This window comes from Tachysurus fulvidraco, chromosome 13, assembly GCF_022655615.1.
Source record: "Tachysurus fulvidraco isolate hzauxx_2018 chromosome 13, HZAU_PFXX_2.0, whole genome shotgun sequence".
In the NCBI taxonomy this organism is placed as follows: domain Eukaryota; kingdom Metazoa; phylum Chordata; class Actinopteri; order Siluriformes; family Bagridae; genus Tachysurus; species Tachysurus fulvidraco.
In genome coordinates, this window is record NC_062530.1 from 11242341 (window position 1) to 11314429 (window position 72089).

At 37.2% G+C, this 72089-nt stretch overlaps 4 protein-coding genes across 13 annotated transcripts in view; all 4 read right to left on the reverse strand.

Moving 5' to 3' along the window:
* Positions 1 to 11797: 11797 nt before the first annotated feature.
* On the reverse strand, positions 11798 to 22648 carry si:ch211-151h10.2 (uncharacterized protein LOC567699 homolog). Its single transcript, XM_027132620.2, has 10 exons — positions 22307 to 22648; positions 22035 to 22103; positions 21582 to 21780; positions 21357 to 21418; positions 18585 to 18723; positions 17940 to 18085; positions 17565 to 17745; positions 17358 to 17441; positions 17159 to 17254; positions 11798 to 12292 (listed from the first exon to the last, which is right to left on the reverse strand). The coding sequence occupies exons 1-10, from the start codon at positions 22459 to 22461 to the stop codon at positions 12011 to 12013; spliced, it is 1413 nt and encodes a 470-aa protein (XP_026988421.1). The 5' UTR covers positions 22462 to 22648; the 3' UTR covers positions 11798 to 12010.
* Positions 22649 to 22783: 135 nt separating this feature from the next.
* Positions 22784 to 44772, reverse strand: prdm10 (PR domain containing 10). 6 transcript variants are annotated; one of them, XM_027132612.2, is made up of 25 exons: positions 44528 to 44772; positions 43017 to 43077; positions 42018 to 42163; positions 40329 to 40490; positions 40100 to 40159; positions 39618 to 39722; positions 37864 to 38044; positions 34074 to 34315; positions 33730 to 33930; positions 33507 to 33579; positions 32426 to 32543; positions 32234 to 32351; positions 31877 to 32158; positions 31734 to 31745; positions 31110 to 31454; positions 30840 to 30995; positions 29685 to 29864; positions 29452 to 29562; positions 29029 to 29229; positions 28736 to 28879; positions 28412 to 28582; positions 27415 to 27552; positions 26966 to 27107; positions 26766 to 26866; positions 22784 to 24099 (listed from the first exon to the last, which is right to left on the reverse strand). In XM_027132612.2, exons 3-25 carry the CDS (start codon positions 42090 to 42092, stop codon positions 23908 to 23910), a joined length of 3510 nt encoding a protein of 1169 aa, XP_026988413.1. In that variant the 5' UTR covers positions 42093 to 42163; positions 43017 to 43077; positions 44528 to 44772; the 3' UTR covers positions 22784 to 23907. The 6 variants fall into 6 exon arrangements, with proteins under 6 accessions (XP_026988413.1, XP_026988419.1, XP_026988416.1 ...); XM_027132618.2 differs by lacking the exon at positions 43017 to 43077 and having other exon boundaries at positions 27469 to 27552; XM_027132615.2 differs by lacking the exon at positions 43017 to 43077.
* A 3456-nt stretch (positions 44773 to 48228) lies between these two features.
* On the reverse strand, positions 48229 to 52809 carry LOC113633962 (ATP-sensitive inward rectifier potassium channel 1-like). Of its 2 annotated transcripts, XM_047822070.1 has the most exons (3): positions 52412 to 52809; positions 51537 to 51616; positions 48229 to 50701 (listed from the first exon to the last, which is right to left on the reverse strand). In XM_047822070.1, exon 3 carries the CDS (start codon positions 50676 to 50678, stop codon positions 49569 to 49571), a length of 1110 nt encoding a protein of 369 aa, XP_047678026.1. In that variant the 5' UTR covers positions 50679 to 50701; positions 51537 to 51616; positions 52412 to 52809; the 3' UTR covers positions 48229 to 49568. The 2 variants fall into 2 exon arrangements, with proteins under 2 accessions (XP_047678026.1, XP_047678027.1); XM_047822071.1 differs by lacking the exon at positions 52412 to 52809 and having other exon boundaries at positions 51537 to 51767.
* A 12131-nt stretch (positions 52810 to 64940) lies between these two features.
* Positions 64941 to 72089, reverse strand: part of aplp2 (amyloid beta (A4) precursor-like protein 2) — a 72382-nt gene continuing 65233 nt past the window's right edge. For 2 of the 4 annotated variants that reach the window (XM_047822286.1, XM_047822284.1), the window contains 4 exons: positions 72040 to 72089; positions 68741 to 68818; positions 66396 to 66569; positions 64941 to 66248 (listed from right to left, as the gene is read on the reverse strand). The exon at positions 72040 to 72089 is cut by the window's right edge and continues 36 nt beyond it. In XM_047822286.1, coding sequence (XP_047678242.1) covers positions 66135 to 66248; positions 66396 to 66569; positions 68741 to 68818; positions 72040 to 72089 — 416 coding nt within the window. In that variant the 3' untranslated portion in view covers positions 64941 to 66134. The remainder of the gene's footprint in view (positions 66249 to 66395; positions 66570 to 68740; positions 68819 to 72039) is intronic. The other 2 variants (XM_047822288.1, XM_047822287.1) reach the window with 1 other exon arrangement.

Sequence of the window (72089 nt, forward strand, 5' to 3'; positions counted from 1 at the left end):
CCACCATGGTATGTAAAATAACTTGAAATTTTTCCTGAAATTTACTGAAGATTAATTAGAATCAGACATTGCTTTTGGATCAGCCTAGACAAAAAATTATGGTACCCCTAGAAAAGATTGAAAATACGTTGATCATAGGGACATATTGAACTCAAGTCTGTCCTGTAATCAGCATCACCGGTGTCTTCAAACTTGTAATTAGTCAGTCTGTCTATTTAAAGGGTGAAAAGTGCTGTATGGTATCATGGTGTGCACCACACTTAACATGGAGCTCAAAAATCTATGGAAAGATTTGTCTCAGAAGACTAGAAGGAAAATTATAGACAAGCATGGTAAAGATAAAGGCTATAAGACCATTTCCAAACAGCTTGATGTTCCTGTGACTACAGTTGCACATATTATTCAGATGTTTAAGGTCCAAAAATTAAAATGTCATTTGTTATCATAAAATGACAAATACTAGCCTAAATAAAATAAATGTATCCATTAAAGGATAGTGGATACTGCTAAGTAGTTTCCTATTCCTATTAATCCTGACTAGACAGAAGTACACATACGTACCAGGACCACCGGCATTTAGAAATAAGCTTTTATGATTATATAGTAAATCTTGGAGAATTTTCTGTTACATCAAAAATAAATGATAAATAAATAATATTACTATGATATATATTTTTCGTGATTTTGTTACCTCAACAAATATTATATGCCTTCCTGTCTGTTCCAGTAGGTACAAAAGTTTCTTAAAACTAAAATCTAAATTCTTGTATTGAATTTTGAAGTCATTTTTTATATTGAATCAAATGATGCAATGTCTTTAACAGAACATACTGGAGGCATCTGCAAAGCTCCAGGTATGGACAAGCCTTCCCATTATTGTTTGGAACAATAGTCACTGATTCAATCTGTAAGTCAAGTGTGAAAATTCACTTTGTTTAGATTGCCATTTTGTTATAACCCTTAGGTAGGTTTATGCTCATGATTCACCCATGATACAGTGGATAATGTCACAACAATGATCTTGAAATGCTACTGTAATCATAAAGACTGTCCTGAACTTATTACATGACTCTTGTGTATATACTTTTACAACCGCAAATTATTTCCCACTATCCCACTATTATTTCCCACTACATAATCCCACTCACTATTCAGTGTTGTCTGAGTTCTCAAGGTTACTTGTTTATGCTGTCTATCTTGTTTATGCTTTCCATGCCACGGTCCCCTCTGGCTGAGGGGGAACACCCCTTATATATTTACAGAAATGAAAGGTACTGCAATGTTTTGTTTCAAATGTAAGCATACAAGACAGAGATTAAGATGTGAGATACTTGAGTAATTGTTAACAAGTGATCCATGAATATTATGTTAACAGATAAAACATTTGATTCTTGTTTTACCATTTTTTAAAACTTGTTTATTTAAATCACATTGGTGATTACATGCTCTATACTTTATTAGTTTGAACACAACATTGTTAAGATGTATGCTGTACGAACATAAGACAATAAAAAAGACTCCCTATCCCAAATTTATTCACATAGTTAAAGGCTAACCAAACAGCTTGGCCTCTAGACAAAGACTTTGTCACCCTGTCGCATGCCAGTAAAACCCCCTAACAGAGTCCTCATCTTTTAAGTCTTTCAGGACCCAAAGCCTTACACTCATCTTTCACAGAGAGAAAGAAAACAGGGAGGAGCAGGAGGGTGTATTGTGAAGCTCATTCAGATTCTGTCAGTGCACAAAAGCCCCAGGCTGATGCTGAGAGTAAATTGAGAGTTAATGGACTTTTTTCTCAGGCCTGCATAGCAAGTTGGAGGTGTCAGTGTCTGTTATACAATCATCTAAATAATTTTTGGATATACTAGCAACCCTCATGAATTATATTTTGAACTCAAAAATCTGGAACGTGTACTGTATATCTTTATTTGAGACACCCCCCCCCCTTTTTTTTTTTTTACAAATTAATGACTAAATATATTTGAAAAGTGATCTAAGTTAAATATATATATATATATATATATATATATATATATATATATATATATATATATATATATATATATACACTAATTCTGCTTCATTAGCATTTAAGTCCAGGGGGTGAACATAGGACTTGAATATCCCTTGTTCTGACTTTGTGTTTTCCTGTTTCTTTTCTCTTGCCCATTGGATTGTGAGATTGGTCAGCATATTTATGTGTTTTCCTCTGCCCAGCATTCTGACTGTTCTTCAGATTCTTGCTTTGGTTCTTTCTCTTTGAGTATCTCTGTGTTTGACCTTGGCTTGTACTTTGATACTCACTATTGGATTGTGCACGCTGTATTTATTAAACATCCTTCACATGGATCCTAAACACACCCTGGAGTCCTGCCATTACACAAAAACTGTAGCAGTCCCAGGTACCAACCTTGTAGCAGATAAAAGCAACCTTTCTTTGTACCCTTTGACCATGCTGTTGCCATTTAGTCTGCAAATCCTATCCAAGCAAAAATAAGAAAGAAAATGACTGATGACAAAATCTCCATTTCAGGTCAATCTGAAGATCAGAGGACATCTTCTCCTGAATTTAAAACCATTCACTCCACTAATTTCCTGTTTACACACTATAAAAAAAGCATATGGACTTTTTGGTAATGAAATGGATTGTTTTGCCATGCTAAATTAATTGGCAACAATGATTAGCTAGCTAATAAATCTTTTGCATATGGGCCTTATTTGTTACATTGCCATTGCATTTAACTGTATATAATTCTATATATTCTAATTAATTATTATTTATTTATTGAGTTTATTTTATTTAATTATTATATATTCAATGTTGTATTAATTTTATTGTTAATTAGTGTGATTATACTATTGGTACATTTTTGTAAACAGGAACAAAACAGTCTGTATTAAAGATATGATGTAGTACATGACAACAATTTACACTGTAAAAACACACCCATCTCTGTAATTCATACACAGATCACCTATACTCTTTACTCCATCCTCAGACAGCTTTAATCTAAAACATCAGAAATCTTAGCACATATGAATTAGTACTTCCAAAGTTGTAGTACCATTTACAGTAAAGAGCAGGAAGGAAGAGTTGGAAACAGGATTTATTCATTCATTTTCTACCACTTATCCGAACTTCTCGGGTCACGGGGAGCCTGTGCCTATCTCAGGCGTCACACACTCTCATTCACTCACACACAACGGACAATTTTCCAGAGGTGCCAATCAACCTAGCATGCATGTCTTTGGACCGGGGGAGGAAACCGGCGAGGCACCGGGAGAACATGCAAACTCCACACACACAAGGCGGAGGTGGGAATCGAACCCTGAACCCTGGAGGTGTGAGGCGAACGTGCTAACCACTAAGCCACTGTGTCCCGCCACAGGATTTAGTATAATGTAAAATTAGTTATGTAACACTGCAATGAAACTTTCCAAAGCAAGGACACAGTTAATAATGCAGTCTGTAAGTTATAGAAGGTACAGTGCATCCAGAAAGTATTCACAATGCTTCACTTTTTATACATTTTGTTATTTAACAGAATTGTTCCAAAATGGAGTAAATTCATTATTTTCCTCAAAATTGTGGTGCAGCCAATGCCCAGACTTGAACCAGAAGCAATTGCAGGCATCACAATAGGTTAGTTGAAAGAAATCAGTAAAAAAAATCAGTGATAAAAAGTGAAGCATTGTGAATACTTTCTGGATGCACTGTACCCGATTGAACATCTTTGGAAATATCTGAAAATAGCTGTGCACCGACGCTCCCCATCCAACCTGAAGGGGCTTGAGAAGTCCTGCAAAAAAGAATAGGAGAAACTGCCTAGAAATAGGTGTGCTAAGCATCATTCTCAAAAAGACTTGAGGCTGAAATTGCTGCCAAAGGTGCCCTAACAATGCATTGAGCAAAAGCTGTAAAAAAAAACTTTTTATTTTTAATAAATTTGCAAAGATTTTAAACAAACTTCTTTCACGTTGTCATTCTGCGTGAGTTTTGATTGTAGAATGTTGAGGAAAATAATTAATGTGATCCATTTTGAAATATCTGAAAACAAAATCTGAAAAAGTAAAGCGCTGTGAATACTTTCCGGATGCACTGTATGTATTTCTTATTAGTGATAATCTACATAAACATTATTTTCCATGCAGTAACTGCTTATGATTGATACATTTTGACTGTATAAGTATGAGTAATATTGTAAATATTAAAGTTTAAATAAAGCAGTTTAACACTGTATCTCTCTCTCTCTCTCTCTCTCTCTCTCTCTCTCTCTCTCTCTCTCTCTCTCTCTCTCTCTCTCTCTCCCACTTTCTCTCCCACTTTCTCTCTCCCTTTCTCTCAACTAACCTATTGTCAATACATGCTTTGGCCTTTTCTGTCCAGATTTTGCCAAGATTGTCACAGTGATACCACCACTGTGGGATTTAATTACCTGCCACCAGGGGACTGAACAGATTGGAAAGAAAAAAGAGACCGGGGGCCTGGGGTTGGGGATAATCCCTCTTCAGCTTTTTGAAACTAATTGGACTGCTTTTATGTGCAGAATAAATTTGGGCATGTTATAAGGGTTGGTGAAGCAGCTTCTTCATTCCTTAGCTAAAGTGTATGAAGTCAAGTTTTGAATTTTATTAGAATATCATTAAATTTCTTCATATTCAAGTTTCTTGTCAATGTGTATGTCATTATTAATCAAATGCAAGGGACTTTATAGCTCTATTTCCAGTTAAAATTATGCACAGTTTTTTTTAAATCATTTTATTTATAATATTAAATTTCTATTTTGATTTATTTAGTTTTATCCAGAAAAAAAAACATATTAAAATGTTTTTATATTTTATAGTATATAAAAATTGTGTGGCCAGTAATGTGAATTGAGTTCATAAAAATCTTTTCACTGCCATAATTGACAGTTAGAGAGTTTAAGATTGTTGGCACTACATGGGCATAAGAATGCTAGAATCAGATCTAAACAAAACAAAACAAAAATCCATATTAAAGTAAACAAGCAGTGTCTGATGCCACCTAGGGGGGTTATAAGAAGGGATAGGGTTACTCATCAATGGTGAAGATTCTAAAGAAGGAGCACTAAATCAAAATTAATGATCAGTTGAATCAGAGGATCATGCGTGAAACCCCAGTTCAAAAGAGAGGAATCCTGCACCAGGGAATCTGGAGCAAACTATTCACCCACCACATTAGGGGCACTTAGGAGAAAAATCCCAAATCATTTAGTTGTTAAAATTAACACTGATATAAAAACCTGACCTCATAACCCTGCAGGCTGTCTGACTATAGGCCAAAATCTCCTGTTTTTTTTTTTTTTTTTTTCAATATAACTGTATACTTTATCGAATATCAGTCATGAATTAGGTCTTAACATAGCACTGTGACAGCATTGTAAATGACATACTACTGGTCTCTGATCATAGTTGTATTTCCTTGCTTGTTTTTTTCTACCTTAGTGTAGCTTGATACTATTGATCATGTTCTTCTTCTTTGTGATAGACTTGAAAATATTATTGGAGTTATGAGAATTGCTCTCACCCATAAAAAGACCATGGTGGAGTCTGTAATTTGAATCTCATGTAGATAGTACACATATCTGTATTTGCATGTATTCTTTGTTTACTATTACTATGATCGCCTTCTTTCATCTTCAAAATATTGCTAAGATAACATAGCGTCGCTGTCGGGCGGAAACCTTGTATGTCCATATTTTGTCAGTTTCATATTTTTTCACATATCGATGCTATTTGTCAGTCCCCATGTGGATCTGTTATTTTTACAAATTATTAACCAATCTAAAGTCTTGAAAATAGCTTGAGCACAAATCTCTTAACTCCATTGGACACTTCAACTGTCCACCTCTTCTTCACTCCGTGGGAGAGCTTCGCGGCATATCCTCAAGATTAAGAGTCGCAACGAATCAACACATCTTCTGAGGTAAATGTCTTCAAAACAATGGTCTCAAAGAAAAAAAAAACTTAACCCCCGCTAGTTGTGGTGCTCATCTGAGGATGGGAATTTAGCGCAAGACAATCCACTGCAACACGGACTAAACTCTGTGCATTGCAGATAAGATACAGTGTTTTTTTAATATCCTGAAAAATAATGGTTTTAGAGATACGAGGACTCCGCCCGACTGTTTCTCCAGGACCATGGTCCTACATAAAACAAAGACAGAGCTAAGGACTTAGTAAGTAGTCCTAGCCACATAAAGTGCAACTGTGCAACCTGGTGCAAGCAGTGCAGGACAAAAGACAGTGCAAACAATAAATTACAGGACAATACAAAAAAGACAATACACAAAAGACAATAAACAGAAACAGCACTGACCAGTGTAAATACTGTGTGTTCAACAATATTGCATGCAGTAATACTAGGATGAACACAGTGTCATAGCAACAGGTCCCTGAGATAATGTAAAGAATTGTGCAAACTGCAAACAACTCAAATCTTAGACAGTATGTGGAAACAGCAAAAAGGTGTGCAAAAACAGCATGTAAACAGGTTGATGGATGTAAACAGCATGTAAACAGGTTGATAGATGTATATTGGAAGTGTGTGTATTTGGTGTAGGTCTTTGCAGTCCATACAGGTGAGGGAAGAAACTGTTTTTCATACTTGTGGGAAGAAACTGTTACACAGTCTGGTTGTGAGGGCAAGAATGCTTCGGTACCTTTTTCCAGATGGCAGGAGGGTGAAGAGTGTGTGTGAGAATGTGCGGGGTCATCCACAATGCTCTTGTACCTTTCTCAGCCTCCATAAGAAGTACAGTAGAGACACTGCTGGGCTGTCTTGGTGATGGAGCTGGTGCTGAGTGACCAGGTGAAGTTCTCCGCTAGATGAACCCCAAGAAATTTGGTGCTCTTCACGATCTCTACTGTACAGATGATCTGTCGATGTTCAGTGGAGAATGGTTGCTCTGTGCTCTTCTGAAGTCAACAACCATCTTTTTAGTTTTATCAACATTCAGAGGGAGGTTGTTGGCTCTACATCAGGTAGTTAGCTGTTGCGCCTCCTTTCCTGTATGGTTGACTCTTCGTTCTTGCTGACTATTTTTTAGTCAGCAGGCTATTTTTTGTTAGCTCAAATAGTGAAGGCTACAGAAGGCTACCATTTGTGAATTGTATTTTATTAGAAAGTGAAGAAATGCTTTGGTGAACTAGGATGTTTGAATGCTGTCACTCCTAAGTCTCACATTGTTCTTATTATGTGATTAAACAAGCATACTCTGTGTTTTCTGTGTTTGTCTTTCTCTCTCTCTGTATTGCAAATGCTACTCCTTAGATCCCAGTGATTTTGTCCCATTCTGTTCTTCAGACCTGCCTGATAGATTCCGATGCCCTACTTCTGGTTGTTTTCATCACATGGATGCTAGTTGCTGCTGTGGAGTATGGCCCTGCATGGACAGCCTGGAGTTACATTGGATTGCTGTAGATAGTAACACTTTGAATCCATGGAGATGGCTTTTTAACAGTTGATAACTTCAACAAGCTAGACCTCATGTTATTACTAGAATGCATTCACGGTTATAGAAAGAAAATTATTTTATATTTATACAGTCTGGTGTCACCCAGAAGAGGATCCGTTCCCTTTTGTATCTGTTGTCATGGAAGTTCTGAGGCTTAAGAATAAAGTATCACACTGGTAGACATGGGCAAGAGTAAAAAAGGTTTCACAATTTATTGTTCTCAGCTGTGCAGCAGGACCCAAGATTTTATAGACAGAACTCAAGTAAAGAAGATATGTAAAATCAAAACATCATCAATCATTGGCTCAAAATCACCGCATGCTCATCTCCTGATCAAGCTACTCTGGACCGGCCCAAGGTCTGCTAGATGGCCTACTAGAAGATTTACTGGAAGTTGTTTATTCCTAATTCCTGACCAGTCTCCAGTCCCTACTGCCCTTGTCATAATCTTAAGAAAATGCCAGTCTCTGGTCACTACAGATACAAGGTAAAAGCATAGAAGGACAAGGCCTTATAAACATCTTTAGATTAGAAATTTCCACCACACTGTCTCCTTTCATGTTCTCCCCATGCCTCTGGGGTTTTCTCCGGGTACTCCGGTTTCCTCCCCCGGTCCAAAGACATGCATGGTAGGTTGATTTGCATCTCTGGAAAATTGTCCGTAGTGCGTGAGTGCGTGAGTGCGTGAGTGTATGAGTGTATGAGTGTATGAGTGTATGAGTGTATGTGTGTGTGTGTGTGTCTCAAGATGTCTCAAGATGCCCTCAAGTCTGAGTTATGTTTTGGCACTCCCTGTGCTGTCATATATAGTCTGCCCACCCCATTTTTCTCTCTCTCACCCTCTCTGTCAAGCTGCATATGCTACTGCTGAGATATAAGTGATTCAGACTCCTTTCTGCTCTCTGGACCTGCCTGTGCCATCCCTACATCCCTTTGGAGTTCACATGACTCGACAATCAATTACTGTTTATAAGGATGGCCCCAAATTGACAGCCTAAATATTACCATTTGATTAAGCCAATGGAATCATGGAGTAAACAAATTGAAGGGCTTAACTTAGACGTTTGGAGATGGACAAAGTGAGTAAAGGAACAGGAAGGAATCATCACAGAGATGGAATTTGAATGAAAGAAATTATAAGAGGGCAGGAAAGAAAGTCTGCTGAGAACATTTTGGACAGGAAGGAGGTGTGGCAGGGTCTAGCTTTGACAAAGGTGGTTGTGTGTGCAACCTGGACAAGCCAAACTGTGGAAAATTCCCTCTGTGGTGCCTGTGCCAGTTTCTGGGGCAGGGAGATGAAATCAACCTGCTTTCATGGTGGGGGAGCTACAGAAAAATGCCACAGTGTTCTAACTCAAGCACCACCACATTATTCTAAGTATCCTACCTTAGGGAGAAGTGTCACAACTGGGGAGAAAACCATATTTTGTTAAGAAACATTAACCAGCATAAGTATTTTAACGATATGGAATTTAATTTAATTGAAGGAATTTATATATATATATATATATATATATATATATATATATATATATATATATATATATATATATATATATAGATTGGATGGAGAGCATCTGTGAACAACAATTTTCAAGTCTTGACACATATTCTCAACTGGATTTAGGTCTGGACATTGACTTGGCCATTATATCACAGGAGTAGGCTTTGAGATAAACCAGTCTATTGTAGCTCTGGCTGTATATTTAGGGTCATTGTCCTGCTGGAAGGTGAACCTCTGCCCTAATCTCAAGTTTTGTCAACTCTAACAGGTTTTCATCTAAGATTGCCCTGTATTTGGCTTCACCATCTTCCCATCAACTTTGACCAGCTTTCCTGTTCCTGCTACAAAAAAAAAAGCATCCCAGGAACATGATGCTGCCACCAAAATGTTTCACGATGAACATGGTGTGTCAGGGTGATGTACAGTGTTAGGTTCCACATTTTGCAAATACTTTAGGCAAAAAAGTTACATTTTGTTCTCATCTGACCAAAGCACCTTCTTACGCATGTTAACTGTGTTCCCTACATGGTTTGTCACAAACTGCAAGCTGGACTTTTTTATAGCTTTCTTTCAATAATGGCTTTCTTCTTGTCACTCTTACATAAACGGGAGATTTGTGGAGTGCACGACTAATCGTTGTCCTGTAGACAGATTTTCCCACATGAGCTATGGATCTCTGCTTCTACAGAGTTACCATGGGCCACTTTGCTGCTTCTCTGATTTGTCTGGGCTGTAAATTTAGGTGGGTAGGCATGCCTTGGCCATGGCTACCAGTTGTGCTATATGCTTTCCATTTTCAGATAACGGATTGTACCGTGCTCTGTGAGATGTTGAAGGCTTGGTATATTGTTTTGTATCCTAACCCTGCTTTAAAATTCTCCACAACTTTATCCCTGTCCCATCTGATGTGTTCATTGGTCTTCATGATGCTGTGTGTTCACTAATGTTCTCTAACAAACCTTCACAAAACAGCTGTATTTATACGGAGATTAAATAACACACAGGTGGTCTCAATTTACTAAGTAGTTGGTTTCTGAAGGAAATTGTTTTTACTGGATTTTAGTTAGTGGGAATCAGAGTAAATGGGGCCTGAATACAAATGCTTGACACACTTTTCAAATATTTATTTGTAAAAAAAAAATGTGGACACCATTTATCATTTTGCTTCCAATTCACAATCATGTGCCACGTTGGTCTATCACATAAAATCCCAAATAAAATACATTTTTGTTTGTGGTTGTAACATAACAAAATGAGGAAAAGTTCAGTGGGTATGAATTCTTTTGCAAGGCACTGTATAACTGAATTATACCTATTGAATGGTTTAAAAACATACCTTCCATACATTTAGAATCAAGTATTCCAAACAGACCATGGTACGATATGGTATAAGATCTACATTAAATCTACATATGTTTGCCATTTTATTACTATCTAATTGTTTAGCTTTATATTACATATTATATAATAATATAAGATTTGTTATAACAATATAACACATTTGACTGCAGCAGTCAGGTGCTCTACAGTTCTTTCCGTCCATCAGTGAAAAGGTCCAGTACTCATCTTGTATTATTTAGGTAGTGATACTGATGTTGTATTGTATCATGGTCCAGGCCAGACTTATGTATTTCCCTGTGTTTCTTTCTCCCTCTCACTTTGTTATGCATATGTGTGTCTTTCATGAATGTCTCTATTTATAACAGCTACATGTATCGTAGCATTAAACCAGAAGAATGTAGGATTTTACAGTATTCAGCTGATGTTTGTAACAAGTCAATACACATACCCATTAAATTGTACTAATGACAGTGATAATGTTCTGAGTATATCATTTCCTGCTGCCTTTATCACAGCATGCTCAGTATTACACAAAGTCAATGTCAAGGTTACAATCTAGGTAAACTATGGCCAAAGGTATGTGGACACCTAGCTATCATACCCAAATGTGGGCATTCCTTAAACTGCTGTCACAAAGTTGGAAATGCACAACTGCACAGGATGTTTAAATGCTGTAACATTTTCTTCACTGGAACAAAAAGGCCTGAACATGTTCCAGCATGACAATGGTGATATAAAATTACTATGATAAATTGGAAAAACTATAATGTAACACCTAATATAATGCATAGCATGTAGGGAACCATTTGAAATCACTTTATCTTTTTGTCTTGTAGCAAAAAGCTTTGCGAAAATCTGGCCATCACACTCTTGTTTTTTCAGCATTCTATTCCTGATTATTGATATGTTTTGGAGCATGGCTGTGTGAATTTTTGCTTATTCAGCCAATGGAGCAGTAGGTCAGGTACTGTACTGATCATGTGCTAGAAGGCCTTGGATGTACTCGGCATTCCAGTTCATCTCAAAGGTGTTCGGTGGGTTTGAAGTCAGGGCTCTGTGTAGGCCACTTTTAATTCAACCTTGGAAAAACATGTTTTCATAAACCTTGTTTTGTGCACAGGGACACTGTCTTTCTGGAACAGGTTTGGGCTATGCATCCGAGTTCCTGTAAAGGAAAATTGTAATGGTACAGTATACAAATCCATTCTATACAAATGCTTCCATGTGTAAGCCACTAGAGTTCTTCCACACCAAATTATTCAAATCATGCCTTTATGGAATTCACTTTATGCAGTCATGCCCCTTAGTTTGAATGGAGTTAAATTGAAATTCTACAGCATACAACAGACATTCTAGTCAATCTTGATCTTCCATTTTTGTAGCAATATTTTGATTAATTGTACTTTTATAAACTGTACTTTTATGTAAATGTCCAGACATACCAAGGAGGAAATATAATGTTTACTGTGAGGCAATAAGTTGACAAGTAGTTTATTTTATCTGGTTCTTTTACATACAACAGAAATCTAGTGGCTGCATCAATTCAACTGATGAGCCATAGATCAAGTGGGATTCAAACAAGTCATAAATTAAGCATTTATACATTCATTTACAATCATTTAGAATATACATTTTCATTTTACAGTGATGTCTTTCATTCATTTACAAAGCGTTAAACAAACAATGTTTACCTCCGTCGCCTCACCCCACAAAGCAAGTTCATCACTGAGTATTTAGAGCTGGGTGTGTGTGTGGGTCTTGGTTCAGGGTCTGAGGGGGTATTTTCTGTGACTGGAACAATACCGTACACAGGAAGTGATGAAGGAGGTGATGAAGAGCTCTGCACATGTTCCACATCAGAAGTTTTAATGCTATTCCTCTCTTGTGACACACTTAGGTCTTGCAGATGCCTGACAAAGGTCAAAGTCTGTTGCGAGAGGGATGCAGAATCCTTGAAGACTTTTTCAAACTGCAAACAAGCAAAAATAAATACAGAGCATGAAATGTAATTCAGTTCTGATGGCCTTACTGTCACAGTCTGGCAAACAATGAACAAAACCAAGTTTCTTATATTGTCTTAACATGCTTAATAAATAACACATTTATTTAAATCTACATTAGTTGTTTATTTTGTGTGCAATTATAACAAATTATAATCGGAATGGTTTTCACGTTTTCCATTAATGACATTCCAGTTAACACCAGTAGTTCCTGTGATGAAGTAAAATGATATTAAGGGGCTATATGGAATTTAAAGTGTCATAAATCTGTCATATCTCTCAGTGATATACAGTAATTGCTGTTACAACTCTATTGTTGTTTACCATTTTGCTTGTTCAGTAGATAACTAGATATAACTGTAATATGTATAACTTCTGAGAACACTGAATGCTGTCCTTCATAAAGTAGATATGTTCAGTCTGAGATAGGAAATGTGTTTCACTTGTTTAAACAAGCACTGGATTGTTTGGGTCACAATTTTGAATCACCAATGCAGATCAATGTGAGTTATGCTCCATTCATGGCAAGATTAAATATGGTTGTTTAATTCCAAATGCTATATCAGTTCTTAGACACATTCCTTGCTGTACAAGGGTAAGCCATAGACCTGCAATACAGCCTGCAAAGTCTTTTAAGAAACCAAATAACACCAAGTGATCCGTTATGACCCATAATTACCCATCAATGCTTCAATGTCCAATGCTTCTGATGCTTTACTGTGTGGTGCAGATGATTCTGTCTCATAAATTTGGCTAATGGGTTAAACATACATTACAATGGGGAACAAATCTGTATAGATTCTGAAGCAATATGCATTATTATCAGTTTGTGAGAAAGTTACTGACCATCAGCCTTTGCAAAAAGTCATGGTGAGGCTTTGTGTATAGTTCCACCATTATTGATTTGGGAGCAAGGTTGCAGGTAGGACACAATAGAGGCAGATTTTATACAGAGATAGACTAATGCTGATAGACTATTAGAACTACCACTTAAATAGACACCCAAACAATACAGTTTTAAAACTCAATGTCTATAGTTATGGAAAAATTTTTACAGGGTGTTTTCAAATTGGCAAGGATGCCAGAATCATGTCCTAGTGAGACTATAATATTGTGGTGCCTTGTTGACCGTGGGCCTCAGTTTTGCTCTTTGGAGATTGCCAAGCTCCTCAAGCTGCCGTGCTCATCAGATCTGCACCTTATCATTCCTCAACTAACTAGTTTGTCAGAATGCTTCCAAAAGCACAGGATCAGTGCAAAAGAGACTACTGTAAATACATTCTTTTTAACATAGAGAAAAACACTGAACTAGACAGTCTCAGAACAACCCATATCAGTGCCAAAAATCAGTCAGTCTGTGACTCATTCTGTGACTGTTAATATCATTATCAGGGTTTAAGTTTCAGCAAAAATTTCCAGCCCTATTGAATCGCAAAAACTACACAAAGACCTGAAACTAGTCCAAATTACTAGGGCAACAACAAATAATTTGCATGGAATACTACACTTTGATATACAAACCCCCTGAAACCATTGGAACAGCAAGACCAATGGAAGACATTTGGGTTGGAGATTAAAACATAATTATGAGACCAGAATTTCAGCTTTCATTTCCTGATATTTACATCTAGATGTGTCCAACAACTTAGAACATAACAAACCACACAATTTTGATGTGAGGAAAAAGTATAGGAATATATAGTTTTGTAGTTTTTTTATTTTATTTATAGTATAGTATAAATTAATTGCAAATAACACAATATATTGATGCATATCACTTGCTGCAATAAGTCTATTAGATGGAATACTTCATTAAACAAAGGATCCACCTGTTGCACTGCATGCAAACTGTTGCATTTTGTGATTGTTAGGAACTAATGGGACAGTTCCTTGCCAGACCACCAGAGGGGGTCAGAAAGCTGTCCCTGAGTCCTTTTCAGCCTAGTCTACCGAAAGCCTATCTGAAGTGAAGTGACATACGGCTAAGTATGGTGACCCATACTCAGAATTCGTTATCTGCATTTGACACACACAGCAGTGAACACACACACACGTGAACACACACCCAGAGCAGTGGGCAGCCATTTATGCTGCGGCGCCCGGGGAGCAGTTGGGGGTTCGGTGCCTTGCTCAAGGGCCCCTCAGTTGTGGCCGGCCCGAGACTCAAACCCACAACCTTAGGATTACGAATCAGACTCTCTAACCATTAGGCCACGACTTGCCCTGGCTTTAGATTTTAATTTTAAAAGAACGAAAGAGAAAAGATGTGATTTTTTTAGATGTGATCTTAAATTAGAAAAGCTGTTTTCTTGATATAATTTTTTCTCATGATATACAAATGCCTGACTAGGCAAGTATGCTGTACATGGATAATAAGTGTGTCCATTTTAATTTAAATCACTGAATGCTGCAGGAGATGTGTGGTGCAGTGCCTCTGCTTTTGCTTTTCAATGCAAATCATGGATTTGAACCCTCATCCTCCCACTTTTTCAGTATGTAATTACATCACATTAATAATATGTTAAGTGACCTTCAGTTCACATTTTTCAAACAAGGAGACATTTTGAAGAAGGTAGGTAGCACTATCCAGTGAGATAGTCAGCATAGTTAACTGCAAATGAAACATTTAAACTAACACTTTTTCCCTGTTTGTTTTATTAGTGTACAGTGCATCCTGAAAGTATTTACACTGCTTCAGTTTTTCCACATTTTTTTGTTACAACCTTATTACAAAATGGATTAAATTCATTATTTTCCTCAAAAGTCTACAAACAATACTCTATAATAACAACATGAAAGAAGTTTGTTTGAAATCTTTGCAAATTATTAAAAATAAAAAACAAACACGTATTTACAGCCTTTGCTCAGTACTTTTTTGAAGCACCTTTGGCAGCAATTACAGCAAGTACAGTATGATGCTGCAAGCTTGGCACATCTATTTTTAGGAAGTTTCTCCTGTTCTTCTTTGCAGGACCTTTTAAGGTACAACAGGTTGGATGGGTAGCGTCGATGCACAGCCATTTTCAGATATCTCCAGACATGTTTGATCTGGTTTAAGTCTGGTCTCCGGCTGGGCCACTCAAGGCCACTCCTTTCTTATCTTGGCTGTGTGCTTAAGGTACTTTTCCTGTTGGAAGATGAACCTTTGCCAATGTTTGAGGTCCAGAGGTTTTCATCAAAGATGTCGCTGCGTCTCTCAGTTCCTGCCACTGAAAAACATCCCCACAGCATGATGCTTCCACCACCATGCTTCACTGTAGTGATGGTATTGGCCAAGTGATGAGTGGTGCCTGGTTTCCTCCAGAGCTATTTAGGCCAAAGAGTTCAATCTTTATTTCATCAGACCAGAGAATTTTGTTTCTCATGGTCTGAGAGTCCTTCAGGTGCCTTTTGGCAAACTCCACCATGTGCCTTTTACTGAGGAGTGGCTTCCACCTGGCCATACAGGCCTGATTGGTGAAGTGCTGCAGAGATGGTTGTTCTTCTGGAAGGTTCTCCTCTAGCCACAGAGAAATGCTGGAGCTCCATCAGAATGACCATCAGGTTCATGGTCACCTCCCTGACTAAGGACCTTCTGCCCCGATCATTCAGTTTGGCCAGGCAGCCTACACTAGTTCTGGTAGTTCCAAACTTCTTCCATTTATGGATGGTGCAGGCCACAGTGCTCATTGGGACCTTCAATGCTGCAGAAATATTTCCCCAGAACTGTGGCTTGATACAATCCTGTCTCAGAGGTCTACAAACAATTCCTTGGACTTCATAAATTGATTTGTGCTCTGACATGAACTTCCAAATCATGTCCAATCAATTGAATTTACCACAGGTCGACTAGAATCAAGTTGTAGAACCATCTCAAAGATGATGTCATGGCAAAGGCTGTGAATACTTATGTACAGGTGATTTTTTTTCTTTCACATTGTCATTAGAATTATGAGGAAAATGATGAATTGAATCCATTTTGGAATAAAGCTGTAACATAATGTGGAAAAAGTGAAGCACTGTGAAAACTTTACGGATGAACTATATTGTACTTGTGGACTTGATCTTTAGGAACAAAATTGTCCCTTTTCTAGCAAAGAATGGTATAAACCAGGCAACCCTGTATTTTTTAAATGAAACACACTTTGAGGACAGGATCAATTAGTATATGACATTGACAAACAAAACATTGACAATCGTTCTACAATTACATTTAAGATATATATTATTTTTTATTATCCAAACTACATTTATAGTTAAGTTTTTTTTGTTATATTTAACATTTTATCTTTAACATTTATTATTTGATACGAGTCACTCTCTAAATGTAGGCTTCAAAAATGTTAAAAAGAGTTAAGACCAAATGTTCTGCATGCATACTAATAATGTTAGGAGACTTCTGTTGCAATTTTACCTGTAAGATAGTTGGCATCATATTTTCTGTATTACAGACAGTGAAAGTTAAAGAAGTAATTGTAGAAGCTTGGAGTATATCTGCATCATTGTTTAGTCAACAGTTCATTTTATAAATAATTTTAGTGTACAGACACAAAAATAATAATGCCTGTACATGTACCTTAATTAAACTATTTACAAATACACAGTCAGTGCATCTGGATAAAATTATTATATTTATTTATTTATGATTCAGATTGCAATAAAACATTCTTTTTAATGCATTGTTACATTTAATGTAGAAGGGTGTAGTTTATATTTGTGTATTTCATTTTCATGTATTTTCATGAAGATCATATCCTTAGAGACCCTTAAAGACCTAAAGCCACTATTTATGATTTATAGTCCAAACTAGTATGACATTGCTAAATTATTAGCTTTATATTTAGGTGTCAATGTACCTGCTGGGTGTTGCACTGCAGAAGGTCTTTTGTCCATGTAGACTTCACTGTTAGGCCCATAGTTTGAGCCAGAGAGTGATGCTTAATTTCCAGCTCCTGTTGAATAGGTATTGGAAATTATTCTTTCTCAAAATGAACAGAGGGATAAGAGTTTGTTTGAGTGTAGGTTAGGATATAAGGGTATGGATGTATTTTTCACCTCAAGAAGATGTGTACTTGTGCTCAGGTGCACCTGACACTCATGAATCCTACTCTGGAACAGGCCCAGTTTTGTGTACAAGCCCTAAAACACATTTGTACTAACATAAAGAAATTTGACAACTCCTCTGAGCATTATCAAGTGTGGATTCATTGATGAAAAATTCCTCTATGAATTAATGTACACCAAATTCATTTAGAATCTAACCTCAGTGTCAGTGAGGACAGTGTGAGGATCCTCAGGGTCCTGGCACTTTTCTGGCTGCAGGGTCACTTTTGTGTGCAGATCCTCTAGCTGCTCCCAGTATTCCTGCAACTCCTGCTGAACATTAGCCAGGCATACCCCATACTCATCCTGGGTCTGAAGGAGAACACGTAGATCACTCACCCTGACCAAGGGAGAAGAGGATAAAGGGAGAGTGTAATAAAGGCAGAGAGTATGGAATTGTTCTTTTAGGTATGCTCAGACATTGCTATTTGCAGCAACAAAAGGACATTTCCATAATCGTACACCTATTCCTCAGCATCTACAAATTAATATGAAAAAAATAATGCAAAAGCACTTTGGTGGCATAAGATTTACCTCTCTTGAAGATAAGTACAAATATGTTTCACTCTGTCTTCTACTTTAGATTTCATTGCTTTTTCCTCATTATTGTTGGTCTGCAACAGCTGCACTTCAATAGGAACACTATTGTTTGCTGCAACTGTTATTACTTCAAATACTGCCTAATAAAAAAGAAGCACACACATTAAAAAGTGTTTATAAGACGACACCTGAAAAGAAACATTCCTAACATTGTACAGATTCGATTTTTCAAAGACAGATGTGGCAAGTGAACATGATGACTCAATCCTAGAGGAATGAGTTATTTATTTGGATGCCATGTGTGAGTACCTGCTCATGTTAACCCTTAAATATGCAGGTGCAAAACTGTCAAAACATGTTATCAAGACAGTTGTCACATCTAAAAACCCTCAAAATGCTAGGCTGTATTTTGTTGACTCTCAACTCTCTATTAAAGTTGTTCAATCACTAAATAGTAGCATCTCAAACTTACTAGTGTTAGCTTCTCAATTTATTTTGGGCTATGCAATTGCCACTGCTAGAAATACAGGTCGATATGACAGAAACAGCATTACTCAATTCTATTAACCCACAGAAACAATAACAAAAAAAATATTTTAGATACATGCAGAAAACATAACAGTGAGGTATATCACTGACCTCCAATTTGGAAATGAGTCCTTGTATCTGGGAAACTCTTGGATCTGAAACTGGTTCCTGGAGAATGGAGACCACCAAACCATCCAGTAGAGCTCTCACCATGGATAACAAATGACCGGCATCTTGCTGACTGATGAGACTGTAGACAAATGACATAAATCTATAATATGTCCCAATAGGATGTTTGTGAGATTACAGTTCCACTTCAAGTTTCATGTAAATGTATTTAAAGAATCATGTGTTACAGCTGTTTGATTAAAAAAAGTTTTTTGTTAGACTTGACTTTTGTGTAATGGCCATACGATTTGTATACATCAATATGCTCTTGGTAATTGGGTGTTTACACATTGTTAAGGAGGTTGACACCAAATTTAAGAACACTAGATAAAAATTCTAGGACTAGTTTAAAGTTTATAATTTTACTTCTTTTTAGAAGAAGTATTAGCATGTACATTGCATAATATAGAGTTAAACGCTTCTGGAAGCTTTTTTGTTTGAAAACCCAAATCCAATGAATCAGTGACAAGAACAAATATATGAATACGTGCACTCTTGCACCAACATTAGGCTGATAGACCCATATCACTGTCTGGGAGCATGGAGTACTCCCTGATGACTAAGTTTCAATTCTTAAGTTGTGGGCTGCACAATACATTTCTGTGAAGAAGAAACAAAACTGAACAAAAACAATAAGGTTCCAGTCGTATGTGCTTGAAAACATAATAAGAACATTCTTAACAAAACAATAGTGTTCCAGCATGGACCTTCACTTAATAATAGGTAAGTTGCTCTGGATAAGATTGTTACTGTACAGTAAATATACAACATACACACATGCATATGCACACACACACACAAAATATCTAAAAATATATTTTAAAAAAGGCTTTTGTTCAATAGTTTAATATTCAAGCATTGTGACATTCAACCAACTATTTAAAAAGAGTATGGAATCACTCAACGCTGAGAAAAAAGTACGGAATTATCGAAAACAAAATACATGGACAGATCAGCCTTGCAGGGTGGAGCCTTAACATAGACCAGTTTTTTAAATTGAAACCATAAATATTCAGCTGGATTGAGATCCAGGTGTTTGCTGGACATGTCATTCAGTTATGCCTTTCCTGAAGAAAAGCTTGAATTGTGGCAAAGATGCATTGTCATCCTGAAAAATGACTTCATCACCACCAAAGCTACATTTGTTTTGTTGTGCATTTTCTATTTTCAAGGCATATTGCTTTGAATTTTCTATCCTGAAATTTTGATGTCTTTTTTAGTCTGCCTGTATGTTTTCCATTTATAACCGTTCTCATTAATTTTAGATTTGCACCAAATTTTAGACATAACAGACTGGGAGCAACCAACTCCTTTTCCACAATCCAATGTTGAAATTCCTTGTTAATGGAGTTTTATCATCCTTTCCATAGTTCCATAGTCAACTGAAAGCTCTTTCACTGGAGCCAAATATCCTTTCTATTCCAACAGCTAATTGGTGTGTAAGCACTCCCTTTTAACTACTGACTAACCCTGTATTTGTTTTGGAAATGTAAATTAAAAAGATGAATTGTTAGTTTTTTTTAATTCTATATTTTTTCCTCAACACTGAGTGATTCCAAACTTTTCCTGTACTTGATTTAGAAAAAGACATACAATTGAATTAAAAAAAATACCAGCAATTGTTTTTTCTGTGTTTCACAAAGCTAGAATGTTAAGCTATTGATATTCATATCTGTGATTTGTTTGTTTGTATCCTCTAAGTGTGGTAATTCCATCATTTTGCCAGGGGTTGTATTTGAGTTTCATGTCTATAATTCCCCACTGGTTCCATGCAGTCTTTACCCCAAATAGACACAGTAATGAGTCAAATAATGACTCACTGCCTTAAGAATCTGTAGAAGCCTGAAGTGTACACCCTTAGTTATTTAATAGTTTCATATTTGGCCAGCTGTTGATTCTATGTTAATATACACATTAGATTTCTTGACTTTCTGAAAAAAATACACAAGTATATATCAAGCAAATCAAACAGTGAGGTACTGTTGTTTGAAATGGGTTAGTATCGGTACACTTGGAGTGAGTGGCAAATAATATAACAGCTTGGCACAAAGAACCACACTGTCAAATCTGAGTCCTACAGGCAACATTGGCATTAAGTAATGTCAACGTTCATGAGTCCACCATCAGGCAAACACTTGTTAAGCCCCTACTCTCCAGAAATAAAACTTACATTTGCTCAAGATAACATGTGGACAGATGAAGCCTTTTTCTTCATTATTTTGGTAGTGTTATTTTTTGAAACCCAAACATTGCATTGCAATATAAGAACCTCATCCCAACCATGAAGCATGGTGGTGGCAGTATCATGGATTGGGGATGCTTTGTTGCCTCAGGTCAAGGACATTTTACCATCATTGATGGATTTATGAAATCTGGATTGACCCAGAAGTCCAAAAAGGAGAATGCCTTTACACTTTTGTCCTGTAAGTTGCCAGCAAGCCAGTAAGTTCAGATAATACAAAGTCAATTTACAATAATTCCAACTGAGAAAATAGTTATTTATAAATAGAGTTATTTATGATAATAAACTGCTGGATGAGCAGGAACTTCTGAGAAGCCTGTCAGTCAAATTCTATATAGTTATAATGGACTTATATAGTATATAATGCTATAAAGTAATGACATAGCAATGTCAGTTCAGGAAAGCTTGCAATTTTCACAATTTTCAAAAGTATAGTGATCATCTGAAGGGTTTCTTTACTGTATTTTCCTTACCTCGTCTGATGAGGTTGATTAATCCTTTTCCCAACGATCTCACTTTTCTCAGAGACATTGTTCTGTAAAAAAATTAAATAAAATAAAAAAGTAAATAATAATAATAATAATAATAATAATAATACATATTATTATTATTATTTCATACAGGAAACAATAAATATAGTAGTACTTTAAGTTTTTAGACAGGATTTGTGTATGAACTATATGTACATATTGACTTACCTGCTTATATTGCCTTCTGTATTGGTAAAGGAACTTAAGTAGAGAAACAAAGTAGAAGGCAAGTCCTATAAACAGTATCACAGCCAGCAGCAACCTGCCTCCAAACTCAGGAAAATGTGTCTCCTCCTGAATCACAAACCACAATGCTGCTACTGGAGCCAGACATCGAATCCATCTGGGACAGTGCCCCCAATGTGAACTGTTGGGAAATAATTTTAATGTTAATGTTAAACTCTGTACTTTTCTTATAACTAGATTAACTGTATACTGTCGGTATAAATGGTAACCAACTACCAGCTCCACAGTATTCAGATCTTTCCTGAGGGTTATTTTCTAGCTCTAAAACCTTGCCAGTAGCTGAAATGGCAACTCTAAATTGCACCTAGGGTAAGATGAGTGAGTGAGTGAGTGAGTGAGTGAGTGAGTGAGTATGTATGTATGTATGAATGATACCATGATGAACTGGCATCTGATCCAAGGTCTTTTCCCGCTTCATGCCTGTTGTTTCCAAGATGGGCTCCACTGTCATCAGGATAAAGCAGTTACTGAAGATGAATCAATAAAGTACTACTCTAATTTAAAATCATAAAAATGACAGAACTTCGACATTCATAAGTCATGTGTGACAGTATATACACAGGATTGTCCGTAGTGATTATTATATACACAATTACACACGATCAATTCCACAAACACATACCTGCTCAAATGCTTTACATACTTACTTCTCCCAGCACTGTTTCTGCTCCATTTCCACACCATCCTCTATCTCACTCTCATCTTCCCTCTTTCGATACCCTTTCAGGTCCCTCACATCCACCGTCGTCAACTGAGGCATTGGTGTAAAAGCTTTGATTGGAGCACTGTTACGACTGTGCATCTGTTCTCCATCGGTTAAAGCTGAGGTAAAAGACTTGTTTGTCCTGTAACACCAGCTTAGCAGCTGTGTCTTCTAGTTGCTTTTGTTTTGAAGCTTTGTTCAGTCAATAGAAGCATGTGTGGAATGCGGTGTGACACGGAGTCTTTATGTACTTAACACGCATGAAATTAACACCGTGAAATTAACTTTAACCCCTCTCATCCCTAGCATCAATTGAAGATTAAAATCAATTACATTTTTCTAAACAGCTTTTATAGCATTTCTTAAATTATACATATATATTACATCAAGTGCAACTTCACAACAAAACAGGCGCTCTTACTGGCAGTTCTGAATTGATTTTATTGATTGCCCTTTGCTTTCAACATGTGTAAATATGTTCTATATATGACAAACCGTTTACGTGTTTTAAAACTGCACATGCAGTGACTGTATGTTTGTATCCCACACAAACTCATCTGTTTATTAATCAAAATAATAGTACTATGATAAATAATACCGTTTCAAACCTCCTTACATTTTTCACAACAAAGATACAGAAGGGTTTTACTGAACTACACAAGTTTCTATACACAGAAATACACTCCCCCTGCCCCACCCTCTAAAATAAAACAAAACAAAACAAAACATTTACTAATGCTTGGTTCCACCGTAGTGCTCACAAGAGTCAATGAACCTAGGCATCCTAGAACATTCACAACGTCTGGGATGAACAGGTGTTTTTAAAAAGAAAAATGATATCTTGCCAACACTATAGACAGACCAGCACATATTCATCTGGAGACAAGGTGCTTACACATATTATAAACTCTACCAATATGAATAATAAAGCTGCTCTTCTTTACATTGAAAAAGTCTCCCTCTATAAACAGTGACTTCAATTTGTTCTTGTGTAATTCCTTTTTTTTTTGTGGCTTTTTAGGTTACACATACTCAGCTCACTGTAAGCAGATAATATGTCAAATATATACTAAACATCCATGAACGTATGTATGAATGAAAGTAAATGCTGTTAGTTACACTGTGTGAGCAGCTTTAGTACATATTCACAATACATGGTACACTACAAACCCAAACCACAGGTCAAAAAAAAACAAAAACAAAAACAAAAAAAAAAAAACATGAAACAGGAAACAAAATAAGATTCTGTAGAAATAAATTCAAGAGAATTTAATTGTTCTATACATTTTATACATTCAGTGTCTATCTCAGCTTAATCTGTCTGCTAATCTAGATCAACAGCAAGACTTAGCTGAATTGAGTTTTAGGAAAACTACACATTTTCTATCCATCAGAAAAATAAAATCTGCCCATAGACAAAGAAATCTTATATGTAATCTAATAATATATCAACATAAGACAAAAATGTTTATTTAAATAAAATAAAGAATTAACAGTGAGTTAAAATCAGATCAGACCGTTTAAGGTAATGGGACACTCACAGGCTTATGGTTTTGTAATTTGCACCTCACTTGCCCCGGATCCATTAGTTGTGGTTTTGATTATGTACTGCGTGGTAGCTTGTTGATTGGCAGATGGCTGTTCCAATGGGTCAGAAGTTACCTCAGTGTTGGTGGGTGGGACATTGTCTTGTTTATTTTCCATGTCAGTCTGCCCATCAGAGATCACATAATGTGTCTGAAACACAAGCAAAATGATTTAAATATCAGCTGCATTACAAAAGTGACACACATTTGCATCAAATGTTTTCTAAATAAACCTTTGTGTGTTCACAGTATTTCAAAAGAGAAGACTGTATTCGTCTGTCAAACGCAGTACAACATAATACCTTGCAGTGACACGTTTGAGGAAAGAGCGTAAGGGACACAGTAAAGCTCTTGTCAGTTTCTAAGCCTCATTATTCACGTGTTGATAACAGTCTATCACTGTGGAGATTGAAGTCCAGTTCAGACACATCAGTTTTAGAGTACTTTGCTGTTCTGCCCCATTGAAAGCACCTTTCTGTCATTCTAAAGGAGTCTGATGAAAAAGTAAATGAAGCACTAAACTTACCATTAATTTCCATACCAATAAAATGGCAGTATATTTTCAGTCAAGTCTTGCTTACTTTTATTTTCTTTTAAATCAACAATTCAAGATATAGTGGTATAGCTTTTTCAATTTCTCCTTTTTGCTGATGATTCTGCTAAAAGGTGAATTATAAACATACATCCCTGATATGTCTCTAATTACTTTTGTATTTAGAGATGATCAGAAAAAAACTCATATTACGCGATAAAAAGGACGTCTTTTTAGATCTATTCACAAGAAGTCAATGTTTTGAAGTCAATGAGAGTAATATATTAATATCCATATTCTCTCAATAGGTTGCTAAATCTAAATGAAATAAATTATGACTGTAGTAAAAACTCCATCATTTAGAAATGAGTTTAATATGGAAAGACAACCAATGCCTTATTAGTGATGGATTTAGACTAGAATTTAGTGTAATCAGGATGAAGTGTGTTCTCAGACAACCTGACAGCACATTCTTTTCATTGCTGTTGTTTTTAGACAAATAAATTCTGAAGATTTTCGTATAGCTAGTAAGGGGGACATACAAAATCTTCAAGTAAAAAGATTTCCCTTTTATAAGATAGTTAGTTTTGATGGTATAAAAAGAGGCAATGAATAATATCAAAGAGAAAGAGGATTTCCTCCTGACCATTAAATCATTTGTTTGAATGGATAGTTCAGTAGGACTGAGTGTTTGTCTACATTCTTTAATTTTGAGCAAGTTCACCCTAAATAAACCAAATAGCAAAATGTAAGCATTCCTTTATAAATTTGCTGACAGACTCGATCACTCTGAGTAATCCTGGCCAGGGTCCTTATCCAGCAACTATCACTGTGAATACTGGTTAAACCAGGCTTGTCTGACTGTACGAACATGATCCCTATGTCACACTGTAGGATCTCAGTTGTCATCATGTCAGACTGTGCATCAGACAAGACGCGTTAAAAGAAGACTTGTCTGGGGTTTTACGACATCAATCCTTGACATGTTCAGACCCTTTTGTTTGAAGTTGTCACACTAATTGCATCATTAGGTTTGCTGCTCCTATTGGTTCTCGTTGTAGGAGATATCATACTGCAGGTAAGTGTCTGAAATCTTCTGAAAACTTCATCGGAGGAAAAAACTGACGGTAACCAAGCAAACTAGCGATCAAAGACTATAGATTTGACCGTTTTGGAATTTAAAAATTTCTCTCAGATGACCAAATCATGGGAAACGTTGCACAATGTGAGCCCGGCTTTAGTTCATAGGGCACATGAGGCAGTCTATTAAAAGACACTGTTGAACTGTTGTCTACTCCTGTGCAGAGTGTAAGTTGAGAAATCAAACATAAATTTCCTTAACCTTAATGTTAAATTTGATTTGCATTTAGTGCCAAAACTCTACAACTAACTGTGAGCTTTGCTTTGTATAAACAATAAAATTCCACTAAACAAAAACAAGTTTCTAAAACAGTTTCTTTTGCGTTTTTATTGGATTGCAGCTGAATTTTGCAATCAGAGTCACAGTACAGGTACTGTAGTATAGAAATTTTCATCATTTTAAGCTTTCATTCTGACATTATTGTGCAGATAAATAACAATATATTTGTAACTATTATACTATACTGATCTAGATTTATATTTTCATATTATTTCAGTTTTATGAGGCCATGCATTATTATTTTTTCTTTCTTGTTTTGTCGTGATCTAAAATTATGTATCTAAAAGCCACCCCTCAATAAATCTGCGGCCAGTCGCTATACTGTCTTTGACAATAAAGATGCAAACATCACAGCCTCCTTCTTAAGTGTCGGTCACTTATGTGGAAGTTGTCAATCACATGAGTCCCTGATCAAAGTAAAAGTGCATGCGATCAACCATGATACAGCGTTACTGCGCTTCTGCTGCCTCTAGAACATGTTCTTATGCAGAGATCAGGAGAAAATTAAGTCGTTATCACGGAAAAACAAGAGAGAGAAAAAATATAATAATGCATGGCCTCTTAGGACTCCCGTACTTTCCCATTGTCTAATTTGTTGGTAGACCGTATTAACTAAAGACAATGCGTACTTAGTTAATAGAACTCTACTTGATTCAAAAGAAAACTCTCAAAGGAATTCTTCTTTAATGTAATTTCTAATTAACATTTTTTATTTAAACTTCTAATTAGCATTTTTATTAACTTGCGTGTTAAAGCTAATACAATCTATCATGCTTTCATCAAGCTTTAACTTAAAATAAAGGCATAAGCTTAATTCTGTAAGGAAGATAAAACTAGCTCTTGCTTGTGTCAATGTAACACTCACCGTTTTGACTTGACTGCTGTTAGCAGCTGCAGTGACCGGTGTCCCAGCATCTGCCAGCACGTACTGAGCATGAGGGAGAGCCATCATCTGGATCTCCGAGGCTAAGCAGAAAGACAGAGAACATGTTAAACAAAAGCAGATGTTAGAAGATATTTTATATAAAAAAAAAATAAAATAAATGAAACTATACACAGACTCACGGTAACTCCGATAGTTCCAGTTGCTAGGCAAGTAAGCGTGTTGCACTGTCCCTTGTGTTTGACCAGTCGAAGTTTGTAAGCGACCTGGATTTAATTCCTGGGCTGTTTGTTGAGAAGAAGGGCTTAATGGCTGGCCAGTCACCTGGGAAGAATAAACGAATCAACAATGAAGACCTGATTAAATTCAGACATCCCATTTATGCTCAAGTAATCTTTTATTTATTATGGTGATAAACACCAACTCAGTCTAATCCAATCCCTGTTCAATCCAAAGCTACTCTGGAATGTGCATTCTGAATATCAAGCGGTACAAGAATGAGGTGTTTCTGGTCAGAATAATTACTACATGAAGCAATGGTTCCCCGGGTTTAGGACCAAGTAACATATCTGTCTAAAATGTAATGGATTGTTTGCAACTGCAGCAAAAACCAATATTGCAGCATGTGGACCTGTGTGCTGGACTGCACAGCCCCCACAGCTTCAGAAACTTGGATGTGTTGCACCTGAATGGAATGCTGAGTAAAGCTATGAGGATCCTGCAGCTGCGTCATATCCACTGTTGAGTGCTGGGACTGGGAAGTTGATGGCTGGGGAGAGATAAGTAAAAGATAGTAAAGGTGTTGCAAGCATAAAGCTTGTTTCTTATGAGTATGTACAGTCACTGGGAAAAAGAAAGTACAGCCTTCTTCAAATTCTGTTTTTGTCTATCTAAGTAAAAACTGTGCTGTCCTCACCAACCTCTTTAAACAATCAACCTCAGGTGATAAAAGAACCACATTACAGATTTTCAATATTCAATAGTCATTTTTTCCATATAAGTAACATTCAAAAATCAGGTGGGTAAAAAATAAGTACACCCTATAATTCAGTAACATGTAGAACCTTCTCTAGAAATAATAAATTAGTAAATTCTAATGTAGGTTTTAGTCCCTTCCATCCAATAACACCAAACTTTTGCAGACACGCGTTTTATCAACTGGCTAGTTATCCTCTAGACAGTGACAGGCCGCGTGGCGCGCGTGCCCGCTCGTGGTGTAAAGCGCGTCTGCACTATTCTCCGAGATGCACTTGACGGCCTTTTGTGCAGCGGATTTTTTTTTTTGGACGACCTAGTTAAGGCAGTAGGGTTTCCCAGCTTAGGCGGGCCGTCCGAACTGCAAAGTGCTGCGGGAAACCCTGCATGACTGTTAATTACTTTCTTAATGGTTGTGGAAGTAGGGAGGATGTACTATTTTTTTTCCCCACCTAGTTATGATTATTTTTTGTGAAAAAAAATACTACATAATAAAATCTTTTTTGTTGTTGTCAAATGAAGTTATTGATTTGTTTATAGAAGGTGGTGATGACCACCCATTTACCCATTTAGGTCCTGATAAATAAAAAAAACTCAAACTAAAGGAAGGTGTACTTTCTGTTACCCATTACTATAAGTAACTGTGCTCTTACCGGAGCAACCTGTACCACCTGCAACTGGATGTGCTGTGGCTGAGTCAACCCCCCACCGGCCTGAGTCACGGGTATATACTGGATCCTCTGGAAGTCTCCCTGCACTGTGCGGTAGTCTGTGGTCAGAGTCTGAGACAGCTCAGTCATTGCTTGGGTCAAAAGGTCTGTCGTCTAGGAAATGAAAGCAGGAGCATGAAGTAAAGAGATACTAGTAAGTACTGGTAAGAAGCTCCATCGGGTTGGACTTATGCATAGTCAACGATTATGTGGAGAGTCATTGAGTGTGTGTAGGATTTAAAAACAATATCTATTGGGGGTTCATACCACCACAGCCTCAGTCGCAGTACTGTCATTTGCAATGACGGCCGGAGTGCTGTTGATGACGGCTGTAGCCAAAGGAGCCTGGACTGTGTTCGCTAGCTGTGCAAATTCTGGATGCTTTTTACGGATGTGCTGCACCATCTTCGTCTGCACACAAGACAAAATAAACCAGATTCCACTACAGCATTTATTTGAACAACAAGTACTTTATGACTGAATGCCCAAAACCCAGTTTTTTGAGCTATCCTTCCTCACTTCCATGGAGTGGAGTAAGCCTCGCTAAAACAAAGACATACCTTACTGCTATACTGCTTTGCACAGTGTGGGCAACAGACAGGGGCTGTGGCAATGGTGCCTGTTAGCTGAGTGTGGGTGCTCAGCATGGGGTCTGGCTCACCCGGCCTGGCCGGACGCAGTTTCCGGATGCTGGGTGGTAATTCTGCACCAGGATGATTCTTTAGGATGTGAGCTTTACGCTTACTTGCACTCTTATAAACCTGCAAAATCACAAAAAAACAAGAACACAATTATTACAACAACTCCTAAATAACTGAAACCAATTGCTCTTAATTCCAAATACCAAGCTCATTTTCTGATATATGTAGCTGATATACACAAATTCTGCCATCTTGTTCATGACATTGTACTTAGAATAGCTGGATACTGGTCACTGGTGACTAAACAATATTTGAAATCAAAACATTCTATCCAGTGCATACCTTATCACAATACTGACAGAAGTAATCTCTGTTGGGTTTAATGATGGGGAGCGTCAACTCAGGGACTTCCTCTATTCGCATTTCAGGGTGGCGCTTTGATAAGTGATTCACCTGTAATAAATGAAGTCATTAAAACACTGATTACTAGCTAAAACATTACACAAATTACAGTAGGTTGCTATATTAAACAAGATATTTTAGAGACACGTTTGATATTTGGTTAAGGGTTTCACCAGCATTCCTCTCCGTCTGAAGCCCATCATGCAGAGCCGGCATTTAAACATAAAGCTCTCAAAGTCAGTAGTAGGCTCCTTTTGCTTCAGAGATTTTGTTCGGTGGATGCGATCAGCTTTCTTCGCCTCGCGCTCTGGGTTGTGCATGCGCTGCATGTGCTCCCGCAATTTATCCTTCCTCTTCAAAACAAACAGTATAAACTTTGTTTAAGTAAAAACCTTCTCATTATCAGTTCTTATCAAATCTACTATATGACTGGGCTTACGATTACCATACCATAACTCTATAGACTTTTTTGCAGCCCAAACCCTCTTTAACTGGAAAATAAATTCCACATGAACCAATTATTCAGATATCAGGCTTATTATTTAAAGTGTATAATAACATTGAGCCATTTTTTTTGTTTTTTTACCTGACCTTTCATACCATAGTGACAGACATAAAAACTTTGATAATATTAAGTTAAGATTATCACCACTGTAAAAGAATGTGACAAATAAAGGATCACCTAGCTCTGTTACACACACACACACTCAGAGACATGGATCTAAGGCACAATATAGTTTACCAATAGACATTGGATTGTGGCGTTTGCCACTTTTGCCAAAATTCCTAGTATGCAGGTATAGAGCACGGTTTAGATCAGGGCTGTGTGTAGGCTACTCTATTTCCTCCACACAATCTTTGGTAAACCATCCCTTCATAGACCTCGCTTTGTGCATGGGACATTGCCTTGATGAAGCAGGTTCGGGTTACGCCACTTGGTGCCAGTAAAAGGAAATCAAAATACAACATACAAGTTTGACACAATTGTGTGCCTCCAACAGTGAAGTTTAGGGAATGGCCATTTTCGAGTGTGGTGGTTAGGTGTCTACATACGTTTGCCAAGTGAGTGTGCATGCTATATCTACAAAGAAATCCAATTCAATTTTATCAATTTATCTGTAAACAATTTAAACCATACAAAGAAGCATTACAGAAATCTGCACGGGGGTCTGTGCAAGCCAGAAGCAGCAACGTCACGGAAAAACTTCCGGAGATGACATGAGGAAAAATCTTGTGTATTGTGAAATTACTGCAAACTCTTCAACAAATTACCACTACTAGTCTAAGCAAAAATGGTGCCATGTAAATGCATATTTCAAGACTCGTACCTTAAACTGCTTGCCACAGGTTGAACACAGAAAGTCTTTGCGATCCGAGTGGCGCAGCATGTGCAGCCGGAGCTTGTCAGGACGGCAGAAGGCTTTATCACATTCCATACACTGGAAAATCTTTTCTGAATGGAAGCTCCGCACATGCTTCTTTACCTGCTCATATTAACAATAATGGTGACATGACACAAGAAACAAGTTATTTAAGATCGTTTTGTCCATAGCTAAAATGTCTACAAAATAACATCTAAATGTGCTGTAGTCTGAGACCTGTATGAAATCTGTGAAAGTCTTCTTGCAGGAAGGGCAAGAAAAGAAGCCATTGACCAAATGAACGCTGACATGCTCTTTGAGGAGCTCCAGCCTATCATAGGACTCGGGACAAAACAGGCAGGAGTAGTTGCGCTGCTCCAAGTGCATTTGAAGGTGCTCCTCCAGTACCGTACTGCTCAAAAAGCCTTTGCTGCATTGGTGGCAGGTGTATCGACAACCTTCCCGGCTGTGGAAGCGCATGTGTTGTTCTAGTTTATCCTTCTCCCGAAAGGCTTTTCCACAAAGTGTACATTTGAAGGGGCGGAAGGACTTCCTAATAAAGAGGTGCTGAAGTGCGGCATTCTGGGAAAGACGAGTATAGTGGGAAATGAGAAAATGCACAAAATGTCAATCTCTGCCAAATTTTGTACTATTGAATTCAACGCCATCACATTTTCTGCTAACTATTGGCATAAATGTCAATGAACTAGTCACCATATATAATGTTATAATTTTGTGACTAGTTGGAGTAAAAAACACAAATAAAAAAAAAACAAACAAATAAAGAAGGTTTATGAGTTGTATACTGAAAATCACAACACAATGAGCTTGGTTCTTGTCTCTAGTGTATGTCAGACCTACCTGCAAATCCACCTGTGCAGCATTCAGTGGAAGAGAGAGACATATATACACATGCTGAGTCAATCAACACCATTCTTCTACAAACATTATATTTCAAAGATTAGGGCAGAGTAGGTTAAATAACATTATGGGCCTGCTCTTACCCGAATCCTCCGGGCACGCCTCATGTCCTGGGGAGTGAGATGAGAGTCGGTTGTAACTGATGTGTTTTGGTCCTCTTTATCAGTCTGTGACTCATTAGAAGCTAGAGTTTGGGATTCAGCAGCATTTACATCACTTAGAGTGTCAGTCTGTCCTGTTCGGGTCTCCAATGTGGCACCTGTCGCAGTTTCTACAGTATCATCTCCTATTTCATCCATCTTCAATCCATTCATACCCCTTCCTCCCTGCTCTTCATAGGGGAGTTTTGAGAATGCCAGAAAATCCTATACCCACAGGAAGGACAGGCTAAGTTTTAAAAAAGTGTAAAAATGAATAACACTAGCATTATCAGATCATACCTGGCTTTTATCTACACCCTCTGCTGGAGTTTCCAGGCGGATAAATTTGGGTCGTCTGCCTGGTCGCCTTCCAGTACTGAACCGTTTCCTGCCCCTTCCTCGCCTACGTGCTTTTGGCCTACAACATAAAAAAAATCAATGCAATCTATCCTAAAGCTAGACTGAAAAAAGTAAAATAAAAATGATATTAACCTTTGTATCAGGTCCAGTTTGTCATCATGCATGTTAAGATGTTGTTGAAGCTGCTCTGAGTTGATGAAACGCCGATTACACTCATAACATGGCCAGTTCTTCTCCTGCTCTCTTAAAACTAACAAGTACAGAACACACAAGACTGGGTGAGTAGGACATTGTCAACACTAATAAAACAGCTTAAGCAATAAATTCCAGCCTAATGCCTTAATAATCTGAACTGATAATCTCATATGAACTTCAGTGAAACCTAACATTTATTCTGAAATAAAATTCTGACCTTTTAAATCTTTTTAATACTTTTAAATGTTCTTTCATCAGCAACTTCACTTTGGTCAATATTCCCATACTTGCTTAGTTCTGCCTTAAGTGAAAGGTGAAGCAGTGCTTTCTTGCTTTTCCATCTCTCACAGCTCCTTATCAGTACACACTGCTCAAGGAGATCAAGTTTCAAGTTTAATGTCATAGCATATAGATTGCTTTAAGAAACTATATACAGTGTATGCAGTCATAAAGTGGCATAGTGGGAGATATTGTCTTTCAGTACAATAATTATATATTGATATATAATATGGAAGTTAAAAATAAGTGACATACATAAATATTGTATGCAGTCAAAAAGACATGTCATGGAAGATATTGCACGTTGTGTACAATGATAGTCAGAGTCTGATAACAGTTCTATCCATCAGTCACAGACCAGTATAAATGTAAGTGGTAGATGATAAGGTGCAGTGCATGGAAGATATTGGGGTTGTGCTAATGATTGGGGAATGTGTTGGAGTTCAACATTCTGATGGCCTGCAAGAAGCTCCATGTCGGATAACTGAAATGTCATGCTAATTCTGCACTACCCTAGTTTCTATAACTTAGGCCAACTGCATTGTATAGCTGCGCTGTATTCTGGGACTGTAAGGCCAGTGTTTGCATTAATTCTAACAGGAGAAATATAGATACAATCACCAACAAATCCATACCAATGTCACTAAGCATATCACAAATATTTCAAGATAAATATGTATGTGAAAAAAATGAAATTAATAATAATAATAATAATAATAATAATAATAATAATAATTACCCTTCCTCTCTTCTTCTGTTATTTCATGAACCTTTTTATTCACAAACTCTGCATATGAAGCAGCATACCAGACCTGCAAGGAAAGACAAAAACGTTCATCTCAAATAGTTGCTGAAGTTGGTAAAAAAAAAAAAAAGAAAAAAAAAAAAAACAACAAAAAAAAAACCACACACACACAAACAGATTTTAGTACTCTTACAACATCCTCCCCGCTGATGCCTACCTTAAGCTCCTGTTTTGGTGGAATGTTTTTGATGCTGGTGTAGAAGATCTCAGAGCCATACTGATAGGCCACCAGGTTCTGCTCCAGATGGTTTTCAGCAGGACGGACAAACATCATCCAGTTACAGCGATCTTCATCAGACAGGTTTATCCAAATATCCTCTGAACTGTTGCTGTCTTTTTGAGGGCCAGTCATGCATAACTGTACAATAAAAAAATTAAACAATATAGTTATATAAAAGGAGATGATATAATATATACTACAAAATGAGTAATGTACCAGTTTATGAACTAAATATGTCTAGATGCCATTGCAACACAACAGGTGAATAGGAGACCCCCTACCTTAAGCTGAAACTGAGTGTCCTGCAGTTCGCTCTGTGGCATCAGCGGTCCCTCCACAGGCCCAAACTGAGTGCGTTTGGGAATGCGCCGCTTAGAGTAGACACCTCCCTGGAAGTGGTCAATGTAAAGGATGAGAGGAAGGCTAGCACGAGCTTTGGACATCACAGGTCGGTTAACAATTGGATAGAGAGGGCCATGCTTCACGCATACCCCTGGGTTGGCATTGTTACACTCCTCACACCCTGCAGGAAAAAAACGGTAGAAATCATTACACAATGTGCTACAACTGAACACAAACTTGTGTTTTGTATCTACAGGTGCATCTCATTTATTTCAGTAATACAACTCACATTTAACAAAAACCCACCAATTCTTTCTCAAAAAATTTGAATACTTCATAAGAAAGTCTGTTCATTTACTGTATATGTACTCAATACTTGGTAGGGGCTCCTTTTCCTTAAATTACTGCCTCAATGAGCCCCAAGGCGAAGCTCTCTATTTACCTGTCGATCTACGTTCCTACCCTCACCTATGGTCATGAGCTTTGGGTTGTGACCGAAAGGACGAGATCCCGGATACAGGCGGCCGAAATGAGTTTCCTCCGCAGGGTGGCTGGGCACTCCCTTAGAGATAGGGTGAGGAGCTTGGTCACTCGGGAGGAGCTCAGAGTAGAGCCGCTGCTCCTCCACATCGAGAGGAGTCAGCTGAGGTGGCCCGGGCATCTGTTTCGGATGCCTCCTGGACTCCTCCCTGGGGAGGTGTTCTGGGCATGTCCAACCGGGAGGAGGCCCCGGGGAAGACCTAGGGCACGCTGGAGGGACTATGTCTCTCGGCTGGCCTGGGAATGCCTCGGTATTCCCCCGGAAGAGCTTGAGGAAGTGTCTGGGGAGAGGGAAGTCTGGGCATCCCTGCTTAGACTGCTGCCCCCGCGACCCGGCCCCACATAAGCGGTAGAAGATGGATGGATGTATGGATGGATGGATGGATGGATGGATACTGCCTCAATTCGGCAAAGCGGTGATCAGTCTGTGGCACTGCTGAAGTTGTATGGAAACCCAGGTTTCTTTGACAGTGGCCTTGTTTCTCATTTTCCTCTTGACAATACAGGTCTGTTGACTTTGCTGGCCAGTCACACCAACACCATGGTCATTTAACCAACTTTTGGTGCTTTTGGCAATGTAGGCAGGTGCCAACTCCTGCTGGAAAATGAAATCAGCATCTCTATAAAGCTGGTCAGCAGAAGGAAGAGCTCTAAAATTTCTTAGTGAACGGGTGCAGTTTTTTTTTTTTTTTTTAAAAACAGGGTGGACCAACACCAGCAGATGACACTGGATTGTGGAAATGGCTTCAAGCAACTTGGGCTATGAGCTTCTCCACCCTTCCTCTAAACTCTAGGACATTCAAAAACTTGCACTCATCTGAACAGAGGATTTTGGACCACTGGCCAACAGTCCAGTTCTTCTTCTCCTTAGCCCAGCTAAGATGCCTCTGACGTGTCTGTGGTTCAAAAGTGCCTTAACGAGAGGAATACGACAACTGTAGCCAAATGCTTGGACATAGCACTCTGTGAACAGCCAGCTTCTTTAGCAATGAATGTTTGTGGCTTACCCTCCTTGTGAAGGGTGTCAATGATTGTCATCTGGACAACTGTTAATTCAGTAGTTTTTCACCCTGATTGTGTAGCCTAGTGAACCAAATTGAGAGACCATTTTGATGGCTCAGGAAACCTTTGCAGGTGTTTTGTGTTGATTAGCTGATTGGCATGTCACTATATTCAAATTTTTTGAGATTTTGTGAATTGCTGGGTTTTTGTTGTGTGAGGCAAATTCATCACATTTTAAAAGTACCAAAGAACTAAACTTTCATTCTGTGTGTACTGAATATATATAATACATGAGTTTCTAATTTATTGAGATGCACGTGTATATACATTTTTACATTTTGCAACAAGTATAGTCAAATATTCTCTTTCATTTCAATTCAAAAATACATACAGGATCAGCTTTTTTCTTAATGTAGCACAGGGCAAACTGCTTCAGGAGGAATCAGTGAACTACATAACTACACTTCAGTCTTTCATGATCAGTCAATCACCTGCAGACAAAGATTACACACCACAAAATCTTCTACCTGGAGAGATCCACAAATCCTGCTTCCTTGCAAAAACAAATGTGAGAGACTTCAATAGTGACGGTCATTATTTTGTACGGAAAAAATAAGAGAAAAGTGCCATATAGTGTTGTATAGAAGAATTATTATTGTCCTTGCATTTTGTAATAAACTTCACACACAAATAAAGGAAAGAGAACATGGATTCAGAGTTGCGCTCCACATTAAAACAGAAGAACTTTTTTTAGTGCTGCCCTTGGAACTAGATGCAGGGGGCTTCACATTTAGCAATCCATCATAAAACACTATACACAATACCAGATCCTCTGCCCACAGACAATCTTTATGCTGACCCATTCACACTACTATAATGGATTGAAGAAGTGTACAGCAACACTAGAAAGTTTGTGAATCCTTTACAATATTCAGTGTCTTCATAAATTTGACCAGAAACATAATCGTTCCTAAAAGTAGACAAACACATTTAAACAAATGGCACAAAAACTTTCATTTTTACATTTACCTACTGAGCAAAATTATCCAACAAATGTATGTGAATCTTTAGGAGTATGAATTCCTTTAAAGGGGTCTTACCATGATCATCAGAATACAGGTTACAAAGCCAAACTGAAGTTTGGCCTCCACCAACTCACAGTAAGGCAGATTAAATACAAATGAAGGAAATTCAGCATCACTTCTACACTCCCAGAGTGGTTATTCAAAAAAAAAAAAAAAAAATCACTCCATGCTAAAATCATGCCAAACAATATTAGGGGCAGTAAGAAAAAACAGCAGAGTAGCATCTAAGGACCTTAAAGCCACTCTTGAATTGAGTAATGTCATTGTTTATGATCCATCAGGGAAACACTGAATAGGAATGGTTTGCATGGCAAAACAGCAAGGAAGAAGCCAATACTCTTCCAAAACAACACCTCTGATGTCTGATGTTTTGCTCGCAATGACATAGAAAAGCCAAAAGCCTACGTGGAAAATGTGCTTTGGACAGATAAATGCAAAATTGAACTTTTTGGTTTAAATGAAAAACACAAACCAAACACTGCATTTCAACTAAAAACCCTCAACCAAGCCATGGTGTGGCAGTATTATAGTTTATGGCTGCTTTGTTGCCTCTGGTCCAGAAGGACTTTATTTATGAATCTATTCTGGATTGTGCTTCCAAGTGCTACAGGAGAATATCAGGGTATCTGTATGTGAACTGAAAGTGGGTTATGCAACAAGACAACAACAAACCTACCAAGAAATGGTTAAGGATAAGAAACAATTTGGAATGTTATGTCAAAAGCCTAAAAAGAGCAGTTCATGCAATGAAGCACACCAACGTCACTGAGTTGAAGCAGTTTTGTATGGGGAAATTGGAAAAATATCCCTCCAGGACTGATCACCAGTTGATGTAAACATTATATTAGAAGTTATTACTGCAAAAAGAGTCATATGAGTTACTGCAAAGGTATTGAAAAAAGCAAAGGTTTGCATAATATTGTAGTCTGTATATACAAGCATAATTTTTGTTTTATTGGTCCCTCTATACCTAGTTTTAGGACTTCTTTAGAAAATCTAATCATATTTCAGGTCAACTGTATGCAGAACAAGCAAATTAAAGCTACATGGCTCAGATGCATCCACAATCTACGTTACATTCCTTCTATGATTCTTCACTTACAAAGATGCTGAGGGGTGAAGGGTTGAGGTGGCCTAGGTTCCCAATCGTCCAATTCTGAATCATCTCTATTATCATCATCATCTTCTTCTTCATCCTCAGAGTCTACAGTAGAGTCTGTAGCTGCCAAAGGACTGGCTGAAGACTCTGTGATGTTAGGCAGTGTACTGCTGGGCAGCTGATTCTAAATGTGTAAGAAAAAAAAAACATGTTTCTTGATAATCATAATTTAAATCATAATATAATATAATATGATCTTTAAAAATTTTCCATTTACCAAGTCACATGTAAATGACAAAACAATACAGGTTCCAAGTTTGATTTTTCTGCACTGGATGGAACTTAAAATATTTTCCATAAATTTCTGCCTTAATTGTACACAGCTTTAATCGTCACAAACAGTTGTCGGTCTGGTTTAGGGCCAGTATGACTGAGCAAATGTTTTTTAAAAATTAAAAAACACACTAGTTGAGTTGGGTTAGTGAGAGGTAAGGCTGAAGTTGCCCCTGTGGGCGATTCTCAACAAGTGTATGCTGTTTCAGTAAGCAGCAGCAGCAAAAATAAAAGAGAGGGATACATACGCTGTGAGCCAGAGTAAGCTGAGCTGCACTTACTGTACTTGATGTGCTTGTTCATGAGCACTAAAATGTGAGAGATAAGTGTTTAAATAAAGTGTAAAATAATACATCCTTGTCATGGGAAATGTCTCACTAGTGCAGAAACCTAGAAAAACGGAACTATAAATTGGCATTTGCATTCTGTAAATGGGGGTGTTGGTCTGGGTATCTGACTAGCCAGACTTACTCCTTTGGCATACCAAATACAAGTGAGTACAAGAAGGTATATACGATGCTCTGGTGGATTCAGGTTATAATGAAATATAATTTCACCTATGCTTGGCTCAAGATGAGGTAATGACAGCCCGGGGTGAAGTTCAGGTGTGTGCATAGGGATGTGCATTAATATGCACTAGTGGCGATCATGATTCAAAAACATAAAAGAATGGGGGCAGTTAGTCCTTGCTTCACCCATCCACTGATTTTGGGGACAAACTGGCCTGCATTTCAAATGCACAGTATGAGATTTGTGCAGTGTTGGTTCGGGGAGTGGTGTCTAGGTTGTCAACATCAGATCCACATCATAAAGAAATGGACAGAAGGGAAGGCCACGCATCGTAACCATTTTGGGGAATTGGCCTCAGGGATTTCTCCCCCCAAAAAACCCTCACGAATTTCTCCCCGAAAAAAATAATTATATTTAAAATGTCACTAAATACGGTTAATGCGATAAATACGGTTCTAGACATAGTGGCCTAAATGTCAACAAAAGCCAGCACTACTTACTTGAATCCCTAAATAAACAGAGCATAATTCTACATTACATATTTTAGCCTTTTATCCTCATTGCACAAAAACGCATAATAGTTAGTTATATATTAGCAGGTGTGCTAATATAACATCGGTGATAAATGTCACTGGATATTTTGGCAATGTATTATCGTGAAGGGACAATAATAAGTCGCAAATATATTACACAAGCCTAATGTCCGTAAAGTGTAAATAGTAGAAAACTAATGCTTTGAAACAATATATTTTGTGACTCATTTATATTTAACAGAAACTAAAATATCAATATCAAACAAATTTTTTTTACATAATATCCAAATCTTCCTGGTGTCTCCAATATCCAGTCATCTCTGCAACAAAAATATTTGCAAGTCTGTTAGATACACCTTGCAATCCTGCCCTTTCTCTTACCTGTGACACAGGATCTAGTATAGCCTGTGGGGCATCTGCTACATTACTTAGCACATGTAGATTTGCAGTATTCATGTTCTGACCACCTGGCAATAACACAGTGACCTGTGACAGAAGAAAACTATATTACTAAACAGTTTTTCCCTTTATACAGATAAACATTAAGCTGTAAAATAAATTGTATGAATCCACTCAACAGATGTTTATGAAAATAATTCAAATATCTAAATATAAGGCATAGACAGAATCCAAGTAGTCCAATATACATTTGTATGCCAAGTTTATATTATTTGTGTGGTGAAAATTTGATTTAACACATTCATTTCAAATAAGAAGTAAAAAATGTTAACTATAAGAACTAACTAATGAATACAGCCATTCAAGCAACTCTAGTCAAAGACTAGTCAAATTCCCACTATTGAAAAAAATAAAATTAAATAAATCACAGACACTGTGGCTATTAGACTAGTTGGCTTGTGTACCTGTTGAGTTGTACCATCCTGCTGAATGTATGCCACTTGGGGTTGGTCTGTAAACACAGCCTAAACAAAGAGATATGACTCCATTTAGTAATCCTCAAATAAGAAATAAAATGCCTGTTCATTTATCAGTATGCAGAGATGCAGTGTATACATACACAGATCCTATTATGAGAGATAGAGAGATAGAGAGAGAGAGAGAGAGTCAGTTAAATCTGATATAGTTATCCACCTGTGCTCCATCAGCAGGGTGTATGTACACCAATGTGTGTTCAGCAGTCTCCACTGAAGTGTAGGAACTTCCATCCGCTGCATACACAACCTGCTGTTGTCCTCGGTCCGGCTGTTCTCCGCTGTACACAATTTGAGCCACAGTTCCGCCCTCAAAATGCACCTACAGATGACCATGAGAACCAAAAGTTACAAATCTACAAACACATCATCATCCACTAGCATATAAATAAATTAAGCATTTAAATGCACTAAAGTAGCTTAACTAGAGATCAACTGATAATAGCCTTTTAACCTTACTCTAATATAATTCTAGATGTGATAAAACATGTAGAATAAAGTTCATGATACAGGGAAATATTGGGGTTTATTGCAAAAACTATACAAATTCAACTGATTTTTTATTTATTTATTTATTTATTTATTTATTTATTTATTTTGCAGCCTCAAGTTTCAAATGAAACACAGGGAGAGGAAACATGCCTTAAGAGTCCTCTCCCTGATTTTCTTTTGAAACGAGGTTGAAAAAGCTATCATTTAGAATCAGAATCAGAATCAAGTTTATTGGCCAAGTGTGTTGACACACACAAGGAATTTTGTTCCAGCTGTTTGTGACTCTCAAAAGTACAAATAACACTATACTATACAAGACAAGATAATACAGACTATACAAGAAAATGCAGACGATGTGATACGATATAGAGAGTATGAGTATTAAATATGAATACAGAATATATGACTGGTCAGTTATGTACATAAAGTGTGAGAAGTGCATGGTAGAGCAAAAATCAATATTGTGTCATTTGTTTTGTGCGCTATACAGCAGCAGTAGTGTGTGTAACATATACAGATGTGATGACTAACAGTTCTGATAATGCAGTACTTGTAGATATGAAGTGGGGAATAGAATTATGGTTTGTTAATCAGGGTGATTGCCTGTGGAAAGAAACTGTTCCTGTGTCTGGAAGTTTTGGTAAGCAAAGCTCTGTAGCATCTGTAAGAAGGAAGAAGCTGAAAGAGGTTGTGTCCAGGGTGTTGAAGGGTCAGTAGTGATTTTTCCTGCTCGGTTTCTGATTCTTGTGTTGTACAAGTCCTTTGGAGTGGGCAGGGGTGCACCAATTATTTGTTCTGCTGTTTTTACTGTGCGTTGCAGTCTGTTCCTGTCCTGTTTAGTTACTGCTCCAAACCAGATTGTGATAGATTTAAGAGAGAAGATAGATTTCCTCTCTATTTAAAGTTAAATCTCTTTTTGAAATGAAAAATGAATGCTCAAAAGGTACATGGACCTCATGATATCCACATTTCTGGTAATTCATTTTAATTTCTCGAGTGAGGATTTGTTTTATTCCTGCTTTCCCAGCCTCAATGAAATAAATGCTATTCCTATGCAAAACAGTAGATGGTGCAATTTTGTCAAATGTCAGATTAACAACAGTGTGAGGGTTAAAGTGTTTGTAAACATTTGCTTTTGACACGATTTTTGTCAATTTGAAGTGAAAAATATGCATTGGAAGAATATTACATAAAAACAAAAGTTTATGTGATAAAGTGACAAATTACTAGTTTGTTCAGAGATTTGTAAGAGATTATAGGAAACTGGACCTTCACAAAGTTGACTCAAAAACCATGCATTAAACTGTATAAGATGGTATTAAGTCATAATTTAAGAAGTATCCTGGAACTGATGTACCTGAGCTGGGTTGTTGGTTTCATTACTGGAGTTCTGATTCCACACAGAGGATGATTCTTGGTCCTCCATGGCCATCTTTCGAGGACAGCCTTAAATCCTGTATTGCACCCACTCACTCAACCACCAACAAGCAGCCAGGTTGTGTACTAATAAAGGGAAATAAAATGTAATTATTTTTATTATTTATCAGGGCCTAAATACAGATTTCAATGTTTAGACATTGAAAAAGTCAATTCTCTTTAAAATCATTATGAAAACACAATTGCATTTAAATTGCAAAACTGCATCTGAGCAAACCACAAACGTTGTTTTACAACAGCCTTTGGAATGATGTACAGTGCCATTAACAAATATAGTCCATAAAATGCCAAGCATTTTGGCAGATGCGTGATGATTTGGGCTTGTTTTGCAGACACATGACCTGGGAAATCTGCAATCAGTGAGACAATGATAACCTTCATTTTATACCAGAATATTTAAAGGGAAATTTGGCCATCTGTCTAGCAGTTGAAGCTGGGGTAAAATTAGCTCAAGCAACAGGACAATGATCGCAATGATACCAGAAAGTCACCATTTTAATGGCTAAAGAAGAATAAAAAATATTGGAATAACCAAGTCTACACCCCAGCCCTGACCAAAATCTAATTAAGTGAAGCAATTTTGTAAAGAATAGTCTGAAACTTGCATAGAAAATGTTTACCTCAAATTATTGTTGGTAAATGTAGGTCTACATGTTACTGAATTACTTATTTTTACCAGGATCTGAATGCTGGTTTACTACTTGGAGAAAAATAACTACACATTGAAAATTGCTGTGGTCACCAGAAGTTATTTGTGTGTTTATAGAAGTTGGTTTGAACGACACAATTGTTATTAGAACTGAAAAATCAAGACATATTTTTCCTCATGACTGAGAATATGCATTGCAAGATAGGGGTTGGGTGATTCTTTAAATCCATTTCAGTGTAATTAAAACAAAGATAAATAAAATGTTCTCACAGAATGGTTTTCTTGTTCTTGGCTGTCTGCAGCATTCATAGGGCTGCTGACTATTTTATTTCTGTAAATAATATGCAATATTGTTAATTAAGTTCACTTAATGGTGTCGTTTGTGTATAGCAAATATTTCACTGCTGTCTACAGAGAATTGCATCCAGTCTAATTGGGAAGACCTTCATTATGCTGAAGGACAATGACCCTCCATCCCAACAACTGAAAGAAGCTGTGGTCCAAGATGGAAAAGAATCACAACAAAAACGCACATTTGGTGATGTTACTAAATTGCTGGTTCCATGCAGTTATTGCAAGGAAAAAGCAGTTGCAACCAGATATCAACGTTATTTACTTTAAATCTATCCATGTTGGTTATTTAACACAGGTGTAAATATGTGGAAATTATTGTAATTAAAAATGTTGACCCATCCTCTAATGTTTATGTTTTAATCTCAAACCTGTGTTTATGCTTGTAAACTGAACTACAGAACTGAAACTTGTGGCCTTACAGCTAACCACTAGAATAATTTAAGATAATAGCTAGCTTCAGTCACTAGGCCTTACTCAATCTTTAAAAACAGCAATTAACTTAAAAGTGGTCGACATACAGGCTATTTGTTTTGAAAACTATCTGGAGCACAACACTGCTAGTTAACCAGCTACCTGCCCTACAGTATTATGTACTGACTGGAGAACAGGAACGTGTAGCTTAAGCTAGCTGTCTGACTCAAACATTCACACGTTAATAAGCCATAATATTACGTTTTATTCGTCTACATTATCATTCACGCGATTAGACGTGAACACTGATCATAACTAACGTATTAATAGACTGCGATTTTAAGGAACGGTCAGTCTATTATCTCTCTGGGGTAGAAATAGGAAAGCGAGTTAAAATGCGAGTGGATTTGGGCACAAATTTCCATAAGCCTGCTCAAAACCGTGTTTAAAAAAAAAGCCACACGACTGATTATAAAATCTCTCATTACGATATGTTGGTCTTATTAATTTGTTCACTCTTTCCCCCCTGTTTTGACCCGTCACATTCAGTGTTCCAACCGGACCATACCACAAAAATCATAACGGCAGAAACACGGGTTTCTGCTGCACCGTGATACCAGCATAATTGAAGATAACTACAGAGAGGCAGCCATTAACGTTACAGGAACACGAATGCGGTCATGTTTATTTTACTACATAGCTTCGCTATCATTTTGGCCGAACAGAGTTGAAGTTTAAATTATTTTAAATGTTGGTAATAGACCTTTCGGTCCCTGCTTATAGTTGAGCCCATCCCAGTTTCTTCAGTAGAACAAGGAAGGAAAGTCTCCATTTTGGGTGGGACTAAACAACAATCTAGTCAAACAGACGTTTACGATTTGTAACAGGAAATTTAGAGACGGCTGATCGATTAATCTTTTAAAAATACGCACAGATACATACGTCTTGTGTAAGGTTCCAAACTGACCTCTCAACATGTTGGATTATTTAAACAAAACAATTCATGTTGGTCTTACCTCGGAATGGTAGCTGCAGAGATGGCCGCTCATTAGCATAATCTGCCTAGCAACAAGCAGCAATCGGAATAATGATTTTGTGTAGACGTTTGAGTCAATATAATTTATAGATACCGCGCTGTTAGAAAACTCTCTTTTTTATTATTATTAAATCACAATTTTTGGGTATTATATTACTTCTATACAAGACTTTATTTTCTGATAAACATTGTATTGTGAACAGCATGGCGTTGGAGTCGCATTGCAGACTCCATAGTGGACCAATCAGAATGTGCCGCCATTTTTTTTGACCAATAACAAAAACGTCCGTATCACCCAATGAACAATCACTGTACCATATCATCGCCCCTTACTTATATATACTTACACAATATATTGGATTTCTGTGGTTCAGTACTCAAAAATGTAAAATAAAGTACAGTCATACCTGCATATCTATATAAATAGCACTTAAATATATTTATTTATTTACAAGTGGGAATATCTACTATTGAACTATTTGAAACTTTTTCCCCCACAGACGTTTTCTTAAGTACTGCATCAATAAACTATCTGAGATACCAATTCATTATTCTTGCTATAATTTCCGTGTTAAATTTGAGATAATTTTGGCATCATCATTCTAAAAAGTCTGACAATCCTAGGGTGGTATTAGTACATGATGACAACTTATTTCCCTTTGACATCTTAATAAATTAAAATATACATAGTTTACAAATTCATAAAGCCAGCTTTCACTTTCTCCATGTATATCTATATTTATTTATTTATTTGTTTATTAATTAAAAGTCATTTAAATGCAAATGTAGTAAAATGGTGTGTCCCCAAGGGATATCAAACAGTTTATATCTTAAAATGAACTATTTAAATAATGAAAGCAATAGCAACACAAATAAAAGGTTTTATTTTACACATAAAATGAATAAAAATTATATTTAATACATAAAAATATTTTAATCTTGTCTCCAACTTCCAGTTAACCCTACAACTGCAGGAAGTTGTTGATTTAAGTCATGTGATTTTAAAGAGGTGACATTCATGGTTCTTTTTCTCAAAACCTGCTTAACTTTTGATACAAGAGAAAAACAGAACCTGTCCATCCTGTTGCATGTAGATTGTGCAGAAAACAATAAAAATATCTGTAAAGTTAAAATACATATGAATATGTTCTTTAAATATTTGAGTACATGAGTGAGAACCTGTTTAACTATGGTTAAGGATAGTGTTTAAGGTGTTGGACTACAGATTGGAGGGTTGTGAGTTTGAATCCCAGGTCCACTAAGCTGCCACTGCTGCCTCCTGAGCAGGGCCCTTAACCCTCAGTTGTTTAGTTGTATAAAAATGAGATGGTATGTAAGTTGCTCTGGATAAGGGCATCTGCTAAATCCTCTCACTTTGCATGCCGTGGGCTCCATGAGGATCTGAAACTTATGGTAATTGATGCTTACAAAGCAGAGGAAGCCAGTAGAAGATATCAACACACATCCACCTTACTACAGTCATGTGAAAAAGAACACACTCTTGAAATACATGGTTTTATGTATCAGGACTTAAAATACAAATACAGTGCGTTTAGAAAGTATTCACAACAGTTCACTTTTTCCACATTGTTATGTTATAACCTAATTGCAAAATTAATTAAATATTATTTTTCTTAAAATTATACAAACAATACCCCAAAATGACAACATGAAAGTTTGTTTGAAAACTTTGCAAATTTATTAAAAATTAATAATAAATCACATGTATCATGTATCACATGGTCCTTCACTATCACTCTTCCTGTCCTGCCTATAACCAAATTTCAGCATCTCTCTCTTACCTGTCATAACCTCCACTCTATCTCCCCTTCTTCTGTAGTTTCTGGCACTCTTTTTTGCTCTTCCTGATCCTGACTCCTTCTCCTCATTACACTTACTGTTGACTCAAACACTTTCCTTTCCACTCTTTCCTCAACCACGAACCTTCTTTGTCCTCTGTCCACTAAACCCAAGAAAACTTCTTGTTCTGCTCCTTTGCTATCAGATCTGTTGCACAGCAATCGAAGAGAATTAAGATCAGCAGAGAGAAAGTGGAAATCACGACTCAATGCAGATCTCACTTCTTATCATGCTCCTGGCCAGGTTTTCTTCAGATGTGGCATCTGCTAAAATATATATGTATCCTTTTAGTTATTTAAGATATATAAATAAGTGTAAAGTTTATGTACTTAACATAAAAATCTAAACTTTCTAACATAAAAATAGAAAGAAAAAAGTTGTTGCATTTATGTCTTTTCACTTTCAGATATGTAACTTGGTGAAATTCACTAGATTGCATTTTTCCTCAATAACGTTTTGCGGAAATTGGAAGATTCTCCACAAGGGGGAGCTATTTATGTTGCTTATCACATTTAAATACGTTCTACATGGCTTTGCAAAGCATATCAGGTTTTGAATGCAGCCTGGTTAGCAGTGTTACAGTAGCTCTGTCTTTGAACCAGAAGGATCATAATCTTTTTGTATCTTAGCAAAACTTTGAACATGAAAAAGTGATTTAATACAAAATAAGTCAATATGTCAAGCACTCTGAATATGGCCTTCCTTATTTGGCAAGCATACAACAGGTTTTCCCTGTGCCACAATTACACTTTATTTCTGTCTGAATTAGCTCTGTTTAGACTTACTTGGTCTAAATTAGCTCTGTTTAGCTTCTCATTTGTATTTCTCTCCTAAAACCCAAATCCAGTCTTCAGGGACTGTTCCCTCCCACCATTTATTTAAGAATAAATAAATAAAAAAAAAGGTGTTTGGGTTTCTCAAACATTTATTTATTGGGTACGGATTAAACAAATCTGATAAAACAAACAAAACAAACTAACAATTAAATAAATAAATGAAACAAACAACGAAACCAAACTCTGAATATAAATGCAATAAGTAAATAAATAAATAAATTTGGTGCTGGGGCATTAAGTTCCACATACTTGAATTTAAGCTAATTTGCAGAGCTTTAATTCTCTGAAAACTTCTTGAAAAATCTCTTTTTAAACATTAATTTGTCTACAGGTTAACCTATTAAACAAGAAACAATGTGTTTATCACTTCACATATCCGAATTTGCCATATTTGCCATCTGGCAAATATGACAAATTCGGATATGTGAAGTGATAAACACATTGTTCCTTGTATTCCTTCTTACTACTAAAGGGGAAAAAATTGGATGACATTAGAATAAAAGAACACAAATCCCACATGGCATGGTGGCTTAGTGGTTAGCACGTTCGCCTCACACCTCCAGGGTTGGGGGTTCGATTCCCACCTCCGCCTTCTGTGTGTGGAGTTTGCATGTTCTCCCTGTGCCTCGGGGGTTTCCTCCCCCGGTCCAAAGACATGCATGGTAGGTTGATTGGCATCTCTGGAAAAATTGCCCATAGTGTGTGAGTGAATGGGAGTGCGTGTGTGCCCTGCGATGGGTTGGCACTCCTTCCAGGGTGTATCCTGCCTCGATGCCCTGAGATAGGCACAGGCTCCCCGTGACCCGAGTAGTTCCTATAAGCGGTAGAAAATGAATGAAATACCACATGCATCTTGTGTATGTCAAGTCAAGAAGCTTTCAGCTTTTATTGTCATTTCAACCATACAGTATATAGCAGTACATAGTGAAATGAAACAACATTTTTCTAGGATTATGGTGCTACATAGAACAAAGACAGAGCTACATAGAACAACACAGTGCTAAGGACTATGGACTAAGTAAGTTAGTCCTGGGTACATAAAGTGCATCTGTGCAACCTGTTGCAAACAGGACAAGAAAAAATACAGTGCAAACAAGCGATATAAAACACTACAAGACATTACACAAAAGACAATTGTCATAATATTAAAATCACCTGCCTAATATTGTGGGGATCTCCCTTGTACCATCCTTGCTTTCTTCCATAGTGCATTCTGCTGCCAGCTATTGTTGCACATGCAGATCATGTAAAGAAAACGTGATGCATCAGACCAAGCCCACCTTATTTCATCACTCCTTGGTCCAGTTCTAACGCTCACATTCCAACTGTAGGTGCTTTTGGCAGAGCAGGAGACAGTATGGGCACTTTGTATGGCCTTATATGCAAAATTCTGTAATTTATTGTGTGTTCTGATACACTTTACTGTATATCATAGTCAGTTACATTTTGTAACCACTAAGGGTTTTTAAAAAAATAATTTTAATGTGTTGAAATTTTAATATTTTAATGTGATGAAAATACAGGTTTTTGTTGATATTCAAAACAATCTATATTAGGTCAAAGGTGCAAATAGTTGGTTTTTATATTTCTTTCTTGTACAAATAACCTAGATATATAGAAAAGTAACTGTTTAAGCCATGGAATCTATAATGAAACTATAATGCTAAGTCCTCTCTAATAAGGACTATATAGACTCAGAGTGGGTGAGGAAATAGCAGGACTAACTTATCTTCAGATTAGTGATTGTCCTGATTTTTTTTTTCCAAAGGTGCATCAGCAATATGCATTTTAAAAACCTGAATCCATGCCTAAGTGGGTGCAGCAATTGAGAATACCAAGTGCTCCAATAGAGCCATTACAATTGCATATTTGTCCTATAAATTACACCATTTTCTGTTAAGATTTGACAAAATTAAGATTTTGTAACAAAGCAAATATCTGCAAAATATAAATGTAGAAAAAGCACTATCTAAAAATAGAAAATATTATGATGCACATTAATAACATTAGTGGTTGAAGAATTAATAACTACAGTTATAAACCAACTTTCAACCTAAAACCTGAGGACTGTACAATAGGGAACAATACAAAACATAATAAAAAAATAAACAATTTTTAGAAACTGATTAAGTTATTAGTAGTACAAGACCATAAATCAAAAGGTTTGGTTGTGTCAGTGTTATAATATAAAATCAGATATCACAATGTGCTAAAAAGTTTTTCCAGCCTTTTTTTTTTTTTTTTTACAATTCTGATTACCCTTCCTATTAATATTTATAATTTACAATGTATACACATATCATTTTGTTTTGTGAACAAAACAATTCACATTTTCCCACTGAGAAAATTGTCAATGTTGAAAGCCACAAATCCAGGATTAGCAAAGCCTTTTGTGGGGCATTGATAATGATAGTTATCATCACTGTTGCTTCTGGGTGAGTTGGAAGTCATTGTTGGCTCTACTCTGGCAAAATTGGAAAAGTCCACATGATACCTTCCATCCTTCTTGCGGGAAATGATGGGTAGAAACTTGTAGCCCCACATAATTTCCTCAGGTAGGTAAGAAGTCCTGACCTGGCAGGAATTGCTGGTGGATTCAGCGGTTCCATCCAGAAAGACCACCAGCTCAAACTCCTGTTGATTTATAGTCTCCACTGACATTTCAAAGAATGGGCTTGTCTTGTCAATCACGTGATATAAGGTCAAGGGGCAAACAAAAAACAGGTTATCCTTTCCAACATCAACCATGAAGTCAACATTGACCTGATCAAGTATGATTGTTTCACCTTCGGGAGTTATTGTTGTTCTAAGCAGCTTTCCGTAGATCTGGCTGCCGATCAACAATGATTTACGCAAGTTAGCCACTCTTAACTGCAAACAGAAGACTCCTCTGTTTTGACAGATCACTGCCATCTTACTAAATGCTATGGTTTTGACCCTTTTCTTTGGTAGAGAAATTTTGGTCATGACCACTCCACACCAGAAGCAGTTAATAATTGTACCTATAAGAATCTGGATAATGAGGAGAACAATAGCACTAGGGCAGTTTGGGGTGATATCTCGTCCCCCATACCCCACAGTTGACTGCGTTTCCATAGAAAATAGGAAGGCAGTGGTCATTCCATAGACATTACGTACACATACATTGTGGTTAGCTGACGGATGTTGCCATGCCAAATCTCCATTGTTCTGTGCAATCGAATACCACAGAAGTCCAAAAAAGAACCAGCTGAGAGTGAATGAGGCGATAAACAAGACAAAAACAAAGCGCCAACGGATCTCCACAAAGGTGGTCCAAAGATCTAGTATATAGGCAAAGAAGTTGTTGTACCTCACGTTGCCATATTCAATGTTACAGTGGCCATCCTTGCTCACCAAGCGTTTAAGTCTGCGTTTGGCCAGGTAGTTTCTGAGCATCTGCATAAAGCACTTCATTTTCAAATGACAGGAATCTTAATCTAGGTAAAGATTACATAACATATGTGTCATATACAGTATATCACTGGAAAATTATTTTCTTTCTTTTCTAATCATGTATATTTTTATCTACAGAACAATTAATTTTTTTATCCTACTCCAGGTTGCAGGGTACCAGGTCACAAAGTGGGGGAGACCTACAACAGACACCTATCAGATAACCATTCAAACACTATATGCAATTTAGTGATGCTAATCAGCATACCGCTCATGTTTTTGGAAAACCCCCAAAGCACAGGGATAATTAAATGTAGGTATCTAGTATGTGTAACATTTCATTTAAAATAAAAAAAAGAATATACATAGGTCATCCTTTTTTCAATTTATTTATTGAATAGCCCATGACTATATCTTCAGTTTATACTTCAATTTAAATTATATTTAAGCTCTATAGGGTACATATATTACTACCAGCTGTGAGGAACCTCTTTAATCTCTGTCCCTATGCTTAGCCATTACATATACACTGTCTTATGTGTCTGTCCCAAGTCCTGGTTTAGGAACTGTAAGTCTAACTGCTAGGAGAAAAGGGAAATTTCTAATTTGCTCAACACTGGTGTGAATTCTGCACCTACCTGTTATAGAAGCTGTTTACTGGATATACAAAGGAAAAGTGATTTGATCGCTCCCTCTCTCTCTCTCTCACACACACACACACACACACACACACACACACACACACACACACACACACACACACACATACACACATCTAAAACTCTCTAAAATTTTAATCTCTGTAAGATATGTAAAATATATCACTGTTCTATTTACTTACTCTGTCTCTTACACACTCCAAATGTTTGCTTCTCTCACCTTGTTCATAAGTAAGACTGCCCTGCCTTGTCCATCCACCCTCCTACTTATAAGGCTGTTCACTGAATAGCTGCTGTTTACTGTAAACACAAAATTAGTACACATAAAAGTACACTTCAAGGTGCTACAACCATGAAATTGCATAAGACAATATCAATGTGTCATAATAATAAAAAAAATCAGAAATTGTGAATTGACTAAGTTAATGACATATCTTAGATGTGATTGATTATTTTCTTTCTATGTGTATAATTGTTTTTAATTAACATTGAGTACATTTTATATTAAATACATATTTTTTGTCTTAATAGTAAAGAATAAGACAAACATAATCCAGGTCAATTTTTCAGTGACAGTTTCATTTACCATTTCAAAGAAATAATTAAGGCTTCAAAAACAATAGGATCTTTTTCCCATGTTCAAGTTCCTCATTAACTAAGCCTGTAAAGTATCTTGTCTGTGCATAAATATTTTTAATGTTCTCTGACCGTAACACTAACAGTATATAAATAAAGAAGCAGGAAGTTAATTAAGCAACTCTGAATTCCATGACTTCATGAGTATGAATGATCATAAATTCTAAATGCCATTTATGTTTGAACAACTAACATATAATTAAATGTAGGTATCTAGTATGTGTTACATTTCATTAAAAATAAATGAAGAATATACATAGGTCCTCATTTTTAATATATTTTTGAATAACCCATGACTATCTTCAGTTTATACTTAAAGTCAAATAATTTTAAAGCTCTATAGGGTACATATATTACTACCAGTAACCTCTTTAATCTCTGTCCCTGTCCATAGCCATTACATATACACTGTCTTATGTGACAGCAAGTCTCGGTTTAGGAAGTGTAACTCTAACTTACCTGTTATGGAAGCTCTTTACTGGATATACAAATAAAAAAGTGATTTCTTTTCTTTCTTTCTTTCTTTCTTTCTTTCTTTCTTTCTTTCTTTCTTTCTAAAATCTTATCTCCATAAGATGTGTAAAATATATCACTGTTTTATTTACTCACTCCTCTGTCTCTTACACACTCCAAATGTTTGCTTCTCTCACCTTGTTCATAAGTAAGACTGCCCTGCCTTGTCCATCCACCCTCCTACTTATAAGGCTGTTCAATGAATAGCTGCTGTTTACTGTAAACACAAAATTAGTACGTACACATAAAAGTACATTTGGGTTGTACTTCAAGGTGCTACAACCATGATATTGCATAAGACAATATCAATGTGTCATAATAATGAATAATAGAAATCTGTAATTGTTATTAACGAACACTGAGTACATATTATATTAAATAATTTTTTTTGTATTAATGGGAAAGAATAAGACAAACATAATCCAGATACATTTTTCAGTTTAATAGTTTATATATAATATCTCTAAAACACTTTCTTAACCATGAAACCCAAGCTGGTTTGTCAGAAATGTAGACATTGTGCAATCCTATTTTTATAAGAAAGTACAGGAACCATTTATTAGAATGAATTAAAGCTTCAGGTATGAAACAATAGGACATTTTTCCCATGTTCATCTTCCTTAAGTACAGTAGCTTAAGCCTGCACAGTATCATGTCTGTGTATAAATTATAAAAAATAATTGTGCTGTGATGTACAGTAATAACACTGTTGCAGGAAACTTGTTTTTTGAAGCAGCTGGGTTTTTTTTTATCATCACCCACAGATGTCATGGTAAAAAAAAGACAAGGTTAAAAGAGTTATAAATGTAAATAATATTTGATATCTATAATATATAATATAATATCTATATATAATATCTTAAACTTACATTTCGTATTCAAGCTGATCAACTGAACATACATTTTACTGACATGTTTATGTAAAACAGTAAATAAAAAAGTGGTTGTGTTGAACATTGCTGGGGAAATAAGCTGTTTGTTATGCAGTTAGAACAACTACAGTACAATGGTGCTTTCGGGTGTGGCTTTTGACGAATAGAGATTTTTAATGCTTTGTACTTCCTGAGGTATACAAAGCTTTAAAAATCTCTATTCCTCAAACCCCCCTAAAAATTTTTAATGCATACTGAGATTTGACTGCAAACAAGCACTCAGTAGCTTTTATGTGCAGCTACACATTACCTCATCTAGGCAAAGGGCTGATGTAGATTTTTGATTTGAATTAATTTCAATATATTTTTAATAAATGATGCATTACACCTAATACTTATTAACTGAAATATGGAGCTATGTAATAGATGTCTGATTGCTGAAGGGAATTTTCAGGTAAAGGAGAAGTGAAGGAAGCAGGAGGTGGTTTAAAAAATAATATAAAAAGTTGTTCCAGGAAGAACAGGTTTGTCAGCCCAGGAACTTGTCATATGTGAAGAAAGATTTGCCATTTCAGGTGGAGTCAAAACCTTTTTCTAATTTTTTTTTCTAATTATGTTAAAAATTCCAGATGTCCAAAGAGGCCATGCATTATTATATTTTATCTTTCCTACTTTTTCATTATTACAAATTTTCTTGTGATCTCGACATAACAAGCTCTTTTCTTATTATCATGCCTTCATTTTTTCATGATCTCGACATTTAAAATTTTTTTTTTTAAAAATGTAAAAAAAAATATTTTAGTTAGGGCCTGGTGTAGCAGAGTGTTTTTTGTTTTTTTTTAAATTAATGCATAAATGAGTACAGTGACATCTGTAGAGTGCATGTTGATATTTGGCATGTGGAATAAGAACAGCCCACAGCAGAGCTAATGAAACATGCTCTATGTGAGTTGCATGTTTTAAGCAGTCAGAGAATTATCAGGTAAAAATGATTGAAAGACACAAATAACTGTTTAATTGTCGATTTATCATTGGTTAACTTCTTGTGGAACAGCTAATGTGCATTTGGTGTTGAATGTGTGGTTTATGTCGTTATTTTGACTTTGTCACATTTGCAAACAATTGGTGTATTATCTTGTGTTTTATGCAGAACTGAAATCTTTATTTCCACATGTTGAATCTCCCTCATGCAACACAGCTCAGTAAAGAGACTGCCCAGGGAAGACTCCATAATGTCACCTCCACATCTGTCTACCTCTTCTTTCCTCCATACTGTACCTGATGAATCCAACTTAAACTAGCACTTATTTTTCCTGTTTGTTTTATGTGTATCTAGCAGCATGTTGTTGTCATGTTTTTTGAATTTCCAAGCAGACTCCTGACAGTACCCCACTCGAGGCATGTCTCCAATCAGGGACCCTGCCCAAAAATCTTCAGGAGTCCTGTATCTGTTAAGAATCAAGAAGGAGCTCAATTAGAAGAAGAAAATGCAGCTCTACAAAAGATTCTTGAGGAAAAAAGAAGAAAGACACAAGATTTGGAAAGTCCAAAATGCAGCATGAGCAAGAATGAAGGTGTAAAATACAATGACTGGAAACTCTCCTTTGAAAGATACTTTCAAATTTACCAGATTGGCTGGTGGTGAGATGGAATCGGAAAGTTATGGAAATAGAAGAGGAGAGCAACCATTTTCCCTCTTTCTGCCAGTTTGTTAAATTTTTGACCAGAGAGGTGAAAATTGCTTGTAAACCTGTCATATCCTTAAAAGCATTTAAACGTGAAGTTGAAAAGCCAAAACTTTAAAAACACTGGTTGTCTTGAGTCTGGTCACTTCTCAAAGAACTGCAACAGTAGGAGAGTAGTATGCATCCAACTTATTTGCATTAAGATCAAACAAGCGAAAGCCAGAAACTACCAAAAGCTAAGCAAAGTGCATGAAAGGCCAAGCACAGGTCAAGAAAAGTGCAAAGAAAGACTTCAATCAAGGCAACATAAATTAACAACTACAGATGTTACTTAATGCTGAATGAAGTTGACATACAAACAGCAACAATAATTTCTGTCTGGATTTCAACTATAACAAAAACCAGCATGAGAAATCCTGGTATATGCCCTCTTAACCTCTAAAAGTGACTACATTCATTTTGAGTAAAGTAGCTGAAGTATTGAAACCAAGCAAAGGACAAGTTAAACTCAAACTCTGTAATATGACTTTAAGAACCCCAGTGGTAAGCTCTCAAAGAATAAGGGACCTAAGACTCCTACAAACTGGTACGATTATCGCAGGCGCTTATCGCCGATGTGTTTCGACATTCATACTCAAGTAAAATACCCCAGTACACAAGGTTGTGCTGTGCAACTTTATGCTTCTGACGCTTGTCACACCAAACAAGAAGAAATATCTTATCGAAATGTTTGTAGTCGCTATCGCGTTTGTCATAAAGCTCTTTGTTTTCAGAAACCAATGAGTAGCATTCATAAGTCTACATTCATCTTGCCTCAATGCATCTTCATAGTGGTATCAACGTGTGCTCGGGAAGATAGTTTTGTACTTGAGCGTCACCAAGTCGTGTTTTACTGTACGTTCAGCAGCTCCAGGCATTTTAGCAAAAGTGGCAATCTTATTGGTTTTGCACAGTCACATTGGCGCCATTTTTTAATCATGAGGCGTTAAATGTCAGCAATAATTGCGTATTAATAATTCATTAATAATTACAATTTAGAGGCCTTTATTTTGATAAAAGGATCTATTTAGCACCTGTCTACACTCAGGAGTTTATTTCAGCCAAGAGAACTCACATACCAACTAGTAAAACTGCAAAAGCTTCGTCTCATTTTGAGCTTTAAATGAGATTTGCAGAATTGCAAAGTAGGTCTGCTCATTGGGAATAAATTCTCACAAGCATTACTTCCAAAAGGTGTAGTTTCTGGATAAGAACAGTGTATGGACCTTGGTGGGAGCATTGTTAATCAAGGCAGTCCCTGTGTAGACTACCAGGTATGGAATCTTCTGTCAACCTCAGAAATGAAGTTATGATAGCTCAACCGCTCAAAACCAGTTCTGAAGCAGGTGAAAACCTGGCCAGCAGGAGCCACCTCTGCTCTTCAGGACTGCTTTGAGTGCACTGACTGGAATATCTTCAGGGAGGCTGCAACCAACGGTGACTCCGTCAATTTGGAGGAGTACACGTCAGCAGTGACCAGTGTATTGATGACGTGACCGTGTCCAAGACCATCACTACACGCTCCAACCAGAAGCCGTGGATGACTGCTAACGTGCGTGCCTTCCTAGACCTAGCCTTCAGAACAGTGGACAGGGCGGCCCTAAGAACAGCAAGGGCCAAACTGTCACGAGCCATCAGAGAGGCAAAGCGCACACACGCCCAGACAATCCACAGCCACTTCCAGGACAGCGGGGACACCCGGCGCATGTGGCAGGGCATACAGGCGATCACAAACTACAAGACAGCTTCACCTACTTGTGAAAGTGACGCCTCCCTCCCAGACACGCTGAACGACTTCTACTCTCGGTTTGAGGTACAGAACAACGTAACGCCAAGGAAGACCATTCCTCCCCCCAACGACCAGGTACTCTGTCTATCCATGGCCGACGTGAGGAGATCACTATGCAGAGTTAACCCACGGAAGGCTGCTGGACCAAACAACATTCCTGGCAGGGTGCTCAGAGAATGTGCAGAACAGCTAGCGGATGTCTTTGCAGACATCTTCAACATTTCCCTGAGCAGCGCTGTTGTGCCTATGTGCCTCAAGACTACCACCATTGTCCCCATTCCAAAGAAGTCCACAGTGTCCTGACTCAATGACTGTTGTCCCATCGCACTCACACCCATAGTTATGAAGTGCTTCAAGAAGCTCGTCATGAGGCACATCAAGACCCAGTTACCACCCTCATTGGACCCCCTACAGTTTGCGTATCTTCCAAACCGCTCCACAGATGATGCTATTGCCACAGCCCTCCATTTAGCCCTCACCCATCTGGACAATAAAGACACTTACGTACGAATGCTGTTCATAGACTTTAGTTCAGCATTCAACACAATCATCCCTCAGCATCTGATTGGGAAGCTGAGCATGCTGGGACTAAACACCTCCCTCTCCAACTGGATCCTGGACTTTCTGACTGGGAGACCTCAGTCAGTCCGGATCGGGAACAGCATCTCCAACACTACCACACTGAACACTGGAGCTCCTCAAGGCTGCGTGCTCAGTCCATTGCTTTTCACTCTGCTGACTCACAACTGTGCAGCAATGCACAGATCAAACCATATTATCAAGTTCGCCGATGACACGATGGTGGTGGGTCTCATCAGCAAGAACGACGAGTCAGCATACAGAGAGGTGGTGCAACAGCTAACTGCCTGGTGTAGAACCAACAACCTGTCTCTGAATGTTGATAAAACTAAAGAGATGGTTATGGACTTCAGGAGAGCACAGAACGACCACTCTCCGCTGAACATCGACGGATCATCTGTAGAGATTGTCAAGAGCACCAAATTTCTTGTTGTTCATCTAGCGGAGAACCTCACCTGGTCACTCAACACCGTGTCTCTACTTCCTACGAAGGCTGAGAAAGGCACCCGCCCCATCCCCATTCTGACCATGTTCTACAGAGGGACCAGTGAGAGCATTCTGAACAGCTGGTTTGGGAACTGCACCATCTCAGATCGCAAGACCCTGCAGCGGATAGTGAGGACAGCTGAGAAGATCATTGGAGTATCTCTTCCTTCTATCATGGACACTTACACCACACGCTGCATCCGCAAAGCCAACAGCATTGTGGATGACCCCACACACCCCTCACACACACTCTTCACCCTCTTGCCGTTTGGAAAAATGTACCTAAGCATTCGGGCCCTCACAACCAGACTGTGTAACAGTTTCTTCCCACAAGCCATCAGACTCCTTAATAACTGAACTGAACTGTACTGAGCACAACATACACACACATCATCTGTATGGACTGCACAGACCTACACCACATACACACACTTCTAATATACATCTATCAACTTGTTTACATGCTGCTTACATTCATCAGACTGTTTACAAACTTGTTACTTGCTGTTTTGCACACTTTTTTGTACTTTTTTTGCTCTTTGCACACACTGTCTAACATTTCAGTCATTTTGCTCATACTGTACAATATTTCAGTTGTTGCTGTTTTTGCACAATCTTATACACTATCTCAGGGACCTGCTGCTAAGAAACTGTGTTCATTCGAGTATTACTGCACGCAATATTGTCTGAACTTACAGTATTTACATGCAGTATTGACACTGGTCGGTCAGCGCTGCTTTTTGTTTACTGTCTTTTGTGTACTGTCATTTTTGTATTTTGTGTATTGCCTTGTGACCTTTTGTCTGCACTGCCATGTCTGTCTTGTCTTGCACTGCTTGCACCAGGTTGCACAGTTGCACTTTATGTGACTAAGACTACTTACTAGTCCTTAGCTCTGTCTTTGTTTTATGTAGCACCATGATCCTGGAGAAATGTTGTCTCATTTCACTGTGTACTGCAACAGCTATATATGGTTGAAATGACAATAAAAGCTTCTTGATTTGACTTGACTTGACTTGAGAGCTAAATGAGAACTTTGAATTTACCTCAAATGGAGAGAGCTCCTGGAGTAGAGTAGTGTATTACATCTGAGCAGCCAGTGTTGTAGTTCAAACCAGTGACATGCTCCAGAATGAACTAGAAACACAAGATCTTGGACAGATTCTTGGCAGTTTTGGTGTCAGGTTTGATTTTTACAAGAGGTTGCATTGTAAAACATATGACAATGCAAAACCTAGAAGAAACATGTCTCTCTTATTTATTTGTTTTTCACAACTTCCGCATAATGAGAACAGGGCACATTCCAGGACATTGCAAGATGTCTAAAATATATAAATGGGTCTCTCTGTTTAATGCCTTATTTAACAGAAGGAAGAAGAAAGAAGAGAAGTTGTACAGGTTAACCTGACACCGGAGGTAATTGCTGGAATGTGTTCTGTGAAATTTTGTGACATGAAAATAATTCTGTGTTTTAATCTCTAATTGTGTGACGATATTAGCTTTTAAAATTTGTATTTATTACTTTTTAAGGTTAAAGGACAAAAGTTAAAAAGATTAAAAAAAAGATAAAAGTTGTAAAAAAAAAGTTAAATATTTAGATAGATAGATAGATAGATAGATAGATAGATAGATAGATAGATAGATAGATAGATAGATAGATAGAAAGATAGAAATTGGCCTTTATATTCGATACAATATCAGAAGAGTGGAAGTTATTTGACAACAATATTGTCTACGAAGAATAAGCAAAACAGAATGTTTTAACAAGCACTTCTGGTGTGATGGTCAGGTTTCCAAATACTTTTGCCATATAGTGTACTTATATTGTGTAAATATATTTATTATATAAAATTATATTTATTGTGTAAATATATTTCAACAATAAACTGTTAAGGTTACTTTATAACCTTGTCGGCTAATAATTTTTTCTAATCTAAAATCTTTCAGGTTAAGTGCATTTTTCTCAAACAGTAAATGTCAGGCTTGTTGGATAGCAATGTGCAGTAGACTAATGGAATGGATCTGATCGATTAATTTGTAATCAAAAACTGGATGACAAGATGTCCCCAGTGAAGTCACATCATCAAAACTGAAAAGTGCTGATAGACTCTGTACAATTGGCAACAAGGTTTGAAAATATTTGACTGATCTAATAAAAATATGGAAACTTAACCAACAAAACATAACTTATTCTATTTATCAATGATTATATTAGTACTCGTGGCAGCATGAAAAGTCATCAGTCAAGTGAAGAGACAATGATAAAGCTTGAGTTTAAATGAATTGACCTGACAATGTTGAGACAGAGGTCAAAGATCAATGTTATGATATATTTTCATAGTAAACTCTCTGTGAGAAATTATGCAGTTTATATATAAGTAGATTAGTTTAAAAACTGGACATTTGTGATTCGAAAAATCCTGCATTGCCTTTTCCCAGTCTTCATCTGTACACTCTGGCTGAGTCTGTATTCACTCTAGCCCAGACATGGGCAAACTACGTCCCGCGGGCCATATACAGCCCATTGGGCTATTTAATCCGGCCCGCCAAACTTGTCCAAATTATATTATTAAATAAAATTTTATTACAATTAAATCTCTTTCATTTTACCTTTTCCATGTAATGCCCGTGTTTCCTCAACAGACATTATCCAAACACATTGACCTTTGTTTCAGTGTGATGTGTTACTCTCTGCTTCACTTTTTCGCTTTGCACTTTGAGCCCTTCACTAAAAATTAGTGGACCAAAGAAAATAAAAGTAGAAAGTGAGTGCCAAGTATTTAATAAAGAGTGGACAGCAAAATATTTTTTTCACTGAAGTCCGATCAATGGCTGTATGTTTGATATGCAAAGAAACTGTAGCGGTTCTAAAAAAATAACATCCATTCATTCATTTTACCACAAAGCATGCTAACTACGCTAGCAAACAGTCTACACAAGAATGGGCAACTACAGCTCAGACGTTGATGGCCAACTGGCAGACACAGCAAATTTTTTTTTTACAAACTTTGAGTCAAGTACCAAGGCTAGTTTTTTGCTGGCATTAAAATTAGCAAAGGCTAGTAAATAGAGACAACATGTCACTTGTGTCCAGAGAGCAAAGGAAACTGAAAAAAATCAGTTTAACACGCAGAACTGTGACTCGCCGTGTGGAACTGATTGACAAGCAAATTAAACAAAAAGTCTGAGTCCTTTAAGTTTTATTCAGTAGCACTGGATGAAAGTAAAGACATGAACTAACTAAATATAGTTGTCCTCACTTCCTCACACAGTGCTGGCTCCAGAACCAAACTCCACAATATGGGATGGACTACTGGGGAGTTGCCCTTGCTGAGTGGTACCAGATGATGTGGACCTAATAAGTCCCTGGCTTGCTGCTGAGCAGCTGAAGTTTTCCTGAGGGATAGGAGGGAAACCCGTGCAGTTGTCTGCACGTCTGCCCAACACCAGCGTAGAATTTCAGTATTTTTGAAGAATAGGTGGGAAATCCTTTAGGTTGTCTACCCATGCACTCCATTATCCTAATAGAAGACTTCAATGCCCATTTAGGTTATGATGGGGAAGAATTTCCTGCCTCATCGAAACCCAAAGGTCAATGAATGATTTTGTAGTAATTTCATCTGACCTGAGGCCATATGTTTTGGACACTTGGGTAAAGAGAGGAGCAATGCTGTCAACTGATCACGATCTGTTGGTGAGTTGGATCAGATGGCAAAAGTGATTACCACCAGACCCAAAAAGAATTGTTGGGCTCTGTGGAGAAAGACTGGCAGATGATGCTGTACAGTATGATTTCAACTCCCACCTACATGACAAAACTTCTCTGGTGTCCCAGACAATGTGGGGACATCAAAACCTTTATAGCTGCATGTAGCTAAGGCCTAAAGCTTGCCGGTGCCTGTCATGGTGGGAACCCCAGGACCCCATAGGGGGCACCAGGGTTGGGGGAGTCCATTAGGCCTAAAGAAAGAAGCTTTTTAAGCATGGATGTGTTGGGGAACTCTAGTTTCAGCTGATGGGTACTGGCAGACAAAAATGGCTGCAGAGGTTGGAGTTGCAGAAACAAAATTGGATGGAGCACATTGAGGAACTCCTAAACCTGAGGGCTGTGCCTTTGATTCAGAGGCTGCTGGGGCTTGTGTTATACCAAAGTCACAAAGGTGAATAAGAAACTCTTCAGTGACTAGGGTCATGGGTTAGAGGAGTGTTGTTGGGCTGTCTTGGTTGATACATCTGTACTACAACATTGCATGCAACTAGGGGATGGTGCATTTGGGAGTCGGGAGGTCCCTTTTTGCAGAGTATGTTGTTTTTCTGGTTCCAATGCAGGAGAGCCTACAGTGCTGACTTGAATGGTTTGCAGCCAAATGTAAGATAGATTGAATGAGGATCAGCACCTCCAGATCTGAGGCAGTGGTTTTCTTCTGTAAAAGTATAGCATGCTCCTGGCTGTTGAATGGGATATTCTGTTGCTAGGTGGAGGAGTTTAAGTAGGTCCTCAGCCTTGTTCGTGAGTGATGGAAATGGGGAGTGTGAGATTGCCTATAGACTGGGTGCAGAGTGGTAAACAGGGAGCCTTGCCTTATGGCTTAGTTTTAACAGTCAATCTTCATCACCACCCTCACCTTTGGTCATGAATTTTGCGCAACTGAAATAAATAATAACTGAAAAAAAAAAGAATGTGAATACAAGCATAAGAAATTATATTTTTCTGCAAGGCTTACACTCTGAGACTGTAAAAAAATCAGGGAGATGCTGAAATAGAGCTGGTTGAGATAGTTTGGGCACCTGAAAGGATGCCCCATGGGTACCTCCCGTTAGTAGTGTACCATGTACAGCTATCTGGGTGAAGACCCTGGGGTTGACCTGGAACCCTCTGGAGGGTTTATATTTCTCAGCTGGCCTGGGATTGCCTGGAAATCCCCAACGAGAAGCTGGAGGAAGTTGACAAAGACTGGTCTAGGTCTGTCTGCTCCCCATGTAACTACTGTGACCCTGAGGGATTAAGAGGTTTAGGGAGTAGATAGACAGACAGACAGAGAGACAGACAGAAGCAAATGAACAAATAAGTGTTCTGCAACAATGGAAATATTGTACCGGTGCCATTTTTATTTGAACATGAAGATGAAGCAGTTGCCAGGTAGTGATGTTACCGGTCTGTATGCTCTCAGCTCAGTTTAATTGTGGCTGCCCTAAAACTATGGTAAATTCTTCCTCTCAATCTGTTTGTGCTTGTTAACATTCTTCCTCACCATCTGTGCTGTGCTGCTATTTAAAACCCAAATATGATGCCACCTTAGGTTTGAACTTGGATAAGACTGTTCTCCTACAATGCTTGATGAGAATACAGTGAAAATAACTTGAATAGCTTTACATCCTGCAAGTTCCAGTGTCCTCAGATCCTGGGTGGATATTTTAAACAATTGTCTATCCAAAGCCCAGTCACTATTTCTTGCAGAGGTACCCAAATTGTCAATTAAAATCTCATGATAGTTAATGAAATACATGATGCCTTGCATTTTACAGTCAGTCTGAAAGGAAAGGAAGCAAATTAAGGCTAAATAAAACATATATGGTAACTAATATAAGGTATTAGAATTTCAAAATGAATGCCTAAGGTTGGACAATAAACTATAGGATCAACAGTGGAAAAGCTGTATCATGTCACCAAAGCACTAACTAGACCAGGCCCCCCTCAAACCGCAGCAGAAATAAATAAACAATTATTCAATAAAAACAATTACTCATTAATTGCTAAATATTAGTGTTAGTTTAATACATTACCACTCATTAGAGGTCTTCACGGGTCCACTTAGATCCGAAAACCCGAGCGGGTTCGGGTCTAAAAGTTTCACGTTTGCCTCGGACACGGGTTGGGTCTAATAATAGCGGCATCGGGTCTCGAGTAATTTAAAATGAATGTGTTTTTACCGAACGGACCCGAGAAGACCCGAACTACTGTATCTCGTGTGTATGCATCGACTCGAGTCCTTTTCCAACCTCTCCTCTGTTTGCCAAGACCGCTTGCAACACGTGGCTGGCGACGTGTGGCTGGTGGTAAGCTAATTTTCGTTGAAACAGACCTGTCAATCAATTTTGAATCCACACTGTAGAGTTACGCAACATTAGGGTCCCGTCGGGTTAAAAAAAATGTCAACGGGCATATAAAAAAAAAATATATATATATATATGCACGTCGGGTTCAGGTAAAAAGTGATTCGGGACGGGTACATTTCTTTAGACCTGAGAAGACCTCTACTACTCATTTAAAATTGCAGTTACCTTATGTCCTTTAAAAAAAATCTGTTAAAATCATTTAATGTAATCAGTTTATAATGAGACCCTCAAGTAATGTTTGTTTCTAGCATTTGTGTAATCTGATGTTTTCTGTGTGATTTATCTGCTCAAATTCTTTTGAGTTTATATTAGATCTTTAGTTTGTGTAATATTAACATAGCATAAAATGTCAGACTGCCAGTTAGACATTAGGGCTGTCAAACAATCACTGATGACTGATTAGCACATTTACCTTTTACCACATTTCGCCTTTTCCCTTTCTCTCTCAGTCTTAACCACATGCAACTCCTGAGAAATCAGTGATCATCACCCCGTAAGCTCTATGGACCTGTCTGATCCATAATGATACCATACCTCTGGTTGTGGTTTGCTGACACTGAGGATGGCATCCCACAGGCTAGAATGGCCTAAATATACAAAATTGCTGTGGATAGTACCACTTAAAAACACAGAAATGTCTTTGTACCGCACTTCCAACAGTTTTGCATACAGTACACTAATCACAGAGAAAAATGGCAACTGTAACTGCAGATACTGAACTGTAGTATACTTCAGATTACTTACCAGAACAGAGGTTTGTAATTTTATAAATTAATTTTGCTTCTATCACAATAACACTGCCATAATATACTACTAAAATATCTCTGTAATGAGTGAAATAACCTTGAAATAACATTAAAATAAAAACAAAGCCGAACAGGAGAATCAGAAAATTGCAGCAGACCATGTTACTATGGAAATGACTTTATTGATGTTTCCTGCCTGTAACCACAAAGTTGTTTTCAAGGAATCAAATACATTTCCACCAATATATCCATCTTATATTAATGTCCCCTTACCCTTCCCACAATCAAGCAGGCAAATACAGTGTTCAAGAAAGCCATTTGGGTGCATAATGACAGCCACAGGAAGAAAAAAGAAACAAACAATGATGAACTTTAAAAACAGTGATAAATAAAAAAAGCAAAATGTTAAAATCTTTTTTGTAGAATTTCACCAGATTTAAGAAAGATCCAAATATGCTGCATGGAGGTGTCCAGCTCCTAGGTCTCATCACACTTTTTTTTCCCGCAATCAGCAACCAGCATCTTACTAGTTTCAAAAACGGACTGATCTTTTGTGAAAAATCATTAAGGATGGAATCAGTAAATGTTCTTGAGTGCCTAAATGTAGTCATGTTTAGCACTAGTCAATTTCTCAAATAGTCAGTTAGAATGTTTGAAGTGTCACATGTGCATGCATGTGCATGTATGATAAATTACATTAAAATTACTGTATGCTTTTAACCATAATCCACTCTTCCTTAATATAATCAACACCCACAGTCTTAAATGTATACAATTTTGACCAAATGTAGTGACTAACATATGCGTTCTGAAACAATTCTTTTTCCCTTGATACAAAGCAAGCATGCCTGGGCTGCTGACCTTCTCATCACTCAATATACGCAAAAGTTCAACAGGCTTATGACAAGTTGTACAGGTGGCAGCAACAGACAGTTTAACTAACCAAACCTGTCCATAAATGACAACATTCAGAAAATAACGATGAAGAAATGGAACACCTGCTTTATACTATCTTTAATATCGTTATAATACTAAAGTACATAAAATAAAAGAAATAAACTCACTCATTTTCTTATCTTGAATTACTATACATTTAAGTTGGTACAAATAACCTGCATGTACAAGCAAGCTACTGAAAGGAAAATCCAAAAGGTTTTCATAATCAGATTTATCAGAGGATTCCTAATTAGATTTAAAAATTCAATACATTACCATTTAAAAGATTCAGTTTATGATTATAAACAGAGCTCCATGATACAGCAGTTGCAATAATGGAACTAGTAGCAGTGTTAAATAACTTGATTTGGAATCTTAATGAATTCAATATGCAATTCTGATTCTAAGAGCACAGTTATATTATTGGTCAGTAGTATGTTCACCATGCTCCAGGTATTTGTAGGTGGGGTTTTCATAGCCATGGTTCTGCATCTTGCACAGGTGACGCTCCTCAGGACTCAACATAGGATCAACCTTTACAAAAAACAAAAACAAACAAACAAAAAAAAACCAAATTTATCATATTAAATGATTTCTACACAAATACAAATCCATACACTTTTCAATGTTATCCCATTTGCCTAATGTTAAAAGAAGCCTGTGTGTGTGTTTCAGACTGACCTCCACAATTCCATGGCTGATGGTGCCATACTGCATCTTTCTTAGACGGACCAGACCGATCACAATCACAGTAGCTATAGCAACTGTAATCACCAGAAAGTAAATCAGAGTACCAATCTGAAAGTTAAAATCTTCTAGGGGGCGAAATATCTCATGGTTCCCTTTGTGACTAAACTGTTAAAACAGAAACAAACCAGAAGTATACTTACATTCAGAGTTTGGCAAAATCTTTTCCATATATATGTTCAAATTTAGACATTTATATATGTTCAAATGAAGACATTTTGCTATGTTTACACAAAGTGCAATATGAATAATCATAATTGGAAATGTTATGTAAAAAATAGTATTAAGTAATATATTTAATATGTAAACCCTTTAATCAGAAATACCCTCAAGCAGAACAAACCTATTTAGTCACTTAATTCTCTGTTAATCAACCTTATTTTTCTATCTGATTGCTTTCACCATCATAATCTGTGTAAAATTCAATGTTATATGTGTTTTTGAGTGCTGGAAATAAAGTTCAAATTAGAAAACATTTTGAAGCAGATATTGGTATCTCAGTACAGTTTGCTTAGCATCTGATATTCTCCAGACATTAAGCAGGATTGTTAAAATACATAACACAGGGAAAGAAAAATACAATACACAGGGAGGAAAAAAGCAGTGCATCCTGTGAAATGATGTAAACCACCTTGCAGTTCATTTGAAAATGCTGAAATGGAAAGGATTATACACCAAGCTAAACTGCAGTACTGTCTGAATGAATTCAGGAGCTCCTTCACACATAGCATGTTATATGAACTTTGACAATGAAACTTGTTCCTAGCAAGCATATCATTTCTGATTCTGACCAAATTAAATATCAATTATATATAAAACATACATTGTCCATAGACTGCTCAGTGTAGTATACAGTTCATTCTAGTCAATGTAAAGAATATAAAACTGATAAAACATGATAATATATATGTCATAGATTATTATTTATATTGAAGCAATATCATCACCAATTTCTTTATTTCTTGGTGGTTAAAGGGTTGTGCTTGTGACCAGAAAGTGGGTTTAACTCCAAGAAGGAAGGTAAATATTGGGTCATAGAGAACAGCCATTAAGTGCTTGTATATGCAGAATTGAATAGATTCACTAAGATTGTAATGGATGGAAGATGAACTTTGTAAATGCATGGAAAGTAGAGAACGTGTTCATTCATACACACGTGCAATACACTCAAATCATGCTTTCTGGAAACGTAAATTGATAAGTTGATACTTATTTTGTGCCATAATAAAATAGTCTAGGTGTCTTTCTCACATCATTATAGTAATGACTGAACTTGTGTGTGCATGTGTGTGTGTGCACAAAGTATTGGAACAGCAAGGCTAATTCTTTTGTTCTCGTTATAAACTGCAGCCATATACCTAGATGTGATCAAAAGTAATTAAGTGATCAGAAGCAGTGGAACATGTTTCTTGTTGCAATATTATATTTAATATTAAATATTATATTTAATATTTAAGCAAATTAAGTGTCTTAATATTCCTATTTTACTGTGGGTATCTCCTGTTAAAAATGTATTTTAAATAAACAAACCAACATACAGTAAAGACCAAAGAGCCACCTATGGGAGAAATGCAAGTCATTTTAAAGCAAAGAAAAGAGTGAAAATCTAGCTTTGGGCATAGTCTATATAACAAATTGTAATGTCTGGCATAATAAGAAGACAATGAACAAGATGGCCAAGAAAGGGGTTGTTGACATCAACAACCTTCAATAGGCAGGGTTTGCAAGGCTGCTTCTGAAACAGGATCACTGTACTTTATTGATGGACCCCGAGAGACAAGCATCTAATTGTTAAGAACTTAATCATGCAGCAAAACCCAAAACACACAGCTGTCTCAACAAAAGATTTCATAATAGGGGCAAACATTCGAGAGATTCAAAAACAATGAGAGATTTTAGACTGGATAAATCCAGCAGCACAAAAGAAGAATGCAACTGTATTTTGATGCAACTGGCTCATTGACTTGATGCAGTTATTACAAGCAAGGGATATAAAAGGTGTTAACTTTAATTTACTTAATTTACTAAGACTATCTGTTCAAAATCTTCAAACCTTAAATCTGGGTGGTTAGGAAATATAAGGAAAAGAAAGCTATATGTTATAAGCTATCCTGTCATTCATTTTTTGATTGCAAACTCAATGTCTTCAATGTATAGTAAAAACAAAACAAAGGGGACTACCTCTAACTTTCAGAGGGGACTGTATACACAGACAACAAACTGGCAAAAATAGTCCTTGTAAAACTCTGTACCAAGGAGTGGAGGGGAAAAATACTCACCAGAGGTTCAACATTCAAAATGCTGACTTTCTTAGCACTGTAAACCACTTCCTTAACACCCATTGAATCATCAATCACCTGTCAACAGAGACAGGCAGCTGAAATTATTTACTCTGGGAGTTTAGTAATTAGGCAGTCTGGGCCATATTCCAAGCTGCTTTACGCATGCATTAGTGAGGGGTTAATACCAAAGTGGCACACGATGGTATTTAGACATATCCAACAGTATGCAGACATTCCATTCGGGGGCATCAATTTGGAGTTTGCCCCTCTTACAATAGCCTTCATTCTTTTGGGAAAGATTTCCAATAAAATTTGAAATGTAGCTGTTGGGATCTTTGCCAGTTCAGCCAGAAAAACATGTGTGAAAATGGGCACTGATGATCAGTGTTGTATAAAGTATTAAAAAGCAATACTTGAGTAAAAGTACAAGTATCGTACTAGAAAAAGACTTTGGTAGAAGTGAAAGTCACCTTTTACAATATTACTCAAGTAAAAGTCTTAAAGTATCTGATATTTACTGTATTTAAGTATCAAAAGTAATTTTCTGATATTTAATGTACTTAAGTATTTGAAGTAAAAGTAAAAAGTAAAATTTCAGTAATTTTCGGTAAGCATAAGAGCAGGGGTGGTTCTAGGGTTTCATCTTTAGGGGTTTTAGCCCTCAATGAGAATTTAAAGCAAGAAGAGTTTTATATTATATATTATATGACTACATAGTAAGCCAAAAGTTATGGCATTATTAAATGGCAAAAATGGACACCAAAATGTTATGCATGATGTAATGATGCCAGTCTTGAATCAAATCAGTTCATGTATGTGTGCATTCTCTACAAACAGTGTGTCCAATGAATGCAGTCATTAATATAAAAAAATATTCACAAGACAAAAACCAAATCAATAAATGTTATTTTTATTTAGTATTGATATTGCATTAATATATTGTTTGTGCTATCAACTCTGGTAATAAGAATAGTGACATTTCACTGCTTTTGGTTGCCGCCGTTATAGATAAACGCCTCCAGCTGACTGCGCGTGCACGCTGTGCGTACCTGTGCTTCTCCGTGGAGCATGCGTACGTGCGTAATGCAATCTAGGAGCAGTGATTCGCCAAACCTCCCTTATTACAGTCGCACACATTTCTTATGATTTTATTTTGTAGTAACGAGTAACAAAGATCCTTATTGGAAATATAACGGAGTAAAAGTATACATTTCATTTCGGAAATGTGGTGGAGTAAAAGTGAAAGTTGACAAATTTAAATAGCGATGTAAAGTACAGATACGTGAAATTACTACTTAAGTACAGTAACAAAGTATTTTTACTCCGTTACATTACAACACTGCTGATGACAAGTGAGGAGGCATGGAGTGTCAGTTGACTTTCCATTTTATCCCAAAGCTGTTCAGTGAAGTGGAGGATCTCAAGAAATCATTTACAGCATTCACTAGCTTATACTCCCTAGACACAATCTACATAGGAACTGGGAAGTCCAGAGATATAAAAATATATGAATAAACTATATTCACTGCTCAAAAAGGAACACTTAGCACACTGGATCTCAAGGAACAAAATATTCAGGTTAAAAATCTTTACTTATATACGTTATATACAATTTGCTGAGAACAGAATGCAATGAGCAATGGAAGCAAAATCATCAATCAAGTAAAAAATGTAAATTATAAGATCGTCGCAACTCATCATGCAAGTAACCCCCATGTGCCTGTTTGCACACCCAATAACTTCTGGGCATGCTCCTAGTGAGATGGTGGATGGTGTCCTAGGGACTTCCTCTTAGACCTAGATCTCCTAATCAGTGAGCTCCTGCGCAGTCTGTGGCAGATTGGTGGCTCAGATACAAAAGGCCCCAGAGGTTATACGTTGCATTCAAGACTGGGAAACCTGAGGGCCAATCAATGGTATCAATGACTTCATCATCCAGAAGCCACCTACACACTCTGGCCACATCAAGCCCAGGATGAAACATGATTCCATTGGATATTCTTCCCCACACCATTATGGATCCAGGTCATGCTGGATGATGCAGACAGCAAAATATTCTCCAGGGCATCTCAACATTCATTTTGTTGTGATCATGATCCTCTTCACATACTGTAGAAGCAGATACGGGTCCTGCTAACTTCCTGTTTCGTGGTGTCTTGTCCATGTTCTTGAAACTCTGGTGTGAGACACAACAAACCTCCTTGAGGAGGCATGTATGGATGTGCCACCCTGGAGGAGCTAGACTACCTGTGCAACCTGCTGGGTTGCAGGTACTGCCTCCTGCTACAAGAAGTGACAAGGACATTAAAAAACCCCACAAATCTAGAGACAAAATCAGGTCACGTAGGATGAGAGCAATTTTCTGTGGCCACCACTTGCAAAATCATTGCATTTTGGTGGGTTGTCTTGGTGTTGCCTATCCAGTGCACTCATCACTTTCAGTTGCACCCAAGCAGGTGAATCAAAATCACCTGTGCGTCGTACTGGACAGATTGCTATATCTGAATTTTACCTGACTTACGGTTATACTGTGATGATTAAGTGTTTGCTTAATTTCCAGATGCACTGTACACTGCTCAAAAAATAAGCGTTATTTCATTCATCTGTCTGTGCCCTGATCGTAAAGCCAAGACATAATTATGACACCATCATCTCTAGCAGAATGTTTTAACCCAAATACCACACAGGCCCACACTCAGAATCTGAATGTTTCTACAGATTTTCAGGTTTCCTGCACAAACCTCTAGGTTTACAGAAAGAGGCAAGGTGGCATGCATACAGACAACACAATACTCAGTCAAGTGCATCCCAGTCATAAGGCTAGAACAAGGATGTAGGTATTAGAAAGAAATAAGGAAAATATAACGCAATGATTAGTGTCATATTCAAAATGGTTTGAATGATTGAATGATTTAAGGATGCAAAATAGTATTATATGGGAATGAATAAATGGTATATGTGAAAGGTGTAGAAAATGTAAAATATAAAATAACAAATGAATGTACATAAACATTGCCAGTAAATGTTAAAGTGCAGAGCAAATTCATTCATTTAATTTTGTCATGGTGGAACATGTTTGGACCTCTTAGTTCCAGTGATGGGAGATTTTGATGCAACTACATACAAAGACATCTTAAAGAATACTGTACTTCAAATATTTAGGAAAGACACTCACTTCACATGCAAAATTGGTGTCCACAAATCTTTGGCCATTTAGTGTATACAAAGTTAGTTTTCTAGGATAGAGTTTAATTTGATGAATGTGTACTATGATAGAAAAGCCATGAGTTTTTCACCTCATTGTCACCAATCTTGTTGTTGCTGTTGATAACTCTCTCCTCCGCTC

Bases quoted from the DNA above. Each gene is read 5' to 3' on its own strand.
- LOC113633962 (XM_047822070.1), bottom strand. From the start codon at position 50,678: ATGAAGTGCTTTATGCAGATGCTCAGAAACTACCTGGCCAAACGCAGA.
- si:ch211-151h10.2 (XM_027132620.2), bottom strand. From the start codon at position 22,461: ATGCACAGTCGTAACAGTGCTCCAATCAAAGCTTTTACACCAATGCCT. The intron at 21,781-22,034 runs GTATCATTCATA...ATTTCCCAACAG, and splicing joins TCAGATGCCAGTTCATCATG to TTCACATTGGGGGCACTGTC. The intron at 17,255-17,357 runs GTGAAAAATACA...CCTATTCAACAG, and splicing joins CAAGTACACATCTTCTTGAG to GAGCTGGAAATTAAGCATCA.
- prdm10 (XM_027132615.2), bottom strand. From the start codon at position 42,092: ATGGCCATGGAGGACCAAGAATCATCCTCTGTGTGGAATCAGAACTCC. The intron at 39,723-40,099 runs GTACACAAGCCA...CTTCTGTCACAG, and splicing joins AGGATGGTACAACTCAACAG to GTCACTGTGTTATTGCCAGG. The intron at 24,100-26,765 runs GTGAGTGTTACA...CTTGTGTTTCAG, and splicing joins ACAGCAGTCAAGTCAAAACG to ACACATTATGTGATCTCTGA.